Here is a 72,089-nt window from a genome sequence, read left to right as displayed (position 1 = left end):
CTACAGATTTCTGTTCTGCTGAGAGCCCTGATGACACAGGCAGAATTTTCTAGCAGGGCATCCTTCAGGAGCCTCAATGGGCAGCCTCTTCCCTAAGCTGTGTTTTTTGCGGGAGGACGTAGAGACCAGCCCTGGAAACTGATCCAGCTTACTAATAAGCTTAAGAAAAAAGAGGTAAGGGGTTATTCCTGGTCCATATCAGTATGCTGACACAGAGATGGCAGTCAATAAATATTCAGCTCTGGAGCGCCCATGAGCAATTAGCAGCAGAAGCTGCTGAAAGTGGCAGTGCTGCAGTAAGAAATGTTTGTACACGCATATCTTGAAAAGTTAAAACTTTGGCTAGTGCTTCAGCAAAGGACTTAAACTGATATGCAGGTCAGCAGGTAGGTAAATTGATGCAGACCAAGAATCTTGTCCCCTTCTTAAAACTTCCAACACATGAGCTTATCACTCTTATCATAAAAACTAAAATATCCTTTCTCAGCGTATCCACATCTTAGATATGGCATCATCAGTTCAAGGATTCTTCCAGCTCCCCATGAGATTTCAACCAACAGATGGCAGCAGCCCTATTCATAATTGCACTACTAATGCAGTTTTTGTTCTCATCCAGGCTCATGGTCGCCAGGTTCCCTGGGATGCCCCAGACCTCACTGATGAACCTGGTGGCCAGAGGGGCATAAGAAATGTCCCTGTAACAGAACAAGCGGCCATGAAACACAAAGAGTCTTGACTGGCTGCAGTCTCCACTGCTTAGGGGTTGGATAGCTTAAATGGGATTACATATGCCTTAGAAAGCACAGCTGAGCTCTGTCAGAGACATTAAACACCTCAGCCCCACAAGCTGCATAGCAGCTGACATTCAGCATCACTGTTTTATCATACGTGAACTCTGCAAGGTTTATGTAACATTTATTTAGGCACTGCCTGACCGTGTTTGCAGAGCAGCACTTGGCACAAAGTGTGTGTGGGTGGTCCTCTCGGTCAGACACCACAGGCACTTCTCACTTCCACTGGCTCCTTGCCACTTGTCATGTAAAAGCATTTGGCCATTCACAGACTGCCACAGGCTTTTCCCTCGAAAAACCACTTGAAACTCAATCTCCTCACATGAAAGTTTTCTTTCTCTGAGAGCACTTACCTTTTACACCTGCTTTTTATTTTACAAGTGTAGTTGGATTGTCCATGCACATCAGCGATATAAAATCAATGTTTTTGTGGTTATCCAACAGTCCCCACCATCTTGTACACATTTTTGCTGTATGTGCAACATACACCCCCAGAACACACAGCTTACCAGAATATTTCCTTGGCATGCCACACTACACTGGGGCAGGGATCCAGTGGATCTGAGAAGTTGGGTATTGCAGGGCTGACCATGCCTGGCTGAATTCTCTCTCTTCTTCCTGATGGCATTGTGATGGTCACATGCCTCTCCTGGGGCAGTGGTCCCTGTACATCTCATGGTGAAAGGGTAAGCGTGGGGATGGACAGGACAAATGCCACTGGGAGGTGGCAGCAAAGGGGAAACTGTGGGCCTGCTGCTGAAGGGGGAAGGGGGCCTGGTGACAATGGACATGAAAGATGCTGACATACCCAATGCCATCCTTGACTTGGTCGTGGTCATTCCAGTATAGCTTTCCTTCAGCAGTCCCAGGCTCTTGAGACTCCTCGGAATGTCTGGAACAAAGAGTTACTCTCACTGGAGGAGGCACAGTTTAGGGAACTGAACTGAATTTAAATCAACTATACATATAGAAGTCTGTGGGACCTGAGGGAGGCGGCTAATGTAGCTACAAGGCCACTCTTAAATATACTTGAAAGGTTGTGGTGACCAGGGGAAGTAGCTAAGGATAGGGAGAAAGCAAATATGACTCCTACCTTCAAGAAGACCAAGGGAAAAATCTGGGGAACCACAGACTGGTCAGCCTTACATTAATATCTGAGAAGATAAAGGAACAAATAATCCTGGAAACCATTTCCAAATATATGAAGAAGAAAACCATGACTGTAAGAAGTCAGCAGGATTTATGAGGGTTATGAGGGTGAAATCATATTTGGACAGCTGAAGAGCATTTTCAGATGAGATGACTGGTCGATGAGCAGAGAGCAGTGGTCTTTGTTTACCCTGATTTTAGTCAAGTCTTTCTCCACAGACCAGCTGAGGAAGCTCAAGCTAGGTATGTGAGTGCTGAGCTGGACTGAAAGCCAGCTGAACTGCTGAGTTCAGAGGAATGCAATCGGTGACATGAAGTCCTGTCAGAGGCCAGGGCATAGTGCAGTACCCAGGGTCCCTACTGGGTCCAATACAATTTCATTAATGATTTTGTTTATGGGACAGAGGATACAGAATGGGGATGAGGGTTTGATGCACCAGTCGGTGGTGCTGCCATTCAGGGGGACCTCAAGAGACGAAGAAATGCTATGGCAGGGATCTCACCGAGTTCAGCAAAGAGGAGTGCCAAGCTTTGCCCCTTGGCAGGAATAATGGTCCTGAGACTTGCGGGTCCTAGCCTACCATAAGCCAGTGGTGTATCCTTGTGAGACAGTTGGCCAACTTCCTCCTGGGCTGTATTAGGAAGAGTGTCACTAGGAGGGCTATGGAGGTGAACATTCCCATCTGCTTTGCCCTGGTGAGACACATCTGGGCTGTTGTGTCCCAGTCTGGGATCCTCAGTACAAGAGATAAGTGGACATACTGGATAGAGTCCCTCAAAGGACCATGAAAGTAATTAAGGGATTGGAGCACCTGACATATGAGGAAATGCTGAAGGACCTGGGACTGTTCAGCCCAGAGAAGGGAAGGCTCAGGGGGGCCTTATAAATGTTTACCTAAGTTTGGGAGACAGTGAAGAAGACAGAGACAGACTTTTCTTATTGGTACTAAATGAATGGTTGGGAAGTAATGCAAACAACTTGAAATACAGATTTTTTTTTTTACCCTACTACAGTTATCCAACACTGGAACAGGTTGCTCTGAGAGGTTATGTAGTCACTGTCCCTGGAGGTATTCAAAATCCATCTGGATGTGATCCTGGGCAGCCACCTCTAGTGGTCTTGCCTGAGCAGGGCAAGGACGCAAGATGGATAATCTCCAGGTGCCTTCCGTCCTCAAACATTCTATGATTGTTATATTCTTTAAATAACCTTGTTTTAAAATAAAGTCAAATGCATATTTTTCCTGAAGTGAGAGCTGAAGCCAACGAATGACACAGAAAGATGAATCAGTGGAATCTTATGATTTCAGAAAATGTTTTTTCTGTGGTTTCACTGTTCCTTAAAGTAATTGTGTGACTGAGCCTTGTTCTTAACTTTATTCCTTGGAAACTGAAAGCCTGCTTAATTCCAGTCCATATAAAAGTCATCCCTGCCAATACCCCGGACACCAGACCAATAACCTTCCTCCTCCATCACCATTTGGGCTAAACAAAATACACTAGGCAACTTAATTAGGTATGTGCAGTCATCTTGGAAGGCTCATAGAAAATGACCTAATCCATAGTTAGCTCACCGAGTCTGCATTCTGTGGGAATTTTCTTGCGCTCTTGATTTTGCTGCATGCATTAGCGTAGCCCTGCAAAAACCTCGGAGGCTGATGAGAATACACAAGCACACCCATGACTGCACTGTCCTTGTCTTTCTGCTCTTACAGCTGCCCTGTGCTTTGTCCCTGTGGTGCCCCAGTGAGGGACCCTTCTGGAGCTCTGCTCATGAGTATCCCAGGCACAAAGGGGCTCTCTTGACTCTGCTGCGCATAAGTACGTCAGCCTTCTGCTCTCCATCTCATGTATGCAATCCCTAGTGATGCTTGCCTCAGAAGAAGGATAAGAGAAAGCTTACCTTACCAGCCCTCCCTCAAGGGCCAGGTACAGCTCCCACTTCTGCACTGAGAGGAGGACTGTGCCCAATGGCAATGGCAGGGCGTGGCTGTCCATACCTGGGAGGAGGGGGCCAGGGATGTGCACGGCTGTGATGTTCACAGAGAAAGTGACAGCAGGGCTCACAGTCACAGTACTCAAAGAGAAATGTGCAGCTCTAGAAGATGTTTCACTCTTTTGAGCAAAAATGAGGCAAAAATAAATCAAAATAAACATTCCAGCTTCCACGGAGTCACTGAAATGCAGCCCAGCCGTAAGAAAAAAAAAATCATGCACAGTATAGCTCATTTTCCCCTCTGTAGGTTAACCAGAGAAGGTCACAGCAATCATGTTTAATAAAAGAAGGTTTCCCTTATTTCCTGGCACTAGCTCTGAGCAATTGGCCGTAAGGGCTCCTTTCAAATCACTCCCCAGTTATTCTGTCTCTTTTCTGCTCAATATTCCTTGAGGCACTTGCAGCCAAGTAGATTATCTCTTTCGTTTTGTTTTTTTTTAATGAAAAGATTATATTAATTTAGCTCAGATTTCAACCAACCCACATTATAAGTCTCCACAGATTGTATATTAGCATGGGAACTTCAAATACACAATAATTGAAATATATTACATTCAAATAAAGTCTCGAGAGAGCAGCTTCAAGTGCCCGTTTAATTCTACTGGTTTTTTAAAAGTCTGATCATGGTATGAAAATAAGTCACTGGGAGAGACTCTCCCCACACTGATCAACAGTTTCACTGCTTTCTCCTAATGGTACCTTGTGTTTTTTCTTTGACAGCTATGCTGAACATTTGGTTTGATTATCAGCAGATCTTTCAGGCTGTAGTCCTGGCTGAAAATGGTTTGTGTGGTGCAGACTGTCCTTATTTCACGCCTTGCCCATCACTCAGAACACAGCCACTTCTCAGTACCAGTTGACTCACATTATCTGTGGCTACATCCATCTTTCCCAAGAGCAACAACACTGCCTGCATGCCCAGCCTAGCTATGGACTCTGCTGCAGCTCTGCCTGCAGGACAATTGTGCCAGCCCCTTCTCAGAATGGCAGCAGGATCCAGTGGCACCTGCTTACCTGGAACACCCACCTTTGGTGTCTTCACTGGGGCTGCTGCTCTGTGGGTGCAGGGCAGTGCCAGCAGAGCCCAGTTAATGCCCACAGGGAATGAGTCAGGCAGCACAGCTGTCACTACCGCCTACCCAAGGAGCTGAGAGCCCTGCCAATGGAGAGGGAGCTGCAGCTTGTCCTAAAAACAGTGCTCACAGGAGTGTGTGCTCATGCACATGCCACCAGTACGGGCTCCTCGGGACACTGCCTGTGCTTGAGCCTCAGCCATAGGTGACAGTAATCTTGGGACAGCCTGGTCATGGCTGGGTTGGGATACTGGACACAGAGATGGCATCTGCAAAAGGGAGGGAGCCAGACAGACATTTCCCAAGCCAGTACCCTCCTGCTGGGAGGCCTCCTGGGAAATACCCAGCTCAGTGTCCCCAGGAGATGAAGGGCCCTACACGAGGAGGTCCCTGCCACTCCAGACCCACCTACCAGCACAGGTCCTGAAATAGCCAGGCCCTCCTAACTCTCACTGCCCTGGCTTAACTGGTACAGCTTCAGCCTAAAGCAGCCCATGGACCAGGGGGATTTCTGCTTCCCTTTCCTCAGCCCCTTTTGCATATTGTTGATAGAAAAACACCCAAAAGCCTGTCTTTCAAGTCAGCTTAGGAGCAGCAGAGCTTTGAGAGCTGGTGCTCCCTGGGAATGTCTGAGGGCAGGGTGTGAGAGGAGGAAGACAGCCCCTTATGTGGCTGTGTCTGCACTTCCCTATCATAAAGCTGTCTAGATCCTATGAACACCATTCTTGCTTGGAAGAGTTTCATGGGAGCCATGATTCAGCAGCCTCAGTCTGCAGACATCAGCCTTCCTGTACTGCTGGTCTGCATCTCTCATCCCTGCTGCCTATGCCCCAGCAGCCAAAGTTTGCACCCCAGCCTGCCCATGTGTGATCTTCACTGCTGCTGACCCCAAGCCGGTTCCCATCCTGCCTGCACTCACTCATCCTGCTCATACCCCTATCTCCTGTGGCTGCTCACCTGTTGTATCTTGCAATTGAACACCATGCACACCAGGAATTTTAATACAAGTTAGCCAGCAGAAGAGATTGGAAGATGCCTCACACTCTTCATGTCCTAAGGAGCTCTAAAACCAAAATATTTCAGTAATTAATTAAATGCTTGTCCATGGTTTTATCTTCAACATGAGGTTCAGCAGCTAAGATTGATCACCAAGATTGTGGCTTTTTATTGGTAAGCTGCACTCAGAGGTGAAAAACTGGGAAATGGCATGGCTGCGACACAAGAAAGTGCTGAGGATCTTAATGCCCTAGAAAAAAGAAGGCAGGGTAGGGAAAAGCCAGCAGATGAAATGCTCCGTTTACTGGAGTCAGCTAGAAACACCTCCCATGAGGATGTTTCCAAGAAGGGTCATTCCTGACTGGCATGAGATGGGGATCTGTGCAAAGAAGTCAGTAGGTGTCATTGCAATGCCTTCAATCTCAGCTGGAAAAGCAGCGGCAGGACAGCAAAGCCATTAACGTACATATCCCTCTGAAATCCCAGCACTCTCTGCAGCATGATAAACAAAGTGATAGAGCCCAAACTGCTCCAGGTTTCTGAGAAAGAATGTAAATATTCCCAAAGGCAATAGGACCAGAGTTTAGGCAGAAATAGGATATTACAGTTTAACAATTCTTGATGTTACTCAGCGCTCTTACTCTACTTCAGGCCACACTGTCTCCCACAACTCTCAGTTTTAATAGATAGTCCCTTGAGAAAATGCTAACAATACTCAGGTGTGTTATTTCCAAAGATGTGCTAGTCAACATATTTTTTTCTACAACACAAAGATTTTGAAAATAGGAGGAACCTTTAGAATACCTGGGCAGGGCAAATAGCTTTGAACTGATACAGCTGGAATTTTGGGATGTATGAACACAAGTAGTGCCATTAATTCCAGCAGGGTAAGTTTTGATAAAATGAGGAGTTAATGGATGCTTTTAAGTACTAAAGGTATTGACTGAGGAAAAATCTGGCAGTTTCTTTACTTTAAAGAAATAAAAACTATGTGCATTAACTATGATGAGTCTTTGTTCTAAGCACAAGGAAGATCAGCATGGTCAACAGGATGAAAAGTTATAATTTTAAAAGCAACCACCAGGAACAAGGAAAGAGCCTGTTGAGAGTGAAAGGAAAACATGGACAACAAAACATGCCATTTCTTCTTGGTTAAGAAGTACTGGGAAGAAGTAAGCATTGACAAATATCAAAGTGAGTTAGAAACAGAACAACAAAACAATAAAAAATATGGCAAAAATCTCTTCGAGCAAAGGGAGCTATTTACAATCAGTACAGGATAAAGACTAGAGACTACCCATGTATAGCATCCAAAACTAACACCCATTTATAGGCCTGTGTTCAGAAACTATCTGGAATAAAGTGTACAATTCTCACAGATCAGCTTCAGGCAACATCTGAAATGAAACAAGTACAGGGTATAAATACAAAGAGTGAGAAGGGCTCTTTTAAATGGGAAACTGGCTGCCAAAGAATCCTGGCTGGATATCTGAGGGCAGAAGAAGGATCCTGTAATAATTTTTCAGAAAAGGTAGTGAGAAAAAGTAGGTCAAGTAATTCTGAACCTAGCTCATGCAAATCTTTTCAAAGTACTCCTGAAGGTGACATGTTGTAGACAGTGCATTTCTGGTGCCTGCAAGGGCAGAGCACTGGCTGCAACAGACCAGGGAACATCATCAATGCAAATAAATTTATGCAAACTGATTGTAAGGGGGCTCATCTCCAGTAAAAGAAACACTATATTCTCTCTTACACGCTTTCACTACATGTCAGATAGAACTAACACGTTGATACTTTTTTTTTTTAATTGAAGTATTTAAACCCAATGAGCAAAGCACAAAAAACTCTTGGGCTCATGAAAGAGATGTTGTTTCACTCCCCATGTCCAGTACAACCAGACTACTGACTTTCATGAAGATGACTTTCATGAAAATAGAGAAAGCATTGGTTTGGTCTGACAAATTTTATAAAAAATCTCTTAACTGCAGTGATTTTTTTTGTTCACATTTTTTCAAGATGTATGTATGCTACAAATGTTGCTAAGTTTTTAGCTCAAGTTTCCTGCATTGTCAGTAGATTGCCTGCAATACTGTGAATTCAAAGACATTCAGTTTCTCTAAAAAGTTGTTTTGTTCACTGATAATGGAAATATCTTGAACCTTTTCTTTGCATTATCATCAAAATAAGCGAGGAAGATGAGGGAAAAAACCCAAGCAGAGCCCCATCTCAGCATCTGGGCTGTGTCCTGGATATTCCTAGGGTAAAGCCATTGCAGAAAAGCCTGTACCACTTGAATGATGCCCTACACTCTTCTGTTGTCTGTGAGACTGCCTAACTCCATGGACCACGGATTTGCCCAGGCTTCCCCTAGGACTGGGACAGTAGATCTCGCTGTTTTTCTTGCATTCCTCACTGGTTAATGCTACATGGTCCAGCTGGACAAATCTGATCCTGATTAAGGCTAAATACCCAGTTTCCCTTCCATTACATTATCCTGAGCCCATCAGGATATTTGATGTGACTTTGTGCTTCAACCAATCTTGTGATGTGTTGTGGAAGGACAAGCGATGCCTTTTCTGGCATGAAATTACAGTGGCTGACAACAAACCCTGTCAGGTGTGAAGCGTGCACTCTTGGCAGGGTGAGTGGACACTGCCTCTATTCCTTGTGCTATGGCTGCAGGAGTTTTGATTCATTATTGGGCCATTTAAACACAGATTTATGTCTCTTAGAGCTGCAGCACTGCTCTGATTAACATTGTGTGACTGCGCTTTCTCCCTGTCCCCACCAACACATCGTGATGTTTGATAGGAGGGATGTTCCTCTCTTCAGGAATCTGAGTAGGACCAGCAGTTCTGACCTGGAAGGCTCAGTGGGCTCTTTTCTGCCCTGAACTGAGCAGCACTTTCCCTGTGCCCCCCTCATGGCCTTGTGGCACCAGTGGCAGTACCAGAGCTAAGCCCCAGCTTGGTATCACAGCAGCACTGGTGGAGGAGGTAATGAAGGGGAGGGCTCAGCTCTGCCTCAGCCACCAACCAGAAAGTCAGGTGGGCAGCATGGCAGAAAGGCAGGCTAGGGAGAAAGTCTGCCATGCATTTTCAGACTAATTTAGTTTGTCCTTGGTTGTCATTGCAATGCCTTCCACGCTCATTTAAAAATACATTTCTGCAGGCTGAGCAGTGACTAAAGTGGAACGGCACAGTCTGATATGCCGCAGGAGGCAGGACAATAGGAATGTATCCAGTTTTTCTTCCTTCCCAGAGGTGCTCCTGGAGTTGAAGATTTGCTCTTGACCATCAGGACACAATTTTGGTGCTGCCAGTGCTTTGGAGCTGAGCCCACTCCACTTTCCCCATGTCTGTGTCCCCAGCTGCTGCAGGGGCACCTCGTCCTGCTCTTGGCCCCATCTCATGCATGCTTTAGTTGCCTTCAGTTAAAAACTCTGCTTACACAGGCAATACTGAAACCAAGCTTTCCAAGGAGTTTTAGCTTCATTATGAACTTAAGGTACTTTAGCTCCTAGAAAGAGTAGCTCTTTGTATAAAACCACAACATAATAGTGAAGTACTCCAGCCTTCAGCTCTGTATAACAAGTTCTTTAAAATTCAGCTATGTTTAGAAATAAAATTTTCAGTTATTTAACATTAGAAAGAAAATTTTCAGTTATTTAATATTAGGAAGAAAAAAATTGGAAGCACAATTTTTTTTCTGCATGAACAGTCTGTGGATGTTGGTTGGTGTTCAAATCCTCTTTCTGAAATGTTTAATGTGAATTCTTGGTGATTTTGTTTTGCTGCTGTCACATATGCTCCATCTGTAAGATTTGAATCACTCTTGAAGAAAACAGGAAGATCTCCATGGTGACAAACTCCTGTGGTCTGAAAAAAAAAGATAATATTTTCTCTATATTCTTATGTTTTTATTTTGTGATTTTCCCCCCCAAGATGAGTTAACAATGATAAGCATATAAGAGCATCCTTTGTAATATTCAGTATAAATAAAATTTTCTTGAATGTTCAAAGAATCTGTCCTCTCTTATGTACACCTGCAAAAAGCTATCAGCATGCTGCTCTGTAGTGAGAACTCTGCAGCAGGGATACATGAACAAAAACTGCTGCAGTCTCACCCACACGAGAGTTCCAGAGCTGGAGGATGTTGTTTCCTTAGCCTTCCCTTATGAAAAATTAACACAGAAACATCTCTCTCATAGATCCTACCAAGATGAAAACACACAGCATTCTGTATTTATACACCTTAGTGAGTGATGCCTGTGAAGCTGCTCTGAGCAAGCAGAGAAGAGGGAATCCCCTTGAAGGGGGCCAGGCTTTGCCCCCCATTATGATGACAGCAACACTCAGAAGTCTTTCTAGTTCCCATGGCCCACTGTGCAAAGGAGGAAATGGAACATTTGCCCCAAAGGTCTCACATTCCTAGGTACAGACTTTGAGCCGTTTTATTCAATTCACAGAAAATTGTAAAAGACAGAATATCGCTCAAAGTTAGGGAGAAAAAACACCCAGCCTCTTCTACTTTGCACCATCTTGGAATGGTTGTCTCAAAAACACCATGGGATTGAACTGTGATTTTAGCACAAATTCAACTTATATTACATAAGCAAAGTATTTCCGGCACTTACCTTGTTGTGGGTACATCCTACAATCTGTGTGAATAAAACTATATGGGTTTTTAACTGGAAGATTAAACTGTGCAAAAATGGCTGGCAAAGAAAGCCCAGTTGTGTTTTGCTCCTCCAGCACCCTGTATTCACATTGATCCCATTAATAACGTTACAGGATTTCCTGTAGGATACCAGCCAGCTGAGCTTATGCATTTTCTTGTTGCTCCTAACACATTATATAGCAAATTCATTTATGTTAAACCTTCTTATAAAATATTCCAGATCATGATTTTTCAGTAAATTGCTTTTCATGTGAAGTTTTTTCAGTTTCTGTAATTATGACAGGGTACGTGCACAGCCAGTTCCCCAAGAAAATGGCCTTGGCTTTCCCTAATCTTATACAGGTTTTATAACAGAATAATTATACTTATTCAGTAGAGTAGCTCCTGATTTATATGGGTTTGTCATTCAGAGAAAAATGGTAAGGAAAAGGACCACATAATTATAAGAGTCATGGTTTAACCACAGCCAGCACCTAAGCCCCAGCAGCTGCTTGCTCCCTACCACAGTGGAATGGAGGGAGGGAATCTGAATGGTAAAAGTAATAAAATATGGTGGGTTAAGATGAAAACAGTTTATTAGATAAAGCAAAAAAACTGTGCATGCAAGCAAAGCAAAGCAAACCAAGGAGTTAATTCACTGCTTTCCATGGTCAGGGAGGTGTTCAGTCATCTCCAGGAAAGCCAGGTACCATCACAGTGGCTTAGGAAGACAAGAGCCAGGACTCTTAACATCCTCCCCTTCCTTCATCTTCTCCCAGCTTTATATGCTAAGCACGATGCCACATGTTCTAGGATATCCTGTTGGTCAGCTGGGGTCAGCTGTGTCCTTTCCCAACCCATTGTGCACTCCCAACCCACTCGCTGGCAGATTGGGATAAGGAGCAGAAAAGACCTGGATGCTGTGTAAGCCCTACCCAGCAGTAACTAAAACATCACTGTGTTATCAAAGCTGTTTCCAGCACAAAAACAAAACACAGCTCCATACCAGATATGTGAAGAAAATTAACCCCAGATAAAGTTAGAACAATAGAGTTTTTTATACTTTGTATTCTGGGGAAAAAAAATTCTGGAACAAATTAGCAATTTGTAAACATGAAAATGAGTAATAGATAAAATGAATTTGTCAAGGAATATCTGTCAAATTAATCTGCATCACTTTTGTGTGATAGGTCTTGTGAGTAAAGGAGAAACATAACATAAGTTATACATCTAGAATTCAGCAAAATCTCAGCTGTCTTATGTGTAACTTTCATTGGCAGGAGAGGAAAACATGGACTAAATGAAACTGTGACTAAAAGGTGTAAAAATAATTAGATGGCATATCAGGCTGAAATTAAAAAGAATAACTCATCAAATGAGCAGATAAATTGACTGTAGGACATCTGCTGCCCGTCCTGAACCAAAGTCCTTTGCATTCTTTCATTAGTAATTGACAGCAGCACCAAGCACTCACCCAAAAAAAACTACCTGGCAAAAAAAGGAGGTTGCAGCTGTGGCCATTTGAATCACAATCTAGGCTATGCTGATGGTACCAAGTAATCTCCATTGGCTGTAATAAGAGCTGAGATTCCTGTCTCGCACATAGACCCCCACATTTTTTTTCCTAGTTAAGAGTGAAGTTAGTGAATCATATTTCAGCCAATTTTTAAAGAAGTTATTTTTGACATTCAGTATTTTAGGTCCAATAGCAAGCCATGAAAGAGAGTAAGAGTTTTGCCCTACCCTTCATGATGGAAGATGCCTTCAAGTTCTTGGGAACAAAATTCCTTCATTTGGTTCATTTTATGGTTCTACTGTTATTGACAAATGGAGATTATTATCTCCTATAACCTGTTTTCTCCCCATTAGCACCAAGCACCTCACAGACAGCGTTAGGTAATCCTGCCTTTCTCCAGACACCAAAATAGAGACAACAGATACATGGAAAATCAGTGCAAAACTGAGAGCAAGACCGCATGACTTGTCATATCCACCCACCATGTCTTGATGTCCTGTGACAAATTTTAACTGCAAATTGCCTTTTTCCTGTTCTAATAGAAATCTGCATAATTTAATGGAGGCACCAGGCACCAAAACACAGAAACAATAAAGAGAAAAGAGTGGAGAAAAATAAAAAGTTATAAGCTACTGCATGTGTATTCAAAGTACCATTGTCTCGCACTTCTCATCAGGGATTCCTGCTCTGGATACTTTACTTAGGCATGTTTGGGATCAGATCATGTTAAATGGAAGGGGCCCAATGTCTCCTTTCCCCCTCTTATTATATAGGGCTTGATCTGATTGTGCAAATGTTTGATCCCCAAAAGGAGCAAAATCAGACGAGAAGGTAACAGTCCTTCTGCCGTTATTAAAGCATTCATGTTCATTAACATCGCAGTGGGGAAAAAGCACAAAAATTGAGGCTTCCAGCCAAGCAAAATATATTATAGAATACTGAGAATTTGTGAGTAATGAGATGTATGATCCAGCATCACTCAACTTTCCCATTTCCAAATTGCAATGAGATCTGAAATTGCCCATTTTCTCGTCATTTACCGAGGGTTAACAAAAAGAACCATTCTTTCTCACACTGTGCTCCCTAGAGAATTTCTAAATCATGTGATTTTGCCATTGTGGCCCTTTCTGCTTTCAGAAGTGTCTCTGGAAAAATGTCTTTTTCCCCAAATGTCTGTTAATTGTGCTCAGTTTACTATGAAATCATTGTTTATTCTTCTAATGGCTTCTTCTGCAAATCAAACAGAGATCAGCTCATCCATCTGAGCTCATGCTTTCCTGCACATTAACAACAGCCCAGAAGGAAGCTAAATTATGCCCACAGTTATTGCAGGCAGCCATGATCTTCCAGCTAATCTCAGACTAATGTCGCTGGAATCCCATTATCTTCAGCAGCAGAGATTAGGCTGATTTAAGCAGTTATTTGCTATCAAGTTCCTCCTCTACCACGTACTGAAGTTTCAGGGCTGATATAGAGTGTTAACAACTTTCCAGCACAGCTTGGATTCAGTGCCTCAGTGAAGTGCTGGCTTTCCTGGCTACATTGGCACTGCACACGTGTGTGCTCAGAAGTGGGGTGTTGACAGCAATGCAAGCAGACAAAATTCATCTCCATTGAGCTTCAGCAGTACCTGTTTAAAGATGGTCAATACAAGCCATCACTGAATAGATCAAAACTGACCATGAGCAAGGCCAGAAACTGGAGCTCTTACAGTTAGATCAGTGAGCTCCTGGCACAGGGGATTTTTTTTTAGAAAAATTAGGTGTTGAAGAGGGAGTAGCTCAGATGTAACCGTGCTCCTTCATGAGGCTGCAAGAATGCAGTGATCCAGCAACAGACAGCCTCCAAAAGTGACTCCAGATAGGAAAAATGCCTGTGCATGCATGGGGACTGAAGGCTTCCCACCCCAGCACCACCTGCCTGCACCTCCCAACCCTCGGCTGCAGGCTTCCTGGGACAACACTGGAGCTCCAGCAGGGAAGTGTACACTCACTGCTCACTACTAAATACATTCCTTTTTTAGATTAAACTGCTGTTTCATCTGAGCTGGTAATTTGCACTCCTAAATTGTATATCCCAATTAAATCAAAAGAAAAAATAAAGTAACTACAAATTGATGTGAAAACTGGAATAATCAGTGGAATCTAACACCTATGATACATTTTTAACATTTCAGTGTGCCCAAAAAAGCTATAAATGTATCTCCATAAAACTCCAACTGCTGCTGTAACAGAAACATGTTCATAAATTATCAGGAAAGTTGTAGTTGGGTATTTAAGCATTTGCAGGCTAATTTTGCCCCAGAGCACTCAATTTCCTCTCCTTGTCCCATAATTTTCTTGAATTATAATTTGAATTCCTACTCCCCACAAGACCCACAAGGTGGTATGGCATTGGCTTCAGTTTTACTCAAGGCACCTGCCAGTTTGCCAAACCAAAGCTGGTTAAAACATACTGCCAACACTTGTCCAATAGCTGTATCAGTCTATCAGTCACATTAAATTGTAGTACTTGAGCATGAATGGTTGGATGTTTCAAGAGCAGTGTTGGTACTTGTGTATCTGTATCTGAGTAAATTTAGCCATAAGTTAATTTTTCTGGAGTTAAAATTCTCCATTTTTTCTTGTTACAAACTGAAGTTTACATATGAAGTGTATTCTCAGTTTAAAACATCACCCTTGCTAATGCTACCACAGTCCAAAATTGCACTTGTTTGGATAGTACATGGGAAACCTCTGGCATCAGGGAAATTGTGTGGAAGGGAAGGAAAATCCTGGAAGTCTCCAAGGCAGCAGAAGTTTGTAAGATGGGAAATCTGCACCTCCTTAAGATGCTTTCTGTGAAAGCTCAGCAAACTCTTTCTCAAATTAATTTTGCACATTTCCAGAGGCCACTAATGGATGTGAACACTGATGGTTTTTTTCCTCTGGCAGCTGCAAATAGAGGATCATGCATGAAGTCTTACTGGAGCCAGCTGAGGGCCATGTGGTTCAGCTGAGCAATTGAAATACCTGGATAATGCACTCAGTGTACAATTACTGCATCTTCTTACCACCTCATAATCTTGAGGCTTTCCAACAACAGAACCTCTGTTCTGGCTTCTGAACACAACCAAAGAGCAGCAATTCATTAAAAGACTTGTTAAGTTGACTAGAATATTTTCAGTGTTGTGGAATGGCTTTCAAGCTAAGAAATCAATGAAGCCTTTCCAAGTATCCATAAATCACCTTGAAATATTTCTCAGTAATTTAAATTCCTGCCCAATCCTGTTGAAGCCAACAACATTAAGCAGGCATGGTTGTAAGACAGAACTCAGGGAAGGACACCAGCCAAGGGGGAATTTTAAGAAGAACAACAGAAGTCTGAGTAGGGCTCACAAGCAAAAAAGTCCATGGTGGCCCTGGGACACTTCCAGCAGAAAACCTCCTGCAGAAATCATTTTTTAAAGATCACCTAAAATTTTACCAGTAGAGGGAAACAGAGCACCTCTGCTGCAACGTGCTCAGAGACACGGGCTGTCACTGCTTCTCTGATGAGGAGCTGTTCTCCTGCCCTTTCTCCTGCTCACCCACTTGCTCCCTGCGGCTGCACACTTGCATGTACCAGCCCCATGCCTGGGGGCAGCCGAGAGCCCTGCACTGGCCACTCCATCTGCTCAGGTCAGAGACGAGCAACACCTTTATCATCTTGCTGCCCAGGCTTTTCTCTTCTTGAAACTGAGATCGTTTGCCCTTGATATATAAATGAAACCTTCAAAGTTTGTTTCATGAAGTTAGGTTGCTAAACATCCATTAAAGCTCTTAAATACAAGTAGCTTAATCTTCAAGGCTGTTACATACCTCTGACTTAATGGAATTTGTGGCTTCTTAGTACTTCTGAAAATCCGGCCCCTAAATGTGTACTTCATCACTCACGTTTGGCATTAGGATCCTGCCTAGAGAGAGGCAGGGTAAGTTGATTTGTTTTCCCTCAATTTGTCATGAAATATTTAAATGCTTTTATATTAAACCTATAATTGCTATTTTCACTTGCTCTTCAGACTCTGCTTTTTTCATAGATGTGATTCGTGGTGTACAAGTTTAGATAAAAAGGCATTATATCTGTGCCTTGTATGGTATGAGCACAGCAGCAGTTTCTTGCAAGCACTGATACCATGAAGTCTCAAAAGGAAAAATAATTCCTTGCCTTCCTTTGGTTGGATCCTGTCTTTGGCAGCTGGGTACAAATAGTATGGTCAGAGGAATTTTCTACTTGTGCAAACCTACGTGCAACTTGTGCTTCACCACCCATCTCAGCTTCCTCTTCTATGTTCCATCTTCTGCAGTGGCACCCTCACATCCTGACAAATTGCTTCTCTTAGCAGTGGTAAAGAAGGGAAGCTGGCAGGCTGTGTTTTAATTCTGCCATCATTAGTGCAGCAGTTACACAGAGTGAGGTCCGGCCAGTTGTTTTAAGTTACAGCAAGTTGTAAATAACTTTTTAAATGGATTTCGTTTCCCAAAGTCACACAGTGGGGAGGAAGAGCAGGAGGTCAGGGCTGGTGGGAATCTCACCAAAGTCAGGTGAGGTTCTGCGTTTGGCCAGAACATGTCAGACAGTACAACTCACTCCAGGATGTGACTGTGATGGGCACCTGGACCTTAAGGGCACTTCGGGATCCTGAAGCTGAGAGCACTCCTTGAAGAGACCTAAACTTGCAATCACTCATCTGTGCATACAAAGGCAGCAGCCTTGGTTGGTTCTTTCATTCGTGAAAGCCACAGTCTCACAGCAAAATGCTCCAGAAGTGTGAGTCATCATTAGTGGAGCTTTTACAGGTTCAGTTTCACTGTTGAGTATCCCCACGCCCATTAATACAGTCTTCTTCTTAAAGGAGTCAATATTCTTCAACCATTCAACAGCAATTTTTTTAAAAAGTGTCTCATTAGGAGGATTATCATTCTCTAGATGATTTTCCAAGAATCTAGGTTATTTTGGAGTTTAGTCTTGCCACTGAAATTTCCTTGCATTGAGAAATTGGTCTTACAGAGAACCATTGAGGACTTACTGGAAATGAGAGAGTCTGGCAGTGTTGCACAGGAAATGTGTGTTTTTTCAGTTGTGCTTTTACAGGTTTGTCAGTGAAAGGTGTACATGTAGCACCACTTCAGTATTTTATGGGCAAGAATCTTTATTTTTACTCTTTCTTATAAACCATACCATTATAAAAATCACTGCTTATCATGATAAGCTTGTACCTTGCTGGGAAAATGTTGAACAAATGATACAGCACATGAAATTATCAGTATCATTTGTTTCAAGTCTGAGAGTAGCAGACTGTTTTAGCATAGGCACTTTTACAGGCTTTTTTCTGCAGTTTTGTTCTGTTTGGCTTTAATAACAGTCTGTGCAGGAGTGATACAGAGAAATAGTTACAACCTTTTTTTCAGAGTGAACTATAAGCTACAAGTAAAATACAACAGATAGTATTATATTAAGTTGTCTCAGCCATCAAGCCTTTTTTTTCTGCTTGTTATCTTTTACATTTAAAGCATTGCTTATTTGATTCATTTTTGCATCTTGTTTGTTGAGAGGGGAAAAGGAGAAAATTTTCTTGCACTTCCCTCATTCTAGCTGATGATCTTTTTTTGTAAAGAATTATTGGAGTATCTAAAACTAAACTTGGTATTGACAGTGGCAGCTGTTCTACAACATGAATTAGGTAACAGAAATCATAATACTGGATCAAAAATAATTTCTTCCAAATAATTTAGTCTGAAAATCTATTTCCTTTTTAAGTAATCTGGATCATGCTTAAAGGTTTTTCCTTCTAGGTAAAAGAACAAGGAACTTGCTTTCCAATGGAAGAAGTTCCATTTTCCTCTGATACTAAAGGATAAATATTGAATACATTGCATGTATAACAACAAGAACTTCCTGAGAGCTGGAAACAAAAACTAACAATATTGTCAAGATTTTCAAGGGCTGGTGGATAAAGCTGGAAGACAGCTTCATCAAGAGCCTTTTATTCATCTATTTAGCTCTTATACTGACAATTGGAAAGAATAATTTTGTAACTTTAAATTATTTTTAATCCTCTCCATTTCTGTATGAGTTTGGCTGAGGGATGCTTTAGGTAACAGAAACTTAATTATATGGTTTTTTCCTTTTTCATAAAATATGAACCCCTGTTAAAAAAAAAAAAAAACCACACACTGAAACCCAGAAAAATATTCTCTTCCAAAGCAATAGCTGATAGCAGTACCAATGATGTTTTGCTTACCTGAGCTCTATTGCTCGCCTCCCATGGTATGAAGACTACAGAGAAAATAATTTTAAGCAAGTCATTAGTATTCTTTAAAAATGTCTAAATAAAAAAAGTATCCTAAACCTGTATGTATTGCCTATTCTGTCTTTTTTCTCCTTGCACTTAAAATTTTTACAATCAAAAAATAAAAAACAAAACCAATAACACAAACAAAAACCAACCAACCAAACACAAAAAAAAAGGAAAAAACCCAAAAAAATCCCAAACCAAAACATAAAAGAGAGTCCACCTGGTACTCCCTGTCTCAGTTAGAGTGTGGTTTTTTTAATCATTTGGGCAGCACTGCTGCTTCCCCTAGTTCCCCTGATTCTCCAGCCATTTGCTGGAAGTTATCATGAATGCTGACTGCTTGATCTGAAGTTATTTTACATTTTGCCACCTGTTTCTCCCATGCCCTGAAGATTTAAGAAATAGCAAGGTGGATTTGGAGGTCCAAACAAAACATAAAATACACTTCATATTTCACTAAACTGATCTACATTCAAATTAGCTGTTCATTGGAAGATGTACCTTCCTATGGCAATAAGTTCCACAAAAAGAGAACTGTGCAATGGCCAGGTGAAAACCATTTTTGCATCTGTATCTCTGCAAGTGTTGTCATACTCTTCCTAAGTGCTTTTAGCTTGTAAATTATTCAGATGGAAACATTATGCTGCAAATGATCACACTGAAGAGCTGTGAAATGAAGAGTGGTGCTCTGGGACAGAAGAAAAGTATGTAGAGTCTTTGCAAGTAGTTTTTTCTGTTCCTCAAAATCCTAAATCTGCAAGGATTTCTGATGTGTACAGGACAAAAAATTGCTCTCCAGTGCTTAACTTGATAGAGAATGTTCTCCTCACCCTTCCATGCCATTACTTGTGCTGAAGCAGTGTAGCAGCAGACAAAGACAGTTCATAGTAGGTGCTTCTGGGGTTTTGTGCTATTTGGTTAACTTTATAACACTAACAAGTTTAACATTGGACCAGCTTTCTTCTCCCTTATTTAGTCCCCACAGTCTTGCCTTGTTTTTATTTTGTAAGCTCTTTGCAACACCTCGGGCACTGGAGCAATACAGACTGTCAAAGACAAAATAAAGCTCCTGGTACCGCTCAGTTTGGCTCACAACAGTCTCCGGTACCTGGCTTCTGTGCGGACATGACACAAATTCCAGCTGTGTGACAACAGCTTAGGACTCAAGGATTTTTGCCCTGCTTGTAGTCTTATGCATGAATTTCATGCTAACAACTCAGTGTGGCAGTCACGTACAGCCTTCCTCCACCTCCTCCCCCACTGCTGGCATGTTAGGAGAAATAATTCTCACTCTGTGGCTGCTAGATAACAAAAGATAACAAAAAATCCCTGTAATGCATGAACCAGGCACCCCTCACTGATTCAAGCTCAGCTGTGACATTGTGCTACAGGATGGCCTCACATGTGACCTGGAATATAGACCACAGCTCCATCAAACAATTTTGTGAGGATGCTCACAGACATGATTTACAGGAGGCAGGGATTGTAAGTGTGCTGCTGGTTGTAACCTCTGCTCAAGTGTGTATTAGGGATGTTTGGGTTTTCTTTTTCTGCATGCTGGAGCCTGGGTGAGACAAGCTGTTTTTTGATTATAGGGATTGGAGCTACATGCATATTGCTCTCAGTTACACAGCATGTTAGATTACTAACATTTTAGAAATCACCAGCTCTTCTTCCGGCAAAACTGATTATTTTCTGCAGTCTCACAGCATGAGCATTGTTGTCACTTGAAAATGAGTTTTTCAGAATTGTGGTTTATATCACAGTTCTCTTCTTCCCCTAATTTAGTTTCCACCTGTGTTTTTCATAGATGCAGATAGAGTATATGCTGGAAAAACATCAAGCTGGGCATCATTCTTTTGCTTTCACTAGTAACATGCTCCTGTTGATAGTAGCTGCTGTGACAGGTGGGAGCCCTGAATCTGTAGCAGGTTCCCACTGAGCTAGTGACTCCATAAACCCAGGAAATGATGAGCTACACCATGGGAGTTTACACCAGGAGTGTGTGCAATAGGTACATATCAAATACATGAGTACAAGAAAATCTATGGAATATGGTAAAGGAGGGGATACAAATAAAACAAGCTTAGTGAACATAGAATGGCTTGGCTGGGGAGGGGCATTAAAAATCATCTAGTTCCAACCCTCCCCAAGGGCAGGGACTCTTTATAGCGTTGCTCAGAGCTCCAACCAGAGTGGCCTTAAACACTTCCAGGGATGGGGCATCCACAACTTCTCCGGGAAACACGTTCTGGTGCCTTACTACCCTCACAGTAAATAATTTCTTCTTAATATCTAGTCTGAGCCTGCTCTCTTTCAGTTTGAAGCCACTGTCCCTTGTCTTGTCACTACATGCTCCTGTGAATTGTCTCTCATGGTAAATGCATCAGAGAGTACAAGTGCTCAGCCTCACTTCAAGCCTGCAAAGAGCTTCTGGAAAGGAAATGTGTGATGAATGCTGCTCTGTGCATCCCTCAACTCCTAAATGTCTCCTCTGTGAATAGGACTTGGCAAAAGGGAGCCAGACAGCCAGACACAGAGCTGTCACAGGCAGTTTGGGAGAACCTAATTACCAGTAATGTGTGAAAAAACCATGGGTTTGGCATGCTGAATTACATGGCTGGCTGTTCAGATGGAAGATGGAGTATAAGCCAAAAACATCCAAATGGTTCTGCAGCTCTAACTCCTCGATACTGGCTCTGCAGTGAGCAATTCTGATCTGACAGAGGAATCAAACCTCTCATTTTCATAGTATGAACTTCCCAAAAGGGGGGTTGCTGCTCAGGCAAGCCATTCCCAGACACTTGCCTGTGTCAGTCAGGCCACAAGCCAGCAATGAACCCACCAAGTGTGGAGCTAAGGTAAAGCTCTTTTTTTCCTGACTGAGTTCAGCCTCCAAGTGTTGGAGGAGAAATGAAAGAATGTGTGGATGGGCAGGAGGTAACACTGAGGAAGAGCCTCTGGGATGCTGGAGCCTACAGGATTGTTTGAAGAAAACAAAAGCTACTGAGGATGTGAATCCTCTGGCAGCAAGTGCAGCTAGACAGGCATAGGAGAAACTACTAACTGGAAGAAATCCCTGCCCATGAATGTTGGCTGCTTTGTCTTCTGAGTCAGGCTGGGTTTCTGAGAGGACACAGTGACATGAGCTGCTTCCTGGGGAATGACAATGCCGAGGCTGTGTGCAGGACCTAAGCGTGCATGACATGAATAGCAGATTTCCACAAGTCAAAACTCTCTGAATAAAGAAATGTCATCTCTTTCTTCAGCCAATTATTTATTCACTTTCATGAAAGCAGGATGGGTGAGAGAGAGAAAGAATACCAGCAGACATTGGTATTTGATGGTAGAATTAGAATTTTATTCTGTATTTTACTCATGAAGCAAAATTCTTAATATAAACATTAAGATTGCATGCTCCTATTACAATGGCTGCATGAATAAGCATTGCTGCTGCTGGTGTGGGGCCCTGCCTTGCCAACAACTGCCTTTGATGCAGTCAGGTGTGCAAGAAAGAGAGGTAAAGGGGCCAGGCAGCAGCTCTTCCTCAGGGCATCAGCAAGAGAAGGAGCCAAGGCTGGGATGGATATAACCTGCGGTTAAAAGAAAGTAAAAGCGAAGTCTGGCTGGGACATTCTGCTGCAGGGGAGATAGAGGTAACATTAACAGGAGCAGCAGCTGGAGCTGTCAGGGCTGGGCTTTGCAGTCACTTGGAGATGCCTGTACAATCCTGCTGGGACTGCCTTTGGAAGGCCAAGAGAGCTGAGCAAATTTCCATCCCTCTCAGTATTGCCCCTCTTACTTCCTGCTCTCCTCAAATCCCTTCCCGAAGGTTTCCTGTGCGGAATACAAAAATGTCTGCTGTGGCCAGCCCTTTTGCTGCTCTCATCCTGCTGCGTCTCCTGCAGGATCTACCCAGTTCCTGCTTCAGCAGCTGGATCCTGTAGTGTACAGTTGTGTGTACAACGTTACTAATGTGGCAGTGTGGCTCTGGATCGATCCCTGCTGATGCCACCTGCAGTGTGTGTACTGATAATGAAGCAAAGTGCTGCTCTGCCCCTGTCACTTACCATCTCAGCATCTTGTTAATTACGACTGCTCAAGGAGCTTATTTGTGCAGTAAATTATTGATGAAAGCAGCTCTGTGAAAATTTGAAATTTTTTGTGTGCCATTCTCCTGAATGAATAACAGTGCATGAACACTTCCAGTAAACACCACATCTCCCTGATCTGAAGAAAGAGAGGGGAAAATAGACAAAAGCACTTTCCTCGGGTGACTGCAAAGGCACAGAAAATATTTTGCTTCTCTATGATCATATTTGATCTTCCTAGGAGCTATGTTCATATTAAAGAGTGACTGAACACTGGAGCAGATTGCCCAGAGGGGTTGTGGATTCTCCCTCACTGGAGATATTCAAGAGCTATCTGGATGCAATCCTGTGCCATGTGCTCCAGGATGGCCCTGCTTGAGCAGGGAGGCTGGACCAGATGCCCCACTGTGGTCCCTTCCAGCCTGACCCATTCTGTGTTTCTGAGAGTGTAGTAAGCTCCCAGCAGCTATCAGGAGACACTGAGCTTGAAATGAGGAGACAGAAGTGGATCCTGTATTTATAGGATGCTTCCTTCAAAGTGTTGTATCCTCATTGTCTTATTTTGGGAGTATGTATAAATGGGATCTTGCTTGCATAACTATAGTAAATTTATTTAAGAAAGTAATCTGAGAGGAAAAGAATTGCCTGCTGATTGATCCAGAGCCGCCCCTTCTAGAAGCACAAGCTCCGGGCTCTGGGGCAATGTACTGCACAGCATCACTGTGGGTATGACTAGCAGCACCATGGGTGACTTCTGTCTTTAACACTTGCTTTCTTCTGTTACTTTGCAACTTTGGACAAAAAATTACCCTTGAAGTATTTTAGAGGCTGAATTCTGTATTTCAGGTATGGGTTTGCCAGCGAAATGCCTATCTCTATTACAGCATGAGAACAAATGCCCAGAATGGGCCAAGGAGGGAAGGAGAAGGCAGCTGTCAAAAGGGAAATTCCATTCTGTTGGAGCAGGAAGGCTGGCACTTGCCTGGAAAGGCAGGAGTAGGTTTGGGCAGCCTACACAAAGCAGCTGCAATACTGCCAAAGTGGCAGTGCTATTCCTTTGCTCCCCCTCCAAACTGCAATTAGGCAGCTAAATGCATCCCTTTTCCTGCTACCGTTGACAAGATGAAAAGCTGGAGCTGTGCTGGGAGATTCCCACATGGAATTGGGTTGGCAGCAAGCAGGGGTGATCAAAACCTCTGCCTGTGCTCCCAACCAAGCCCCAGCTCGGGATGCTGATCCAGCATGGGAGCTTTGGCAAAAATGAAAAGAGCAAGGTTTTAGTTTGGCAAATTGCATGCTGTGGAGTCCTGGGGATAGTGCTGAGTGGTATTTTCAGGGTCCCCCACGGCAGGAAGGAAAGATGAATCTGACTCCATGATCTTAGAAGGCTAATTTATTATTTTATGAGATGATATTATATTTTATTAAAGAATGCTATACTAAAACTATACTAAAGAATAGAGAGAGGATACTTACAGAAGGCTTAACAAGATACTAATGAAAAACTTGTGACTCTCCAGAGCCTTGACACAGCTGGCTGTGATTGGTCATTAAGTTAAAACAATTCACATGAAACCAAACAAACAATGACCAGTTGGTAAAAAATGTCCAAACCACATTCCAAAGCAGAAAAACACAGGAGAAGCAAATCAGATAATTATTGTTTTCATTTTTCTCTGAGGTTTCTCAGCTTCCCAGGAGAAGAAATCCTGTGAAGGGATTTTTCAGAAAATGACAGTGACAGTGCTGTGACCCTTTAAATAATAAACAGACAGCCCTGGTTTCTGGGTGACCTGACATGATCACATCTCTCGGAACTGGCACGTGGAGTTGTGGCTCAGCCTGCCCTGAGGGCCACGAGGGACAGACAGCAAAGACAGGAGGACACAATGGCTGCCTGAGGAGGTGATGCAGCCTGGGCAGAGGGCAGGACTGGGGGAAGAGGATGCAGTGCTCACTCAGTTTCTCCACTTTTTCCATGGAAATTGCTCTTTGGACTGGACTCTGCAACAGGCTGGGCCTCAGGAAGGAGAAAAGAGTGGAAATGAGGACCTGAATGGGGAAAAAGTGGAATAGAGAGATGAGAGAAAGGAGCAAGTGCAAGGAACCAGGGAGGAGGAAAATTCAGAAGCCAAACAAGATACGCAAGAAGGAAGAAAATCAGCCCAAATCAGAAAGCCAGCTTCAGAGGTGTCAGAAGAGTGCAAAGGTGTGAACAAGTTGGCCACTTTCAGCTTAGAGTATCCTGACAAGGACATTCGCACATTTCAAGGGGGTGTGGGGGCTGCAGTGGGAGCACTGCTCTGCACTTCAGGTGCTTGGGGACATGTCCCACCTGCCAGCCACTGCTCGAAAGCTGCTCTCAAGTCCCAGGAGAGGCTTTCTGGGTACCAGAAAAAATTGTCCCACTCTTATGTACACAAGATCCATAAATTAACCTGACACCTTTAAAGCGCTTTACCATACTTACATAGACTTTTCACAGGCTGCAAACTATGCTTTTCTCAACAATGTATTTCTAAGGAGCCTGAAACTGCCATAATTTGTTTTGTGCTGCAGAAAAAGCCCTGGGCTTCTTTCCTGGCTTTTGTTCTCCTTCATTATTAAATAATAATTATACCGCTGTATCCAGATGTCTAAAAAGTAGCCAAACAGGTTTTCATTTTATTTAATAGTATAGCCAGGTTAAAAGAAGCAGGGAATTAAGCCCAGCTGCCATGATCTGCTAGAGTCAGGTGAGAAGATCCTTCCCAAGATCCTAAGATAATAGAAAGCTGGAATTTGTCAACTACTGGAATAATGAACTCATGATGGATTTAATAAAATTATTGTATTTCTAGAGACAATTGTTCAGAAGTGCAAGATCAGATTAACACACTAATTTATGAATAATTCTTAAGCAAACCCAAAATAACCTTTCTCTGAAGTGTGTCTTCCATTCCCAGGAGCTGGAAAAAAAAGGCTTTAGGTCAGTGACTGCAGAGAAGTTCAAGCGGGTAATAAAGAAGTACATGAGTCCACATAGCACTGTCTGTGAACTACAATTTTTAAAAGCCTAAAAAGCAGGACTGCTATTTGTTAAAGCATGGCTCTGTTCTGTGCACCTAATCCTGAGGACAGGAGATCCTTCAACAGCAGTATAATGTTGGAGACACTGAATTGCCCAGAATACTCTGAACCCCAGAATATTAGCAATTTAAACATATGAGAGAGCTATATTTTAAGCATGCATTTTTTTCCATGTCCAGAGAGGTTACTTGTTTATGGTTATAGAATGTGGGAGTGTGAGGTGTTTGCCTTAAGTAAAAACTATAGGATAACTCTGCAAACAGTATTACACAAGATTGGGCTGCATTCATATTTGCTTTGTCATAACAAATATGGCATTTTAATGTAAAATGAGCCCTAATCTGATCCATATTTGGGGAAAAAATTAATTCCTAAAATTTTGATACTTGTCCAGAAATCAACATGAAGACAAAGACTGTGAAACCATACTATTCCCAGCTGAGTAAAACTCTGTTGTGAAAATAAAGCATTCTAATTCCATTACTCTTCACATAATGTCTGTGTCAAAGTTATATCATACACACTTTTCAGAGTCATAGGCAAGTTGAAAAACTTTTCATGGAAAAGTCTGCATTGCAAAAGGAAGAATTCAGTGTGTATGTGTGTGTGCATGTGGGACAGCTTTGGGGTCTTGTAATTTGTTCTTTCTCACTCGGAGAACAAATCTTTGAATCAAAAACAGGAATAAGAACTGCAGCCTCAGAAGTTCACAAATGGGATTTTAGTAAAGGTTTGCAATATATCAAAGAGAGGAAGTATTACATGAGATTCGAATTTCACATTAAAATTCTCCTGTAATATGGAATTTTTGATTCTATTTTACACAAGATATTGCTTGATTTTGTACAAATTGAGCAATATATTTGGAAAATTATCCTGATTTTCTGATCCTGCTCAAACTGGGCCAAAAGCAGGATCCACGTCACTGTCCCTGCTTCTTTCCCTGTGCAGCAATAATCACTTGCTGGACACTCTTCTAAAAACCACAGGAGCCTTTCCATGATACTCCCAAATGCAGCCATATGTTGTGAAGACCTGAGGCAAGGGTCAGCCCCACTGCCAGAAAAGGGGGCTGTGGAATTATCCCTGGAATTATCTCTTGATTTGTCCATGCCATAAGTGACGAACAGGATGCTGATCCCATGTGGATTCGATGTCTCTTCCCTCTCCATTGTATTTAACAGGAAGCTGCTGTGCTGCACTCAGCCTGGTGAGGGTCACATTCTGTTTGCCTTCCCTCTCTGCAAGGTGTCTGGGGCGTCCCCTTAGCTGTGTGAGGGGACAGCCACATGCAGAGACCTGAGGTGTCAGCAGCACCTTGTCTGCTCATGGAGCATGGGGGCGGCAACTCCTCATGTGCTTTTTTAGGAGGCTGCCAAGGAGAAGCCAAAGAGGGTGTTGGCTCTCACTGTTTGACAGCACAGCAAACTCCTTCTGGGAAGAGAGCGAGTGATTCATGCTTGCACTATTGTGTGGTATTTTCAGGGACCCCTGTGGTAGGAAGGAAATGATGAATCTGACTCCATTCTTAGAAGGCTAATTTATTATTTTATGATCTATATTATATTAAAGAATACTATACTAAACTATACTAAAGAATAGAGAGAGGATACAGACAGAAGGCTAAAAGATACTAATGAAAACTCATGACTCTCTCTTCAGAGTCTGACACAGCTTGGCCCCAACTGGCCAATAAGTAAAAACAATTCACATGTTGGATAAAAAATCTCTAACCACATTCCAAAGCAGCAAAACACAGGAGAAGCAAATGAGATAATAAGCAAATGAGATAATATTGTTTTCCTTTTTCTCTGAGGCTTCTCAGCTTCCCAGGAGAGAAATCCTGAGCAAAGGGATTTTTCCAGAAAATATGATGGTGACACTATTGGATTCCCCTAGCCTTGATATCAATTCAAGTCTTATGTGATGCTCCTCCCCAACATGCTGTTGGATGCACGAAGCTGTAGCGTTAAATAGGTCACTTTGTCTCTCTTCATTATAGTCTTAATTTTATCACTCTACTCGCATTATGTGCTTGGGTGTTTATTGACCTTGTAGTCAGACATAAATGGTAGCGTATGGCTGCCCTTGATGTGAGTGAATGTGAAATCCAGCTAATGCCTTTTGAGGGCCTGCCTCCAAAATATTTGGCACCAAGGCAGGTTCAGTACAAATGGGAGGTGACACTGATTGACAATACCAGTTTCATCGTGCCTAGCCATTCCCTGCTTTACACTGGGGATGGTGAAAAATGTTTTACCTCTCCCACAGAAAGGCATTTTGCCTTCTGCTGTGAGAATTGGAGGCCATTTGCCTGAGGAGAGCAGTGGGTAAGTGGGTTTTCTTTCAAATGACAAAAAGCAGGGTTGGACCCAATACAAGAAAACGTCCCTGTTAACTACCGTGTGGCATACCAAACAGCCTGCTGTTGCAATAAAATATTTATAACTAATCATTTTGTTAAATGAAACATGTACTTTATGACACCTTTTGTAATTAACAAGCCATGTTCCAGCTGATTGTGCACATGGTGTTCCACGGTTTATTACCAGGTACTATGAGGAGACATAATAAGTACCTACAAATAACCACCCATATTAAGATGTAGTATTGCAAAGAAAAGCAATTAAGCTCCTGGGAAGCTTAGTGTTATTTGTTTGTAAACAAGTGTAAGGGTAGGACTTTTGCCAAACAAAAGATTGGGTTTGTGTGATGATAAAGCAATAAACCTCGCAGTGCATGAACACTTTGTGGTGGAGCTACAGTCAGGGAGTGATGAGAAGGCTTTAGCAGAGACTTTAATCAAGCTGGATTTTGCTGACAAATGGTGCTTAAAGATACTGGTATGGTTAAGCTGTATTTAATGATGCCTTAGATGTCCTGAGTGCTGGGATTAACGCTGAAATAATGGCTCATGATCTCAGTAAGGCAATCTCAGTGGACTTTGGTCACGCGAACATATTCAACATTCACCATTAAGTTCTCTAATTTGCAGATTAAAGACTAAAGTACGAGGCTTGAGGGTGTTGTGCTGAGGAGAAACCTCAAACACCTGTCTTCATGTTGTCGTTAACAAGACAGAGGTTGTAGATCCAAGGAACTCTGAGAGATTCATTTTAATCAAACCAGAGAGCAGTGATGTTGGAAAGATCACTGACTTGACCACAGCAATGCAGAGAGCTAAATCATCTCCTAAATTTTCCTGCTGTGCAAGCACAGGACAGCCACTTATCACTGGCCCCATTTTCCATGGCTGCCTGTCAGGACAAATCTAGTCAGGATGGGATTGCTCACCATGCTTCATCTTGGAGTCAAAAGCTAGAGTAGGTTAAAACAACTAAAACTCAACATTTTCAAATGGCAGTTGTGGTCTGAGGTAACAACCCCAAATGCTAATTGAAGCACCTTCTGAGGAAGAATTATCCCTTGATTAGAGCCAACAAAATAGGTGTCTTGCTTCTGTTATCCCTGCCTGGCAGAACAAGCTGGGTGCGCAGTGCTCAGGCTGAGCAAGGCAGGACAAAGCCTGGTCTGGTGCCCCTGGGCAAGCCTTGCTCCATCAGTGCTCCCAGCACATACCCCAGCACTCCTGGGGAGGGATGGAGTGGGGAATACCCCCCTGATACACACAGATGCCCTTCATCTCTCCTGAGCTGCTGCCTGCTTGCTTGGCTGGCATGTGCAACCCCCATGGCAGGGGGACAAGGCACCTCACCCCAGAGGGGCACCACTGCCACTCAGGTCAAACCAAGACACAGGCAGGGACTCTGCATGCTCACTGCAAAGCATGTGCCATGGTCTTGGGCCCCTGTGCTGCAGGACTGGGCCATCCTGTGAATTAACCAGAAATGTGGCATCTTCTGTCTTGCTTTGAATGTAAATGGCTCTGTTGGTTATTTGGAAACCATAAGTCCTCATATATTTTTACTTTTATTGGTGCTTTGGGTTCAATTTTTGCAAATTGCTGAGAAGTTTTGCCAAACCAGTGGCAAAACTTTAGCTCTCACTGGCTTAATTGGTCCTTTGGTAACAAACATCTGTAATGGGTATTAACCATCTGCAAAATGCTGCCCCACTCTATTTGTACCAAATCCCCACATCCTTATTTGAGATCAGGGACTGAGGGGGCAAAACAAGTCTACATACATGGTTTTCTTGCAAAACATTTCCTGGCTGTTTCTTTTTTTAAGGCTGTATCAACATTTGGCTCACGTTCTCTAAAGGGGTAAGGTTTTGTGTTTCAAATACAATGCAAAACCAGGCAAAAAAGGTAAGGCTCAGTTTGAATGCTGACAAAATTATTGTGAATTTTCACTTCATTTAACTTTCTTATCTTTGTTCTATCTTACCTTGATCTGTATGCAGGATTACTGATGTTGCCTGGGCAGTCTTTCTCTGGTTAAGTATACCCATCCTGGTTGGGTTTTTTGATGTTGCGAGATCAGTTTCTTTGAATTTGCCCTAAAACTGGAGGCAGAAGAGCTGAAGAGACATGAAACTGGATGAAAAACTCCTGTTTTTTTCTTTCATGCTGAAGCCAGCAGATGGTGCTTACTGCCTTTGCACATTTCTTGGAGAAGCCCCACATTATCTGTCAGTTCGTTTATGGTATTTACCAGGGAACAGCAATAAGGCTCACAGCCACTTGTCACTTTTCAGAGAGATGAAGAATTGGGTTCTGAAAGCAAGACACATCCCACAGTGTTGAGAGCTTTAGAATTTCAAGTCCCTACGATTTTGGATGTTTTCACAAACTGTTTTCTCAAAATGATGCTTTGCTGCTATCACAATAATTGGTGCAGTTTGTGTTGTTGTTGGGAGTTTTCTCTCTTTAAAATTGGAAAGAGTGAGGAAGATAATGAGTCATAGCATCTCCTTGGATGGGTTTTAAAGTGGAGCTTATAGAAGTAAGCTCTAAGGGACAGGTTATGCCTCTGGTATGGGGTAGCTGAGGCCCAGGGGAATCAGTTCATGTTGGGATGATTTGCAGGTAATACTGAGCAGCATGTGCTTCCAGGAGGGGTGCTCTGAGACCTCTTCAGCCCAGAGGTAAAAAGGGCAATAAGCTCTCAGAAAAGCATCTTCCCAACCCATCCCCAGCACTGGTAAAGAAGCACTATCTATCCCCACTGATGAGTTTAGAAAGTCACCATGTTCCCACGTGTGTTTTGGGAGACTTTTACAGCCTGAATATTCTCCCAGAACAGCTGTTCTGTAGCTGTTCTCTCTCCCAGCATGGCTGATATCTGCTGAAAGGTGCAGAGAGGTTGAGTTACATGGTTTAGAAAAACCCCATAAGCAGAGGTGCTCTCTAATGTGGTGATGGAGAGTGTGAGCAGCAGTGCTGAGGATAAAAGGCTCAGTTACACATTTGCACTCATTTCTTCTGTGCAAAGAGCTTAACTTGTACATTTCATTTACCTGTGTGTTTCGCCTATGTATTTCTTTTCTATGCCTCCAAATCAAACCAGGAACTTACCTAGCAGACTGCATGTTTCTGTGAGCATCTTTTATTCAATATTAATCTCATTCTCTTCCTTGTAGCTGAATCATTATGTCCACAATAAAGAAGTAATTTCTATTTCCAGCCACAAGTCAACAGCTTTAGTAATAGGTAACAAATTTCCTTATGTTTAAAACCAGTAAGAATTTCTTTCAAGATAATGTGTGTCCAATTTCTCCCTGCTTCCAGCCCCAGTACAGTGTCTGTCAGTGCCATCTGCATTTCTAGGAGCAGCCTCAGGTTTAAACTTTTCATTTGATGATGCAAGCTGAAGTACTCTCTTTTTTATTTTCTTTTTCATTACGGATTACCTGATGTACAAACCCAGCTAGGTTTTCTACATGGGAGGGCAATTTCCAAACCCAGCAAAGCTTATTAGAAAAGTCAGCAATCTGACAGCTGGGCTGGATGAATTTTTCTGACCACTTTTACCAGATTTGGCAGCTAATCCCGGAGAATGAGAGCTTCAGGGAAGATGTGCTGCTCAGTGCTCTACTCTTTCAGTCCTCAGGTTTTCTCCAAAAGACTTTTTTCCTTCCTGTCTGCATGTTTACACTGCAAACTTGGTGAAATTACAGAAATATTGGTGTTTTCCTGAGGCTGACAGCTAGTTCTTTTTACCTCATTGACAATTATTAGGATAAAAGATAAAAATCTCTGATGATTAATATCTTTATGATTTGATCAAATGTGGGTAGTGTGAATCAAGGATTTTCTAAATAATACAGGAGAAGAGTGTAGCTAAGCTTGGGCAGAGGAAGCAGGCAGGGTCTGGCTCCTTGTGAATCCTTACTGAGGAACTGGTGTATTTCAAATACCTGGAACTGATATTCATGGCTTTAACAAAAAAAAAAAAAAAAAAACCTCTTGAGAAAACTTTAGTTTTCATCTGTGTCCAGGAGTGCTGAGCACCTGCCCTTCATACTAACATTCCATCACTGTCTGAAAAAATGAATATTGGAAGTAAATGACAAGTGGTTACTGAGGTATTATAAAGCTACTACTCAGTTTTTGGTTTATGTCATGTGCAGGCTGACCCACCTTGGTCCTTAAATAACCTATCTACAAGAAAAAGGCTTGCATAATCAGTTTTTTTTTCTGTCCTACTTCTGGGAGAAGGTGTTGTTAGCAAAGGCAAAAAGTGCTCAGCGATTCCATGGCCCTGCTTCAGCAGGGCACAGGCAGCTCCTGAGCACTGAGCTCCATAGGAGATGTGACAATGGCCTTCCTTGCTTTGATGCACTGGAGACATAGAAAGGTCTCTCAAATCTGCTGTGCCCCCAGAGAAATCAATTACGGAGTTCTTCTTGATTTCAATGAGGGAAAAAAAAGCAACTCGTTGTTCATGGGTAAGTAAGTAAATTTATTTCACAGATATAGAGGTCAGTGCTCACAGAGCTTTGCAATATGAAGCACTGAGCACTTCTAGCACCATAGTGAGGTGGGTGCTGCCTTGCTGTGGTGTTTTTTATCCCTCATCCCAGACCTTCCCCCATCCAGGCTGTCTTCATCTGCCCACAGGAACAAAATGAAAGGAATCATGTTTCCTCCAGGTCACCTTGGGTTTCCATAGTGACTATTTGAATGTGATTGTCTTATCAATCAGAACCTTCTTTACTCTCATAAGCAACTATAAAATCTCCTCTGGTTTCTATAGCAACCATCTTTAAACCCATATATTTATTTTCTCTAGGCTTAGCCGAATTGTTGGAAATAGTGCAAATTAACCACTAGTACAATATTTCTTATATTTTTTCCCCAAATCTATCCTTTACTGTCATCCAGAACATCGATTATGATGAGGCTACTGTCATTTTGTTTCAGACCCTCTTCGCTGACTAACCACATGAGCAATGCCTCTTAAACACCATGGGTTTCATGAGGAGCATGCTAAACCCCAAAACCTCTGGAGTTCAGTCTTTCCCTTCCCAGTTCAGGCCCCTGTGCCATTCCACCCCCATGCACTTGGCACAAAAAATTGTTGTTGTTTTGATACCCCTAATCTCTTCTTGTAATAATATGCAAGAACAGCACCTTCCCTTCAGTAAGCTCAAAGCAAACTACAGCTGTTACTTAACAGTAACCCTGTGAATTACTTAAATATTATTGTTGGTGCAGCACAATGTGCACAAGGTTAATGGTCCATTTACTCCCCAAAACTAATAAATGTCAAGAAGTTTATGGGATTTTTTTCAACCTAAATGTGGTAACTGGAGACAAGGCTGATACCACATTGCCGATGGTTTCCTTTCACCAGGCAGCAGGTTCACATGAAGTTTTCTGTAGAACTGAGACTGGCACAGTTTTATTCATGATCTGGCCATGAACACCCATCGCTTTCAGTCTCAAAGTTCACCTTCCTGATGCCATGGTTTGACTTGGCAGGAAGCTAAACGCCATACAGCCACTCTCACATTGTCCGCAACTGACCCTCCAGCAGGATAGGGGTGAGAAAAAAAGTAAAATTAATGGGTTGAGATAAAGAGAGTTTAATAGAAAAGAAAAGGAAATTATAATAGTAACAGTAATTGTAATAGCAATAATAATAATAATAAAATATACAAAACAAGTGATGCACAATACACTTGCTCACCACCCACAAGGATTCAAGGTTATAGTGTGCCTAATTCAAGATAGATTATAGATAATTACTCTGCTCTGTGGCAATGTTTTCTGGAATCCTGTTGGTAGCAGCAGGTTGCAGACATACCATATCTGCCTCTGTGCAACTTCCAGGTTACAGGGCAAGAGGGGATTTCAGCTCCATCTGTGGTGCTGCTTTCTAGCTGTCCTGGGCTTTTCTTTCTCCTCTTTCTCTGTAGAAAGAAAATTATTTTGGTTTTGGCATGAGATGAGAGACTTGTTTGTTTTTCTCTTAATTTCTAACTTTTCTCTAGACAGGTTTGGTCCCTACAGTGTCTCCATCTGCTCTCCCTTGCCCAGAGCTGCTGGGTTGCTGGCAGAAGGCAAATTTGTGCCTGTTCTGCGTGTGCAGAGACACCAACAAAGCTGCAGTCAGTCCACCTTGCTTCTTAGGAAAACACTTACCAACAAAATTGAAGTTCAAAGAAAGGTGAAGAAAGAGCCAGGAAGCTGAGGCTGTGGTCACATATTAGGGAAGGACAAAAGATTTTTGTGCCAGCTGATAGGAAATTCAGTAACTGAAATCCTATGGGTATGAGAGGAGGAATACATTGAGATAATAAAAAGGAGAGGAGTTAACTACTTCTAAAATTAAAAGGAGGAATGTGTAGTGACTCAGGATCACACTGCTGAATTCACAAAAGGTGGTTGGCACTGCAGGGGCTTGGGCCCTGCTGCTGCCTGGCTGTGCTCAGGAAGGTTTCCAGGCTTTTCCCGGGTGTACCTGATGCTGATCTGCAGATGAAGGAGAGGAAGGGGAAATGGGATGCCTTGAGGCTGGCTGTGAGAGCTCCTCCAAGGAGAGCTGTAGGGGACCAGATGGTATTTAGTACCCCCAGGGAACTAAAAGTATTTGTGCTCAGTAGGATTATGGACTGCTTGTGGCAGGAGGAGGGGACTGGGCAGTGCCTGCCTTGCTGGGCCAGGGGCTGTGGAGTGCCAGCACAGAGCTGGGGGCAGAGCTGTGGTGGCCTGGCTGCCAGTGCAGGGAGGGAGTCACTGGTGTCGGCGCTGATGTCAGCTCAGGGCCACGGCTCTGTTGCACTGCTTCAGACATGGCCAGACACCCCAGAGCCTGGCATGGCAGCTCTTTGCTCTCAAAACAATTCCTCTGCTCATACAAACCCCAGAGTAAAATCACTCCTATAAAGAAATGTTCTGCAGAAACATTTTTTTTTTTCAGTGAGAGCTTGCCTGGAGCTCTTCTTCATCCCTAAACTTTCAATCCCACAGCATTTTTTTCCACACAGGTGCCCCCCTAGATGCACAGGGCTTTCAGCTCTGTGCAGGGTCCTGCAGCACTGCTGCATGCTCCCAGGACACTTGAAAACCTGGTTACAAATCTGCTGGGTCCCAGTCAGAGTGGGGATGCCAGGAGCCCGGGTGACTTTGGGTTTGCAGGGGAGATGTCTGCAGGCAGAGATGGGGCACAAGGAAGGCACAGAACGCTACTCACCAGCAGGAAGAGCTGCTTCCTTCAAGCAGTCACTCGCAGTACCTCTGCCTTCCTTCAGTGGCTAAACCTTCCTGAGGAAAGCATCACAACTTCACTCTCTAAAACACAAGTGTTGAGAGACTTGGGACCATTACATTTGACTTGGCATGGTAAGAAACTCATAGGTTTATATAAGAGCTGTCTAACATGAAGGTGTTCTTATCTAAACTTCAGCCAATGTGCAGGTATGTTCAGAAGCCATATAGCTCCCATCTTTTACCTTCACACATCTGAACATACTAAATCATATAGTCATAGAATGATTTTATAAAATACTGTATATATCCACTGTTGAGGTCTGTAAAAGCTACAACAATCTGTTTCTTTCTATGCAGATTTCCTGAAATTGTCTAATATCTGGATGTGTAACTTGCATATAATCTGTCAAAAATAAGCACATGCCCATTGCTGGCAGTAGACGAGCATTTACAGAGCTGAAGTCAAACACTTAAGAATAGGGAGATGCTGGAGTTATCATTGCAGTTTTGTCTTATAAATGCTCCAAAGAACAGAGTGTTTCTTGCTCCACTTCCCACCTCCCTCCCCAGGCAGGCTGAGCTTTTCTTCCTTCTCTTTTTTCTCTGAGGACTTCCAGAGCTGCTGGCTTTCAGCTTGAGCAAGGACAAGCAGGGATGAGCTCTGTGCTTGCTTTTATGCACCTGGTATGCAACCCCTTTGTGTTACTGTGGATACATTTGTTTTTCACTTTCTAAAAGTGAGGAAAAGGGGCAGCTGGGGAGAAGGGCTGAGAGGGGGTGTTTCTGCACTGTGGTTTTCCCCCGAAGCCTGTGGTTGGGTGGGTGCAAGCCTGTGAGAGCACAACTCAAAAATGACAGCAGCAGTGCCATATCAGGGGCAGATAAGAGCCACATTGCTTGCAAGGACTGAAAGCTTCATTGGCCTTATTTCAGTTTTCAGAGCCACTGAAGCCCCGTGTCTTTCTCCTGTTTGCTTAATGTATTGGGAAACTGCTGCTGAGCAGCTACACACGCTCCTGTCTTCCTTGGGGCGTGTGCAGCATGGCCTGCAGCCCCTCCCTCCCTCCCTCCCTCCCTGATTCTCTCCCCCCGTCCCTCAGGAGCGTGGGGGGCACAGGCTGTGCTTATTTAACACCCCACTCTCTAGCTGCATCTTCTCAGCAGCTGCCCCCAGGAACACGACTATGTTATTTATGCTGCTCCCACTCCCACCGCGCTGTGTGGGTCCAGAGCCTGCTGTGGGTTTTCCCTTGGGTGAATGACTCAAGTGGCAATAAGACCCAGCAGCTGTGCTGGAGACTGCCACAGCAGTTTCCACTAGACTAACCCTGGAGGACTGCCAGCAGGATAGAGGGTCTGGCATGCTGCTCACCGGGATCTCACACCCCTGCATGGTGGCTTCAGCCCCGTGCCTTGAGATGAGTTGACTTCCAGCCTTCCTCTGAAGCAGCTGAGCAGCTCCCACAAAAATAGGAGCAGTTTCTGTAGGAGGGACTGTGGAAAATCACTGGACTCAGATTTAAAACTAGCTAGCACCTAAACTGTCTCCATCCCTCACTGGAAGAGGGTTGGATATGCTCTGAGCACAGTCACAGAGGAGGTCTTGCAAATTATGTGATGGTGTCCTCTCCTGTGATACTCAGCAGTGTCCAGAGAGATGCAGCCTGGGCCTGGGCAGCTGTGCACCTAGCAGTGCCTGCTTACATGCAACCTCTAGACAAACAGATCCAAGTTCCTATTCACCCTCCGGCCAGCACTGTAGTACTGGTCAGGGACCAGAGATCTGGGCAAAGGTGACATAAGGGCACACATTTCCATGATGTTCAACAGAAAAGAAAGCCATGGCATGAAAGTGGGGACAAGCAGTGAGAATTTCAGCAGAACCTTTGAAATACCTTTCTGAGCCCAAACTTTCTTTAATTAAAAAAAAAATTCTTTAAAGACATCTGAAGTGTGGGATTTTGAAATAAGAAAGCAGTTATTTGAGCCTCCTGATGCTCATAGAGGCAGGAATCACCTGTTTGACATGCTAGCAGTGGGTGAAGGTACATTTCCTTTTATATTGGTTACACCTCTGTAGGCACCGTGGCTGGTGCCTGCAGCAGAGAAGGCTGTGTTTGAATGTGCGCTAGGCTGGCTGCAGGAGGCAGAGATGAAGGCCTGGAGAGAGGGGGTTACAACATTAGGTGATGTCTGGCTGCTCTGAAGAGGGACAAGCAGTTAGCAATTTTCTGGAAAACCCAAAATCATTTAAAGGACATAAATGAGAGTGGATTGGGCTTTTCTTTTTCTTGCAGAAGGAAAGTGTGATGAGATCTGTGACTGCACCTATGAAGAGGTGAACAGGAGTAAGTGAAGTTTTCCCTGACATTGTGAAAGTCTTGTCCCAGGGTCAGATGCATCTGGTGGGAGTTTATACTGCGAGTAACTGTGCCTTTCTGTGGGAGGTTCCTCCCCTAAGACATGCCTGAGGGATTAGTCACATCTGTGTGCCTCAGAAAGAAATGTGTACTATGGCTTTTGGAAAGAAAAGAGCAGAAATCTACCCAAGCAGAGCTGTGGTGCAAGCAGAGGGAGCTGCCCAGCCTGGCTGAGCAGGCTGAGGCTGCCCATGGCTGGCTCTGCCCACCCACAGAGTGTGTGCAAGTCAGACACAGCTCTGAAAAAATGAATTGTCTGTGCTGTTCAATAGAAAACAAAACTGGGGCTTGAAGATTGGGTGAGGTTGGGAAGTTTGCAGAGAGCACAAAGCTGGGCGGGAGTGTTGATCAGCTGGAGAGCAGGAAGGCTCTACAGAGGGATGTGGACAGGCTGGATCAAAGGGCTGAGGCCAATGGTGTGAGATTCAGAGAGAGCAAGAGCTTGGTCCTGCACTTGGATCACAACAACCCCAGGCAGTGCTACAGGCTGGAAGCAGAGTGGCTGGGAATCTGCCCAGTGGAAAAGGACCTGAAGGTGCTGGTGACAGCTGGACATGAGCCAGAACATGCCCAGGTGGCCAAGAAGGCCAATGGCATCCTGGCCTGGATCAGCAATGGTGTGGCCAGCAGGACCAGGGCAGTGGTTGTCCCCCTAGACTTGGCACAGCGGGTCCACACCTCAATTCTTGTGCTCAGTTCTGGGCCCCTCACTACCACGAGGACATTGAGGGGCTGGAGCGTGTCCAAAGAAAGGCAGCAGAGCTGAGGAAGGGTCTGGAGCACAAGGCTTGTGGAGACCTGCTGAGGGAGCTTGGGTGTTTAGCCTGGAGAGAAGGAGGCTCAAGGAAGACCTTATCACTCTCTACAGCTGATTGAAATGAGGGTGTAGCCAGGTGGGGGTCGGCCTCTTCTCCCAGGTAAGAAGTGACAGGACAAGAGGAAACAGTTTCAAATTGCACATTGGGAATTTCAGATTGGATATCAGGAAAAATTTCTTCACTGAAAGGGTGGCCAGGCATTGGAACAGGCTGCCCAGGGAAGTGGTGGAACCACTATCCCTGGAAGTATTCAAAAAACGGGTAGATGTGGCATTTGGGGACATGGTTTAGCAGTAAGCACAGTACTGCTGCGCTAACAGCTGGACACTGGTCTTAGAGGTCTCTTCGTTAAGATTTCTATAATTCTATACATTTAAGTGGAAAGTTTGTGCTACTTTCCAAAATCCAAACTTTGTTTCTGTTTTCCTTAAAGACAGCTGACCTGGCGCTATTTAGTCTTGCATAGCCCAATTGTGCTAAGCAGAGAACCAAGCGCATCAATAAAAGGTTCTGTAGTTTCTAAAAGGAGCACTAATTCCAGAATGGAAAATTATTACTATTGCATCCCTTTCGAGACCAGTGGATAAATTTGCTCATGTTTGAGTACTTGAATTAACAATGTGTAAGTACCACATCTCTTTCTAATTTCTGGAAAGTATGTTGGTAAATCAAAGACATCCAGAGCTCTGTCTGTCCTGAATGTTTTTCTGGGTGTACTGCAGCTGTTGGGTGGGAATAAATGTGTGCTTTCTAAGTAGAAAGAAAGATATTATCTATTAGCATAAAATAATGTAAAATTGTTTCAAATTAAAACCCAGACTTGGTGTTTAGAGCTCAGTAAAAAATGAAATAGACCAAAAATCACTGCCACCAGTAGAACTGGCTTTTTGCTCTGGAAGCCAAAACTGTGCCCAAGATACACAAAAGCCTCAGGGATCTTTCCCCAGGGTAAGTGGTGTTAAACTGTCCATCTGCCCTCTCTGCCCCACTGAGAAGCCACCCAGTTGCTTGGCTGTGGGCTGACTTTGGAACATGGAAGTAATTTTGTTGAGGCCAGCTTGACTAATCAGCCCAGGGAGTTGGGTGTGTCTGTACGGTTTTGCAGAAACACCATGAGGTTTTATTGTCCTCTGAATGCAGAATTGTGGATGAGGATTTGGCAGATGAGGTCCATTCATGCTCAGAAATGTCAGCCCTTTGGCAGAACAATATGGTAAGGATCCACCTTGGGTCAGTATTTTGAGTGCATTATTTAATTAGAGAAGTAAGTTATTGCATAGGGTAAGGCAGCATGGCAAACAGATAAAAACTTGGTTTTTATTTAATTCAGGCAAATGAGATTTTTTGTTAAGATGTTAATTTAATCATAGCATTGCATGATCCTCAATCACTGCCTTTCATAAGGTCTAGGAGGAAAAGTCAGAAACAGAAATAATAATAACTTGGGAAGGGCCAGGCTGTTAAAACTGCATGGTTGTGAACTGGGATGGGAGGTGGAAATCAGGTGCCACCAAGCTTGGGGCAGGGTCAGGTTTATGTGTATGGTCTAAGCAAGATGAAGAGCCTGCCAAAGAATTAAACAGGAGGACAAACATTGTTTTGTGTTTCTTCTCTGCTTCCATCCAGCCCCACGGCTGCAAAGGAGATATCCTGTGTGATAGACACTGTCTACTCTCTCTCCTTGCTTCCCTTTGTTACAGGGGGGACTCTGTGCTTTGGATCTTGATTTCCAGCTGCAACTGCCATGGAATTCACACTCTTCTTCCCACTGACTCTGCTGGTGGAAAAGGCAAGCGCTGCTTGGGAAAACAATAAATATCACCCTGCTTCCAAAAATCTCTGCAAAACAAGCATTGAGAAAATTATTTAAGATAGATCGAAATGATTGGGTTTGACTCGTATGTTTGGTTCTGCCACATATTTATTTTACAAAACTAATTTGAAATGTATTTCTGAAGGAAAACAAAACTGGCTTTGTTCTGAAAATGCTTAAACAGCCTCTCTTAGAGGCTTGCTGGACTCTACAAAGGTTTTGCCCTGAAGTGAAATCTCAGCAAAATCCATCATTCAGAAGACTGTTTTGCATTTGACTCAGGTTTTCTGGTGTGAAATCTTTCCAGCTTTCTTTGACCAGCCCTATTGAGAGCTGTCAGTGGTGATATCTGATGCCAGCAGTGGCCTTGTGAGGCTGTGAAGGGAGCTCTAAGAAATGCTTATCAACGCATTACCACTTGCTTCAGGAAAAGATTTATTACTTTACCTTCAACACAGTAATGGGGACATCTTGCTGTGTCAACATGATGTGTTTTATTCATTTAACATCATTTGTTAAAGAAAAGTAATTCTGAATGCTGCAAGTTGACTAATTCTTATGTCTTTTCACACGTAAGCAGGCTTGCAGTGGACGTACAATTTTTTTTTCTTCCTATTGCTTTCCAAGCTGCAGTCACAAGTGGTACCCAAGCAATATTTCTACAGGTTTCCATGGCTGGGTTGGGGTCTGGAGCAGTGAGTCTCATTTCCCAGTGGGCCTCAAGGCAGGAGTTAACATTAGAATATTGCCCATGTTCCAGCATGTGTTACAGCTGTGTGCTGTATGTGGTGCTTTTTAAAAGAAAAGACTATGCTTATGTGTTTCTTGAAAACTGTGAATTGTTTCTCAGTTTGCAATCATAATTATTCTTCCCTGTCCCTCTGCTTTTAATTTGTGAATATGCAGATGAAGATTATTGGTTTTGCAGTATCTTGAAACAAATCTCATCATTTCGTGACAGTGCAACACACCTCTCCTGTGGGGCAAAAACTGCAGGACATCTGGCCCTGCCATGACAGAGTGACCCAGGAGAGCTCTGATTTTTCCCTGATAACAAGACTTGCTGTAATGTCTTTTATCTATTTTAATGTATTTATCTATTTTCATCAATATGTATGTTTTCTCAATCTCTTCCTTTTTTTAATAATAAAGTTTTGAATGAAAAAATTAATTTCTCAGAAGACACCCAGAGAATACTTGAGGTGGATGGTAAGACTGATAAAGGCAGAGTGCTAGGGAGATTTAGAAAATAAACGCCTTGTAAGCATGCTGATCAGTGGAAGGAGATTTGGGATCACTGCTTCTAACTCTAATTTCAGCCCCTGTGTGTTCCCCTTCCAACAGACTCACGTTCTGCCATTACTGAGAAATGGTTTTGCCATCACCATTTGTTTTCCTGCAGGTTTCTTCTGTTCCTGGAGCCTGCTTGGCTTCACACCTCTCAGTGTGTGTACACCATGTAGAGCCAAGCTTGGCACTGTGTGTGCAACTCCAGACAAACCACATGTGAAAGGATGGAGGAAAAGCATTTTCTCTCTGAAAAATTGCTGCTGACATGCATCCAGCCACTCTGGGTTTTGATACAGGTTTCCACATGATGCAGTGTATGTCCATTAAACAGCCTGTGGTGTGCTATCACAGACTGTAAATTGCTGATTAATCACACAGCCAGCCTGGATGTCCATCTCAGCCCGAGCTCAGCTTCTCCATGTGACTGATGGCAATGGATGTGTGCATGCTGACAGCACCAAGTGTCACATCCTTGGGAATTCAGAGCAGGAGCCACCACAATGAATGTGGAGCAACTTGCTCTGACCTAGATAAACTGTCTGAGGGCTTGTATGTATGTGTGCACATTTGAGCAAACACGATAAGAGAAAATAAGGATTCAAATGAGCAATGTCCTGCCCTGTATAACAATAAACCAAACAAATCAAAATCCCTTCTTCTCCTCACACATTAATCTCTTTTCTCCTCTTGTTCATTCTCACAAATCTGTCCTTGGTATTGCAGTGGCTTGTTTACGGCATAGCAAAGTTTGCCCCTGTGTAGCATTTCAAGCAAAGCAATTTAATGGCCCATTGGCTAAATGCTGACTAACCTACTTTGAATGCAGTGGGAGGTAAGGACTGAGCATAAGCTCAGCAACGATTTTGGCATAACATCCCATGACACATCCTTGCAGTTTTGTGGGAGCTATTTACCCACGTGGGGCTTTTCCATGCTCTGCATGAAAACTGTTTTAACATTTTGTTGCAATGAAACAGCATTACTGAGGGCCTGTCAGAACCCAGGAAATTCCTCTGGCTGCCCTGGAGGACTCGAGCCCCTGCCCAGGGGGCTCAGAGACTTTGGCATAGAGCCCAAGACCCCTGTGCCTTTGATTTAGCCCTTGGAAAAAACAATTACCAACCTTATATGAAGAATTACAAGCCACGAAAGTTTAAGTAGAATGATAGTGAATTTATCATGGGGTGAAAATAGGTTTTTTGGGGTTTTTAGAATGCGGGTTCAGGGGGCAAGATGGAGGAATCTGGGCGTTTTTCAAGCCTTTCTCCTTCTTCTTCTTGGTCTCCATCTTCTGCTGTGATGCTGGCACTTTTAGATTGGTTTAGCGTAGAAGCTCACTATATAACATAGGTGATAGGTATTGGAAAGTAATTGTAAATATTGTACAGGTAGTTTTTAATATAAAAAGATAACACCACCCCAGGGGCAGGCAGAGTGCCTGGACTGTCTGGCTGAGCAAACCTCAGCAGGTCAAGAGAAAGAATTTTATAGATAAGAAACAACAAACAACCTTGAGACCGAGAAATGAAGAGTTCTGACTCCTTCGACAGCTGGGCTGGGAAAAGAGACTTTCTAACGTATGTCAGGGTCACTCTGACCAGCTAAAGCCCCGAGAAGGCCCTTACTCAGTTTTCACTTGCCAGGCTTTGTGCTTGGCCCTGCACAAAGTGTGGCCTCTTTGAGATGCCATTCATCAACACATTCTTCTCTACTGACCTCTATTTGTGTATGACTGGGAATTGTATGGGATGTTACACATTCATTCCCTGATTTGCTGTAGATAGGAATCACAGGCAAGCACACACGAACACTTATAGTGTAGGTATGGTCTTGCATAGCTCAGTTTGGGCTGGAAATATCCAAAAGTACACAGGCCTGTAGCCAGCTGCATTTCAATGGCAGTGTGATTAAGTTACTGAACTACCACACCCCTGGCAGCATGGGAGCCTCAGCTCTGACCTAACAGCAGGCAGCACCAGGCAGTGATGCTGTCACAGGGCTCCTGGTAGGCATCTGTGGATCTCTGTGCTGCTTTGCCTCTGCTTTGATAGATCAGAGTTGATGTGCAAAGACGGAGTCCTGCTGTCCCTGCCTTTGGATGGCACAGCTCATCTCTGGAGTCTGCCTGGATAACACAGGCGTAAGCCTGCTAAGGGCTGAGCAAGTGGCACATAGCAGGTGTACAGGGAAGGAAAACCTGCAGGAAGCCAGCTTGGCCTTTCCTAATCATCCTGCTGCTGGAGCCAGGGGTGGGTGAGCCCATAGGACTTAGATTCATGGACTGCACTCAGTGTTAAGACCTGTACTTTTCTCATGTCCCTTCTGCTTTAGTCTCCATCTCTATTTTAAATCACTAGGGCCTACAGGTGACAGGATGAGGTTTCTTCATTCCCAAGGGCTGCCTTTGGGATTTTTCTATTTTTTTCTATGCAACTTTCATTCTGAGGAGGAAATACATAGGCAAATTTTTTTAATTCCTTTAGCCAGGATAACTATAGGCCAGTTTATAAGACAATCCAAAATCTAAAATGTTAAGATGTTTTATTATGCCTGCCATGCCTTTTTAACGATAACAAAATATGGGAATTTTATGCTAAAGTTCTGGTTTGTTCTATTCAATTTTGTCTCCTTCACCACTTTTAAAAGTCAGCTGAAAGCTCTCAAGCTCTCTGAATTAAAACTCACTGAAATCAATATCAGTTTGGGGGAATTGATCAAGGTCCGTGGAATAAATAAACACATCTCTCTTTTTGGAATATTTTTCAAGGAGCTGCGCTGTGGTTTAATCACAGGGAGGCACAAAGCATAAATATATGCATGCAACACAAACATTATCTGTACCAGAGCAGTAGACACTCTGATAATCAGATGTTCAGCTGTAACAACAAAGTTAAAAATTCCACTCAAATTTAGCAACTCACCTGCCACTTCAGTGACTTCACCTGCAGAGTTTACCAGTACTACTAATTTACATGAATAAAGAGCCAACCTGATAAATAAGAACTTTATTACAAATGATACAAGTATATTTGGTATTCCAGAGAAATTATCTTATTTGGGCTCCATCATCTGCAGCACACACCCTCTCAGGAAAGTCAAACCTATTACAAAATGGGAGCAGTAAATAATAAAATATTTCACTGAGGGGCAAGGTACCTCACAAGAATGTATCATTTAGACTTCAGTAGTAGCCAGTCTACATAGTGGTAGTCTGCCAAAACACACTACATCAAACCTGTGTGAAAGAGGTTATACAATAGATAAATTTTAGGACTTTACCCTTTCTTTTTTTTTGCTTATTTTGTCCATATCTTTTTTGTGATTCTAAGCTTTTCTTGGCTTAAAATAATTTAAAATTTCATGTAAAAATATAGTTTTCTTCATTCCACTAAAGCTTTCAGAAAAAAAAAAACGGCAAAGGAAAATACAAGTTACAACAAGTCCCATGTATTTTACATAAATTTTAGTCATCTAAGACTCCAAATTGGACAGAGAGTGAATTTTAGGCAACCTGATGGGTGCTGTGAGTTTATAAATTTTACTTTAAAGACTGAGTTAACTCACAAGTCTGTTATGTTGGGAAGATAAAGGCGGTTAAGGAATACTTAAACATGTAATTAAGGTTAATAATGATCCACAAAGGCAATCTTTTGGATTAGGTCTATTTTGAGTGTTTTCCCCTAATATGACCTTAAACATTTTTAGTGGGGCATTTGAGTTTTTTGTATACAGCACACATTTTCTGAATAACAAACAAACGTTTGTACTTATAAGACACTTTTCTCTGATATGTCAAAGGACCCTCTCTGTATTTCAGGATACAGCTTGAGAAAGGCCGTGCCTCAAAAATAAAACCACACTGAATACTGATGTAAATTCTCCCCTATCAGCAATGTCACTATAGCAAAACAGCTGTAAAGACTTGGGTAAAATTGCAAACTCTAAGAAACACATTATATGTGAATGCAACAATACGCAGCAGCAAAAATCCTTTTTGAAAAGAATTGCAAAAGCTTGCTTTAGAGGAATCAAGTTATCTTTCTCATTCCTTCCAAAAGGACAGTCAAACCTTTGTGCAGTATTCAGTCAGTAAAATATTAAGGCCATTACACCCTTGAACAAGTGAGATTCAGCTGGCCAGTAATGTCTGTCCTGTGTTGCTGGTTTTGTGCTGTGTTGCTGCATGAAGGGAGCTGCCATCCTAAACCTCCTCACCTCCCTGTCACTGAGATCAAAGTGAAACTAGCACAGAGGATTTCCACATGTATCTGGTAAAAGGTAAATTAGAAAGCAAAGTCATTAAACTGGGGCAAAGGGAGGGAAGGTAAAGTTGTATCACTGATCTATTCTTGTTTTCCTTCTTCCCCCTCTCAGCGTAAAGCACAAGCACTGTAAAGATTTAAATAAGCCACTTAATCATAAGGGATTCATCACTTGTCACACCATTAGCTGGTATGAAATAGTTAACAGTGCAGAAATCTAGAAAAAAAATCCAGCCCAGATTCATCTGTTCCCAGTGCAGACTTTTTATGAAGGCTCATTAGAGGAAAATTAGAGGGAAAATTCAGTACCTTCTATAGAGGTAACTCAATACACGGCAATCCATCAGGACCAGAAAAGCTGCTTTTTGTAGATTCAGGACTAGTTCTTCTGACAGAATCCTACTTCAAATGTCTTTACAAAATTTTCCACTGATTAAGCTAAGCTTTCTCCTAAGGCATCTTACTGATTCTGCAATATAAATCCATTCCCATTTCACCAATAATGTAAGAAAGCAGTAGTCTGTTGGTAACAGTTAACCCTTGATGAAACCACTCCACTGGTACCAACACAGAAACATTTCTCCATACCTCAGACATGGTTTTGAAGTTTGGTCTGATTTTCAATCCCTTAGCACTAGGAAAAGGAAAGATCAAAATATTTCTATTGTTGCCAACTGTACACCATTGCCTAATGGATCAGCAGAAGTGAAAACCAGGCAGCTCAAAGCAGCCAATAACAGTGATCTGCATTTTGATAACCCAGTTATCAAATGGGTTATATGCAGTCAATACAGTCAAAGCAGAAAACTGGCCACTACTGCAGGAAACTGCACATACTGAGCAGCATTAGAGCCCCTGCCCCTGGCTGTGAGAAGATTTATGGAAGGCTGATGCTAAAAACACCAACTAGAAGAAAAAAACTTGCCTTGGATAGGATTAGCTGGCCCTTGAAAGCACCAGTCCTCTCATCTGTACTCCCTCTTTAGTAGCTCTAGTAGCACAAATTTGTCTTTTCTCCATTAGGTTGTGTTGCAGATGAAATACTGCTGTAGCCACAATAAGCCCTTACTAAAAAAACAAACCAAAACACTTTTGCATTTAGTGACGCTGATCTTTAAGCATCTGGTGCCACATGCTTACATATGGGATCTGTGCTTCCATGCATCAGCAGAGTTAACACCCTTCAGACTATGCTTCCAAGAAAAGTTCTTCCCACAGCATTTCAGGTGCCTAACATTCCCTAATGTAATTTGATGTTTAACATAAAGCATCCTCCCCTGCACTAAATATGCAAAAAAATCTTCTCTGATAGACTAGAGATTTACTTGAGAGGAATTCTTAGTTTTTAAAACCTTTACTAAGGTTTAACCAGAACAACTTGAATGGGCTGAAAATATCATTATTTCAGTTTTGTCTATAACAAAAAGCAGAGCCTAGCCTAAGTATTTAACCAGGTTTTAGCATCTTACTCTGAACTGTGGATTACAATTTCTAAGTTATAGGGTTCTGTTAGGCTGGAAATAAATCCCCACAGATCAATGTCTACACAGCAGGTATTTGCTTCTTGCAGCACTGGTGATGAGGGAGATTTCTCCACCTTACTCACCCACTTTTGTCAAGTGCCGTGGTGTACTTATAGAGTAAGTACTCCTTAGTATTACTATGTCACTGCATCATCATCACATGTGTGATCTCACGGTTATTAGTTCTTTTGCACTGCGCCTGTGGCCCCCCATTTCAGGGGTCATCAGGGGTCTTTGATGAAGGCTTCCAAGGTCTTCTTCGCATCTGAACTTTTCAACCTCGTCTTCGGAGCATGTGCAGTTATGGTGTTCCTTAGTCTGGCTGGTCTTAACTGGCCTAAATTCTTTGTTTTGTGGCTAATTGCCTTTACATTTGCCAATTTCTTGTTAGTACTATACTTATCTATTTCAAAAGCTGTCCACCTGGTGAATTTTTCCTTCTTTTTTTGTCTATTCAGCATTAAGCAACTAGTTAACCATATACTAGCCATTACATTGTATAGAAAGTTATTTATATCAGGTTACATAGATATACCAAAGTTATGATTCAGGTTATGCAGATACATTAGGTTATATTGATATCTTATAACTTAAGCTATATAAGCACATTGTAACCTAAGTTATATAGGCATCAGTTACAAACACTGTCCCATGCTCTAACATCTGTGATGTTTCCAGGTTCTTTCAGATGTTTACAACCCTTGGGCCGAAGAAAAGAAAGAGGCATAACTCACTAAGGGACTAAATTACATTCATCTCACTGTACAACTGGTTCTGTGCAAAGTGTGAGAGTTTTAAGTGTGTTTATAACTCTCCTGCGCAGAAACACAAAGCAATGGCCTGTCAAACTGTGAGGAGGGCAACACTTAGAGCAGAAGTATTGCAGTTAAACTCAAGAGGTCAGAAGATACCAGTAAAATGAACTTTATTTCAAAGCTCTTTAAAAAGCTTCACAATAACACTAACAGAATTAGCATTTCCTTCATTTTATGTACCCCACATGAAAAATGTATTGTTTAGCAAGAGATGAAACGTAAGCGTTTCTGCATGCTACTAACACTTTTCACCATCTCATTACCTGATAAGTACTTTGGACTGCAACAATCAAAAACCTCAGACAGAAGGATTTCTTCTGCAAAGTCCTTGTGAAGGGGACAGACACTGGCTTTTTCTGACATACCCAATTAGATGTCCAGACAAAAGAAAACTACCTTGGCATCTACAAATGCCTACGAGTGTTTTGATTACAACCTTTTAAAGGAGCAGTACATTTCAAAGCAAGGGCTTCTTTTCATCTTTAGTGATGCAAATGGTTAAATACTGCACAGAAGCTTAGTATGAACTCACAATTCCACAGGAATCTGAAAGTTACCAAGGCAATTTTCCTTTTAGGATAGTCATGACCAACACTTTTACTATTCTTCCTCCCACAACATAACATATTCCCAGACAAGTCTTAAGAAAAAAAATATAAATAGTTTCCAAAACAATGCATTCCCACCCCCATCACATATGACAGCCAAAACATCTTCTGTCATGGGATGAAATAATTTGCTGCAAGTGCAGTGGCTTAGTCCAGGTCCATGTTAATGGTGTTTTGATCACTTGGATGACATTCGCCGTTTTGCTGAGGCATTTCAGAATTTTTGTCATCTCCCATGTCTTCAGTTTTATAATCACTCTGCTCACTTAATGGGTTTTCCTCCTTAGGAGAGTCAACTTTTGGTTTTGGTTGTGTCACAACAGGCTCACAAACATTGTTTAACTCCTAAAAGAGATGGAAAAGATGTAGGCAGAATGCGTATTAAGGAGCCACCAGCTTCACTAGTGCGAAAAGTCCTGTGTCCAAAAGACTGCTTGAAATTGGCTTCTGCATTTGTTCCCCTGAGTCCAAACTGACAAGTACTTATTGTACTCTGAAATAAATTAATTGGTATACTTTCTGATGTTCTGTGGGAAAGTTCAACTAAGTATTTTGGATTTCGCATTGGTTTTTTTCAATACTATTTTGTGTCCAAGTAAAACACTGAAAAACAACCTGAGTTTTTAAGGTGACTGAAAGACAAAATATCAGTGAGCCCCACAGAATTGTATACAGTACACTGGAGCTCCTCTGCTTTCTGCTCGATCTCCTCCTTTCCATACTTTCTACCTTTCAAGAACACTAGAGCAGCAAGATGAAACTGGGAAAGACAGAAGGCACACACAGCACTCCACTTTTAGCACCAACCTCTAAAGATAGTTTCTTATGGTACTTACCTGTAGCTTTGCCTTAATTTCACTTGAATGCACAGCTGGATCCTGATCTAAGCTCTTCTTAGCCTGTGCACTCACAGCATTATTCATCCACTCTACCACTTCACTAACACACTTCTCTACTTTCATCATTTCCATCTCATCGATATGGATGTATTTCTCATCCTGTCCAAATACAAACATTTTGTATTAGTTAATACTGTCAAGTGTTAATAATGTAATGAAGTTATGCCAACAAGTCCATCTCAATTATTTATAACTTGTAAATGTCTTCCAATGGTCAAAACAAATAGAAGTTAGCCACAAGGGAGATCCATTACAGCCAGAGACAACAGGAAATACAGATGTGAATATAAAGCTTCCTTTACCCAAACGAACAAGACATCTGGTTTACAGAGGGCATAGAAGCTTCATAAAAAAGTCATGCAATAAAACACAACATTCTTAACAAAGCTGATAAAAATATTCCCTCCTGTTCTGGAGGAGCTACCTGCACCCAAGATAGTTTAGACATTGAGATTCTGATATACAGGGAAAGGACCACAGTTTTCAACTTTAGCACTCCCTACAATGCTACAGCTACACAATTAACTATTATCAGGAAAAGGACCTACCCAGCAACACAACCAATGAACCCATAATTAGAATTCTTAAATAAAACCAAGTTTTTAAATATACTATTTACAATGATGCTAATTATTTCACATGTAACACTACTAATGATTTCACTTAATTTTGTAATCTATAGCGGTGAAGACATAATTGTTTCTGATGTTAAGTCTCAGATTTAATTAGTCTGAGTGTTGTGAGCCATCCTATTAAAATTCTTTAAGCTGAAATTAAAGGAGCAAATTTTTAGACTGCAAAGCTTATCAAGAACATAATCTACAAATACCAATGAAAAAAAAACCAAACAAAAACTCCACAAAAAACCAAACCCCAAATACCCACATATAACAAAATTGTGTTTTTTACTTTATCTGCAGCTAGGTTTTACACTAATGCTTCTCACCATACAATAATTCTTGTCCCTGAAAGAGGAGCACATTTCTAAAAAACAGATCAGTTTTTTAAAGGTCAAGAATCAGACCACAAGTCTAAACTCTTTATCAGAACACCCTCTTCAGCCTGAAAACATCCAGAAGTATCAAGCAAATGAAGATACGACACACTGCATGAGATTTTTTGAGTACTGGGAAACATTTGTGGTGTTAAATTTGTGACCTATATAGCAGTAGTTCACAGCTCATCTGAAAGTGCATTTGAAGCCCTCCAGCCAATGAGCCTCACCGAAGCACTGTGGTTAAAAAAAGGCCACTTACTTTATTCCTGAATTCCCCAGCTATTGTAGCATAGTACTGGAGCCTGTGTCCCAATTCTTGTAATAGCTTTGGTCGTTCCTCTGCTTCTTGGAAGCGCATTTCAATTGGAGTACCTAATTTCTAGAAAAAGCAATTTCTCCATGTTTATGTGATTCATTAACATTCATTAATGTTGTTTAGCACAGTCTTTAGGAAATTTTGCTTTTCGGGCATATTAACAGGCCTACCTTTAAATTCTCTAATTTTTCTACATACACCTGCTTTGCTTCATCCTCACCCTCTTCATACAGCCAGCCTTCTGTCTCTGCTAGGAGGGCAGAGAATCCCTGCAGATCCTGTGGGTCAATATAATTCAACACATCAAACACTGAAACACACACCAATCAACCATGTTTGTCTTGAAGGAACATAACAGAGGTAAAAATATACACATGAATCCTTAGCCTCCTGTATGAAAACTTAATTTCTACTGCAGCCTTTGCCTAATTTAGTTACTTAAACCATGCCTGCTTCTGGACTTCTACAACAAAGGTAGCATTTACAGACTTTTGTCTTTGATTAGGCCAATGCTTGGGGTATAACTCTAATTCATGGTTTTGGTTACACAAAAAGCAACACAGTTTCCCCTTCCAGTCAACAGTTCCAATTGGAAACAAAACTTTACTCCATTTGTGACAAAACCCTTTTTCAGGGATATGTATTTGTTACACCTAAGCCTTATTCTGGGTTAGTCACTGCCATCATTCAAATGAAGTTCTGGTTTTGCAGCTATGTTTAGGATGGCTTTGAGCAAGTTTAACCAAGGTATACAAAACAGATACTTGTTTTTTTCAGACAAGTTCCTGAAACCATAACCTACCTTTTCACAAACAAACTTTTCATATGGTCCAGACAACTTGTCCCTGAACTCATATACATATTCCTCCACTGCATTCTTTGCATCATTTCTTTCTTTCTCCAGTTTATCTTGCATAATCATCTTTCCCTGTATACCACAGAAAATAATTAAAAAATAACAATGTTCAAACAGCATTCTATAAAGCACAGCTCCTGTGAAAACTCCCAGAGGCCTTGGTTCTCCTAACTGTTGAAATTCTCATTATTACACAGTAGACTCATCTGAAGAAATGGGTTGCACTTCTCTGGATTACAACAGTTTAAATGAATCTGTGATGCCATTCCACGCATCAGTGCTCTGATACTAATTGCTATAAAGGACAATTCAATCTTTCTGATAAACATTTGTCAGTTATGTGTTAGAAGGCAGACAGTATGTTAGCTCACTGTTAATTGAGCCCACACTCCAGGGTGACAGTACAAGAACAGAGGCTGCCTAGAGAAGCAGGTGAATGGTTAATAACTGCACACAAGAAAGCAGTCTAAACCACACTAACTCACCTCTGTTTCAATATACATATTGAGGAGATCTTTTCCTAACTGCCAAACCAAGTTAGCTTCAATGGGAAGTTCCACATTCTTCACTTTTATCTTGGGTTTTTTAGCTTCTGGGGGCTGATCACCTTTCTTCTCATTTGTCTGAGTTAGAAAGAAGAAAAATAAGATAATTTTCCTGACTTCTTTCTGATGAAGTACTGCTATGATCAAAGACACATTCAGAGGAAGAACACACAAAGGTTTTCCATGTTCTTTTAAAATCTTCAAAATATGCTCATGAGGCACTTTCCTTTTGGGGATTCCCCTCCTATCCTAGTCTCCTTAGAGTCTGTTTCAAGACAGTAAGCACTGAGCCGCAGCAAGGACATTCCAAAGATATATGCTGTGTTTGCAGATTTTCCAGAAGTGTTCATGTGTAACGTAGCAGTTCACTAATGATGCTGATAGGTCTTAAGATTTTAACCCAAAGCATTTTTCATCTCATACAGATGAAAAAAACAAAATCACTAGCAATAACATGCAGACAAATGTTTCACACTGATTGTTTCCTTTTAGGTTTATAAATTCCTGATCCCAGCTTCTCTCAGCAGGCCTAGTAAGCTTGGCCTTTAACTGCTGTTTAAATTGAAATGTCTGCAACACAAATAAACGAGTTGTACAACACTGCAAGAAGACATGGAAGTGGTAGAGAAAGGCTTCTTGCAGGAATTCTTTTGCAAACTCTGTACAGAAACCATCACAAGATACAGATATTATTTTTCACTATAGTAAAGATGTGAAAATGAAAAAGGTTCCAACACCAAGTTCCTTACTTTTCCTGAAATATATTACGATTTTAAAAGCCATTATATAGGATAACATTTTCAACAGAGTTAAAGGGTCACTCACTTTCTTGACATCTGGGATTTTGTTTTCTTCAGAGGGAGGTTCTGATGAAGGGGGAGACTGTGACGTTTGCTGACCATCAGTTTGTACCTGGGACTGTGTTCCAGCCTCACTGTTCTCTTGCTGGATATTTTTCTGAAATGAAAGCCCAGGCACAAAGGATGTAGAAGGCATGTGCACTTGCATTTACGTATAGGGCACGTCACTTCTGACGCACATACGGTACAAAGTGCCCTACACAGCATTCTGTGCACACGCAGAAACACACACGCTTCAGCTATGGAGATACAGACTGGGTGCAAATTCAGAAGGAGTTCATGAAAATGTTACCAGTGCCAGGCTTGCTGCACAATACTTGTGTGCGTGTGTGCACGTGCTCCCACTTTCTCTTACAAAAGGGGCTTTTAATTTATTGAGTCATAATGTTTACTTTTTCCCCCTCAAAATTATTAAAAGATCAAGTAGACTATAACAATGTGCATTATTCCCCAGTGCTCCCCTCTCCTTCAATGCTGTAGAAAACAATTCAGCTTTCCCTTTCATAAAAAGTTTCAAAAAACTTTACTTGATACAAAGGATTATATACAAATTCCTTCAACATAAAGTGCATGGATGATTAACAATCCAAATCTAGTTTTCCTGTTTGGAACAGCTGGATAACTATGGCACCTGTAAGCAACCCCACCCTCAAACAACCTGCTGCTATATTTGGCACTTCACACAATAACTGATTTTGAAATCCACACACTTTCAAGATAGCACAAATTATTTCCTGTTCTTGTAAAGACAATTTCCTGACAGCTACACACATCTTAAAATTAATCTCCTTTTGCTTCCTTAGAGGAAGGTATCTTCCTTCCAGAGTATGTAACAGCAGAACACACTTTCAATCAGTAAGGACATTCACACTCAAGAAAGGTCAACTTACATCACTGAAGTTTTCAATAGACCTCTGGTCCTGAGCTTCCACTTCAGTCTCAACACTGACATCTTCACACTCTTCACTTTTAACTGGTTCTACCATAGATGCAGTGGACACACTGAAAATGCCATGAGTATTGACCCGGACTTTCACTTTGACTTTAGACTTCTCTCCATCTTTCTGGGCTGCCACATTCTGGATAACATACCTACCTAAAACCAAAAGAATCAAAACTCACACAGTGGAATTAAGTAGGTAATAATACAGAACCAGGAAAACATCTCCCTTTGTCATAGACAAACTGTTTTCTAGATATTTGATGAAGCCTCCATGCTAATCTCATGGTCCCACAAATTAAATCAGTACTACCAGAAAAAAAACCCCAACAAAACCAAAGTACATTGCTTTTCAGCTAACTTCATCTTACAAAGCAAAGAGTAGGTTCTCCTGACACAACTAATAGAGAGTAAATACAAAACTGGTGCTCTCTGTGTTACTACTAGGCCGAAAGAAAACTACTGAAGGGCTTAGTCTAATGCCAATATTAAGTGGTGCCTTTCTAATACAAGCTATTGCCCAACATAGAAACAGTATTTCTAGAGGCTTTCCTTACAGCTTCTAACATCCATGCAAGTCTGCCATTACCTTTTATTCTTGGGCAGAACCTAATTGTTCTGTAACTACTGTAATACTTGAAACAAGCATTGTGAAACTAATAGACAGACAATTAGTTCAACAGTAAATGAAGAATCAGATGTCCTTGACATTACCTGCAGACATTTTTCCTTATGCATGGATTACCAAAAGAGTGACCTGGAGACCAGAATGCTCACTTAGCTGCAAAGTACAAGTTCCCCAATTTCACAGGCCAAATATACACATTTGCACACACCATTCTTTCAGCAACAGATCTAGATCACAAACACACAAGCTTTTACCTGCCTTTCTTGCAGGCTATGGAATATAATCTTCTGTCTTGTAAATCCAATAATACTGGAGTTGTGTGACCTGTTCTCTCTTTTGCCAGTCTCATTAGAACTACTACTTCACCCATTAGTCATACCAGTAATTCTGTTCTGAGCAAAGAATTAACTGGCAACTGAGTTGAAACAAATCTGATCTTCAGTTCTGTTCTTACCAGCTTTCAGAACAGCAGATAAACAGTTTCCCATTTGTCAAAGCCAAATAAACTGAACACTGACAAAGCCCACCATCAATCTTTATGGTAAGAATCAACCACTAAAAGAAGTCTGATGTTTCTGTAACTATAGAATACAGACAGAGAATCACAGAATGGCCTGGGTTGGAAGCAACCTTAAAGACTGCATTCCAAACCCCCTGCCTCTCATTAGACCAGGTTGCTCAGGACCTCATCCAACCTGGTCTTGAATACCTCCAAGGATGGGGCATCCACAACTTCTCTGGGAAACCTATTCCAGGGCCTCACCACCCTCACAGCAAAGACTTTACTCCAAATATCTAATCTAAACCAGCTCTCTTGTAGTTTTTAAAGCTATTCCCCCTTGCACTGTCACTACTTGTGCTTGTAATAAGTCCCCCTCCCTTGTGCTGGTTTTTCAAAATACATGGCATGCAAACAAACATTTAATTGCATGTTTAGAACTCAAGAACAATTATTGAATTGGCCTGTTCTTACCATCAGTCTTTTTCTAACTAACCATGTTGTAAGCTCTTTGTAAGTATCAACACTGTCAAGTGCTGCAATTTGTCAAAAAGTATGAAAGAACCGCTTAGAAACGTTACATAGACAAATCAATACTGTAGTCTTGTAGCTGCTACTATTTCAGACTGCTTTGATTAGAAGTTACTCAGCATTATGTCAGTCCCAGAAGGTACAGGTAAAAACAACAACTAGTTATTCAAGACACACTTTTTAATATATACAGGAGATATTATTCAATTATTACTAGTTTGCTTCAGTGATAAGCAGAAAAGAAGATTTAAAAAGTTAAAAAGCTATCTTTAGTAGTGATAACCACATTTTAGTCATAGGCATTGATTTGTTCCCCCTCATTTCTTCGTTTAGCCAAAGAGCATTATAAGCAAGAAAAACAAAAAACACTGATTCAATTGCCTCAGGAATGGGAAAATTCTGAGTCCTTCAGAGACAAAAGCCTGAATATATATATCATAACCATACTGCACAACAGTTACTCTTTGATTTCAAATTGTTCTATTGGAGACAACACTATTTCCAGGACTACTTACCAATTTTTGACTCAGGATATGGGACTCCATTAGGATCAGAATAAAAAGCTTCTAGCTCAAATGGACCTTTCCTATAGAATGTAAGTACCTTAGAAAAGGGTGCTGCATGATTTCTGCTGAAGACCTCATGAACTCTGTAATTAAGGGAAAAGTATCACTTTTAGCCGCATATTTGAGCTGGAAGGTTTTGATATAGGGTCAGAACTCTTTAGAGGAATATCATGTTTTGAAACATCTACCCTTCTGAACAATTCCAATAAAGACACTTCACTACTGTACTGCAAGGAAAAGGATTTACTGTTCTCTACTGTAATGAGAACTTGTCCTATTCCACTATTGGAGCTTGGAATAGTGTATTTTGAATCATAATTTGCACCCTTCCTTAGTCTCAAAGGGATAATTATAGCCCTGTTAATTCCTTGCTCATTTATGTTCCATGGCTCAGTTGAGAACCCTGACACCAGATTATTATTCATTCCTCAACATGACAGAAAAACAACCAGCTTTACTTCATGTTCTATGGCATGTCCGCTATTATGCCAGCCTGATCCCAATTTCCAGCTAAGTTTTGTCTCCTAACTGTGGAAGATCTCATCTAATAACCTAGATGTGAGAAAATGAGAGCTTTACCTAGAACATGAACCCACAGGCTGCTCTCATAAGTGACACAACAATTAGGCCCTGCACCTCCACAGAAAACAGACAGGAAGAAAAAAAGGCTGAACTACAAAGAACATGAAAAAGGTATGAACAGATCCCTCTAGAACTATGATTTTTCTACAGGTTGAACTTGGAGCTCTTTACATCCTAGAAAACAATTGCATCTCCCACAGGCATGGCACAATTAGTAACAGATGTCAGTCATAAGAGACTGCAGCAAGAAATTACTCTTACAAATGTTAAATTTTTGCTAGGTGTTAAATTCCTCCTGCAGTCAGATAAATAGCATCCATATAAATTCACAATATTTCCATAGTACCTAACATTACTAATAAATCAAGAATCTTAGGTGTCGGGAACACCTTGAGTAAAAACTGAAAAGCCAAAAGGCAAAGTGGAATCAGGACCCAAGCACTGATCTAATTTTATAATCCTAATCCTGACAACCAGATAAAGGCAAGACAAGATACTAGTTGGTAGCTCTTTCACTTACTTTTAAAAAATCCTCATATTTTTACAAATGAGGAATTACAGTTCAAATTTCAACCTGTGTCTTTACAATCTTCCCTGCCAAACATCTCTGGTACATGGCCTATGGTTTTTCTACATGAGAATGCCAAATCCTAGTTTAAATGCAAGCAAGAACATGACCCCTGAACTATGAAGGTCAAAAGCTTCATGGAATGGTAGTCTGAGCTACCTACCCTTCAGTGTCCTCTGCTTCTGTGTTCCACAGCAGAGATATTGGAAAAGGTGTAGCATCTGTCACAGAAAATTCTCTCACTTTAAAAGCTGGAGAAAGAATGGCACACTGAAAAAAATAGTAAAAAACAAACAACAAAAAAGCTTGCATTAAAGCTCGTTAACTCCTCTACTCCACTAGACATGACAGCAAAAAATTTTCAAACAAGTGAGAACTGTATTGATTTTACTAGGCAGAACTATTTCAATGCTCAATTTCAATGCAGTATGAGAAGAGAAATCTCACACACAAGTGTTTATGTGCTATGTTAGCAGGTCTTTTGCAGCTTGTGAGTAAAGGTAACACTAAGAAAGTAGCAGGACTATAAAAAAGGGAAATTCTGCAGTGCTTACTCCTAAAAGAAGTGTTTATCTAAAGGGTCCTGCTTCTTTTCCTGAACACAACTGATTGCTGGCAATAGGAAGCTGTCAGTGAGATGGAGTAAAGAAACAAGTCAAAGAGAAGAGGGTGAACTAAGACAAGAAGTTAAAGGAGAAAAGGAAGAACACTGAATGAGTTGTTTGCTTGTAAAATATAGTTGGAAACAGTAAAAATGGGAGGGAGACAGAATAAAGCCTGTTTCACTTTGATGGCAAGCTGGATACCAGGAAGGTCAAACTTGCAGTAGTTTGGGCTCTCCATAGATACTCCTTATACCTTATTGAGTAAAAGTATCTATCAGCTTGACAACAACTTAAATTTTTGGCATTAAAGATCCCTAGATTGTGTTCTTCTGAAGAGCAGAGTGGGCTGCTTAAGGAATGCACCCTGCAATAGAGTACTGCACCAGGGAGGAGTACTCAGGACTTTTTAAACAGTACAGTCCCATAAAAAGACCTAGTGAACATGTATGTTCCCTTGAGTACTTTAAAATGGACCACTTCTACAATTTTTCATAACTGCTTGACTAATTCTTCATGGAAGAAATACATCTTTTAATTTCATCAAGTGCTGCCAGTACTATACCTGCAGAGCACAGCCCCTAGCTATGGCTTCATCTGCATTCAGTGTTGTACTGACATCCTTGCCAAAGAATTTAGCAATCCTCTCTTTGACAGCAGGAATACGGGTTGCTCCTCCCACAATCTCTACAGCATTTACATCTTCCACTTTCAGCTGTGTTTGTTCCATTAATGAAAGCAGAGGCATCTCTATCCTCTGCAGCAGGTCAGCACACAATTCTTCAAACTGTGACCTAAGAAAAAAAATGGAATTAACTAAATAATGCCTGTCCCACAAGAACCTTGCCTGGTATTTGTTTCCAAACTGAATGCTGACTAGGTTGGTTAACCACACCGCAGAGACCTAAAGCTAAACTCCTGTGAGTAGGCCAAAGTGGCAACCATAGACAAGGTAGTACACAAACAGCTGCTTTCAAATTTTCCTAAGCCACTATCAATGTAGTGAAATAAGATAAAGGTTTTGTTTGGGCAGCTGCTATGTATTTGCCTCAGAGCAGAGGTTAAAGATAAGAAATCAGAAAACACTGACACTTCCTTTATAATGAAAAACAGTTGCCCAAATACTGGAAGAACCCACTACTCTTCGCATTAGCTACAGAACTAACAAATGAAGCCATGCCTGTGAACATGTGCAAGAGAGAGAGACTTCATTTACACTTGGACCATAATCAAGTAATCACCCATAAGCACTGTTTCTGCCCTCCATTTCTCTACCAATATCCACAGTACACTAAAAACAGAAAAAAAGAAACAAAGCTTGAACTTTTACTATCTTGAGAGAGTATGGGATTTAGGTTACCTAAAATATGCAGAAGGTCAAAATATGCAACCAACCCTCTGGTTTGCAAGCATAAATCCATGGGTTTAAGAATATATTCTACAAAAAGAATCTAAACTCCTTATGCATGCTTTATTGCACTGAAACATTACTCAAGTAGCTGAACATTCCATTTCCCAGCCTTAGCTATTCTAGCATTACAAAATGCCACAGCTATTCAGTACTTACAGTTAATTTTAGCACATTAAGTTTCTTTCAAACACTGAAAGAAACACTTGTTTTAAAAAATGGCCACCAAAACAAATGCCTGTCTTGTACAGAACTCACCTGTTCATTTTTCCAGATACATCAGTATCATTCATGAAACACTCAATATTTAGGGGAATGTCTGTGCTATTTGAACTCATTAGTTTCTTCAGTTTCTCACATTCCTGATACAGACGAAGAAGAGCCCGAACTTTGGTTTTTGGATCTAGTTTGTACTTTGATTTTATTTCTGCACAAAAGTAATCTACGAGCTTTCCATCAAAGTTTCTCCCACCAAGGAAAGGGTCAAATGCTGTCCCAAGTACCTGGTTTAAAAGAACACAATTATTTTTTTTAACACTAATAAAAATCACAGGGAATAGCAGTCTTCCAATATCAGCAAGTCCTTGCTTCAAAATAATGTTGGGGACAGGTCAGCCTATCTTCCAATGCACAATCACATCAGCCAAAAATTGATCTTCACTTTTACAGAGGAAATAAGACTAAGTAACTAAGTGACATCCTAAGTATTCAAAATTTTAATCCATACACAAACTCATTTAGATAAAGGAAAATAAATTAGAGCACTAGTATTATTTATCTTACATTTGTGTATTGCAAGAAATTTACAGCCTGTTTGAAACAATTCTAATGAAATGAAGGACACTGATGAAAACCTTTGCTTTTTGACTCGTTGCCACTTTCCATGCATTAAATTATTTCAGAATTTAAAAAAGAAGGTAGATTGGCAGGCTATTTAATTCTAATTGCTTATAGACCCTTTTACTTCCATTTAATCTTACTACCTTCAGTTTACTCTTGTTGAATGCACAGGCTGATACTTGAAATGCAGAATGTCCCATATCAACAAACACAACTATCCGTGGCTTCTCTTCAGGAGCTGGAAGGTCTTGTTTATAAATTCCATAATTCAGAGCCACTACAAAAGAAGGGTCAGATGTTATCCACACAATCTCTAGTTTCCAGTGGCATACCACAACACCCCTGTGAACATTAACCTGTAAGATCAAAAGCATAAAGACAAATCCCAACATACACATGTGCTAACTATACCATCTTCATGGAAGCTTTGTTTCATTAATCTAAGCTGTGGGACCTGAAAAGCAGAATATACTCCCTTAGTCATGTATATGCTCTCTAAGCATTTGTTTGGGTTTTTTTTTTCTTTTTTTGCCTTGCAAAGTAGTCAAAAACATAGAACAATTTAACAACAAAACCCAAACCCAGTTTTGTATTTCCAGTGAGTATCTTCCAAGCTGGGAAGTTTTGTCTGAGAGCTGTATAAATGGTCAGCAGAGCCATGTGTCTGCTTAAAATCCTGACTATACCGAAAAAAGCCTTGAAAGTTATGAGGTGTTGATGTTTAATCAAGGAACTTCCTTTAGGATTGTCTAACTGCTGCAACTGTAAATCTGGGCAGTACACTAAATGAACAAGTAGTCCAGGCATATGTAGTGACTCCTAAATAAGTGCTCAGGGAGATAATTATCAATGGAGCTTGATGTCATCTACCCATTCACACTGAAGACATTAAACCAAGAAAAGAACAGCATGTTTTTCAAATATTTATGTCTTATATTTGCCTTTTCAAGTCAGTCCTTTTTCTTAAAGTAACTAAATGCACCCTCTATCCCGTCTGTCAATTGCAGAAACTGCTATTTTATCCTACTTACCTGCAGTCATGTCATTCATTAATCTAAGACAATTCAGACCAACAATCTGAGCTGCATCCAGAAGAGACCTCCTTTCAGCATCTGTGAAAAATGATGGAACCTGAAGAAAGTAGGTGAGAATACAAAGTTACTTCCAGAAAATGAGACATTACACCACTTATTTGAAAGTATTAATTTAAAAATTGTATCTATTCCTCCTCTTTGAGGAAGATACTTACTTCAAGCCTCTAAAATGCAACCACCATACTGAATTAACACTTCAAATATTCTACTCAGAGATGGAATTAAACTAACATCAGCTAGTTTACATGAGCACACACTAGCAAGAAACAAGTTATTTGTATACAAATGCTAATAACAGTAAGTGCTGGCCCAAAATGTGAAACTGGGTATTATGAAGACAGTGACATGGAATACCTTAATCAGAACTAGCAGGTAGACTCCAAAAAAGGAAAGAGGGAACTAAAAGCATACAGCAATACTACAGATGTCAGAGATGCAAAGAAATAACGGATAACAAATGAAGATAATCTATTTTGGCATAAATTACTTGGGCAAGAAGTGCTAAGAAATTCTGAAGGAATATGCTGCTGAAAATTTTCTACAGATCTCCAGCATTGGCCTTGGACAGTGCCTTCTGATGTCCCCCTTCCAGGGACACATGAAGAACTAGCTTTCCAGGTTCAACTGGAGAATCAACATTTCTAATAATAACAGAGCTAAATATTCCTAGATGCAACATGAGACAGACTTGTTCAGAGTCATTGAGAACAGGAGGCAGGTGCTATTTTATACTGGGGCTTTGCAATGGAATGACTGATCTTGATCTGAGGTCATTTTCTGTGCAGTCATAACAGTGAAAGAAACAAAATAAAGTTTGCTGAAAGGATGAAGATAAACACGACAGAAACTAAAATTTTCAGCTGACAGAGGGCAAATATTCATAAACAAAGCAAATTGTTCAAAGCTGTTATCAAATTGTTTTAAATCCAAGAAAAAAACACAAACATATGTATTTACTTCAATGAGTAATTAGTATGCTTAGTCATGAAAGCAAGCTGTTCCAGAAGGATTTATACCTGGATCCAGAAACATTTTGGGTCCAAAGGTCCAGACATTTCCAAGAGAATGAGTTCATGAAGTTAGTCAGGGATTGGAATATGGCTGCAGCCCTGGGATTTCTTTAAGTCAGAAGCTCTAAACCTAGTTTGGATTAATCCCTTTGTAAGTGCTTAGCAGAGTTCTGTTTCACTCTGCATGAATAGAAACAAAATGCCCTCAATAGCTGAAGTTAAAAGACATAATGTTCCTGTGCACTACAATTACTTACAGAAATAACACAGTCTGTTACTGGCTTTTTCAGGTTACTCTCCGCAGTCTCCTTCAATTTAGTCAATAGCATAGCTGAAATCTGTTCCACACTGAAGATGTGCTCCTCATCCATGTACATGACCTGGATAGAATAGGTAAAATAATTCCATTAGTTCAACTGATGGAAAACGGCATATATTTAATGTTCTTTGATACACTGCTGGCTAATACTCTATAAATCACAACATGCTTCATTATTTCATTATAGAACTTCAGTTTACAATTTAATTTCCTAGCTGAGCGTTTATAGAAGCAATAATTCCATCCTGTCCTAAAACATCAAGAACTGTATCAACTCCATAGATTAAGGAAATTGCCAAAAACGACACAAGTTTAAAATGTGGCACACCATTAAGTAAAAATAGCCATCATTTTTCAAACTGATGCCAAATGCAAAAAATGTACAGAAGTACTTGCTGTGTATTTTTCCCTGGCATTTTTATTCTTCTACTCAAATATGTGAGGCGTCTCTGAAAGGAATAACTGTGCAACAACAGCTCACCTATGCATATGAAACAACTAAAAGCTTAAGATAAAGCTTAGCAAAAAGTTCATTCGTTGCTCTCTTAGCAAAAATCATTCTTGAAGCACCATTTTTATCATGCAATTGAATACATGACAGTGATGAAGTGAAGTTATATGTTACAGCTGATGCTTGAAAGTAACACTTCTCTTTTATTCACTCAGTATGGTTTGGGCGAAAATTAGGCATTTTGGTTTTAATAGAAAAATTGTTCTCTAAACCTCGGAGTCTTATTGAATTTTACTGAACCAATTATTAAAACTTTTTAACCACAGTTAAATACAAATAAATACTAATTTGTTCTCCAATCAGCCTAAGAAAAAAAGGAAAAATACCAAGTAGTAGAGTTCTCCCAACACTAGACTCTCATAGTACAAGACTCCTACACACACTGATTAAAGGAAACCAATAATTTCTGTCTGAATTTATTTGTTAACCTCACAAATCACAAACAGCAAAAGAAAAAGCATCCTTTTTTTTTTCTGTGATCTATTCATTACTTAGGACTGATCTATACTGAAGTTATGAGGGACCAGTTCAAGCTAAAGTCTTCAACAGTGAAGCAACACTGATTGTTATGCCAGCAAGGCTTCATTATCAGTAATTGTACATGTTTCTGTAAATGGACACAATATTATTAACAGCACCTATTCTATGAAAAACTGACATTGTATCAGTGAAGTCTTTGAAATGTAAGCAAGAGACAAACCTGCAATGTAATAGGAACTGGTTTTGAACATCTTTTTCCAAGTAACTGACTCCAGGCAGTCCACTAAAGACACACTTGCCACTCATTTAAGGCAATCATTCTAAAGAAGAGTTCTGACTATTTTCTAAAGGATTTGTAAAACACCTAATAGGTCTGCTTCAATGCATTCCACACAAGTGGCAGAAAGTCATACTTTGAAGTAAAAGCATACAACCTTGTAATTACCTTAGCAGTTTTTCTGCCAGTGTGTTTGAGCTAGATGTGCAATTTGCCAACAGGGAAACTTGCATTTCAGCAATTATTTGTAAATGAACCTTAATTTTAAGGTTAATATCTACTATTTAAAGATAAAGCTGTCTATTCATAGAAGAGCTCTTCTTTAACAGAGAGATTAAAACAACCTACCTTTAGGGTAATTAAAAGAAACCCATATTTTCATTTCAGGTGCTGAAATGTAAGACTTCAGATTTACCTATACAACCCAGAAAGATACACTGCAGGCTTACCTTCACTCCAACTCCACCATTCTTCATGGGAACCAAATCATAGCTCAACTTTTCTTTTTCCTTCTGAACAAAAGGATCATTAAATGCACGGCCATGGAATCTCTTGAAGTTAGATACAGTGTTGTGGGCATGAGTAATTTGCTATAAAGAAATACAGGAGAGTTAGAAATCCACTCTTAATCAGCCTGCAATGTTCAGCGCTGTTCTGTAGGCCCCCAAGCACAGGTCAAGTTTTCAGACTACTGCTCACTCCCTTGTTACAGCTTTATTTAACACTGGTAATTACTGTCTGGTACTTTTTATCAGCTCATTAATAAGTTAGACACAGACCATTACTTATTAAGGATTATAAAATTATCTATCTCTGAAACCTTGAGACAACTGGGTGAACAATAACATGATCAACAGAGTCTACTACTTTAGTCAACTAATTTAGAATGATAGAACTGCTTAAGTTGGAAAAGGCCTTTCAGATCAAGCCCAGCTATTTACCTAACACAGCCAAGTCCACCAATATCCCCAACAGCCACATCCACACACCTTTTACATAACTCCCAGGACAGTGATTCCACCACTTCCCTGGGCAGCCTGTTCAGATGTTTACAAACTATTTGGTGAAAAAATCTTTTCCTAACAGCCAATCTAAACTTCTCCTGGTGCAATTTTGTGCTCCTTTTAGGTTATTATAGATAGTGATAAGGGCACACCTGAGCTTCCTTTTCTCCAGGCTAAACCCCCCCAGCTCCCTCAGCTGCTCCTCATCAGACTTGTGCTCCAGACCCTTCCCCAGCTCCATTGTCCTTTTCTGGATTCACTCCAGCACCTCAGCATCCTTCTTGTAGTGAGGGGCCCCAAACTGAACCCAGGATCTGAGGTATGGCCTCACCAGTGCCGAGTACAGGGCACAATCACTGCCCTGGTCCTGCTGGCCACACTACTGCTGATAAAGGCAAAGGCACCATTGGCCTTCTTGGCCACCTGGGCATACACTGGCTCAGGTTCAACCACTGTCAAACAGCACTTCCAGGTCTTTTTCCACCAGGCAGCTTCTCAGCCACTCTGCTCCCACTCTGTAGTGTTACATGAGGCTGTTGTGACTCAAGTGCAGGACACTGCACTCGTTGAACCTCATACAGTGGCCTTCAACCCTTCAATCCAGCTTGTCTACATCCTTTTTGTAAAGCCATCCTGCCCTCCAGCAGATCAACACTCCAGTCCAACACGGCCTCACCTCCAAACTGACTGAAGGCGCACTTGATCCCCTTTTCCAGATCACTGATTAAAATATCAAATAGGGCTGGCCCCCAGTACTGAGCCCTGGGGAACACCATTGTTGCTATCCTGCCAGCTAGATTTAGCTCCATTCACCATAACACTCTGGGCCTGGCTATCCAGTCAGTTTCTAACCAGTTAGGAGTAACCCCCAGTTGTGCCAGTCATCCCCCCACGTTGCCATAATGGCAACTGTGTCACAGTTTTATTGTTGCACAATGGTGTCCAGCTCCTCCTCTTTATTGCCTGTGCTGCAGGCATTGATGCCTGCTGGCATGCACTTCATGGGCTATCAATCCTGGCCCTTTTTGCAGAGGAGAAGCCCCAGCTCCTATGTGAGCATTCTCAGGAGCTTCCTCAGCTTTAAAACACATCAATAATAACCCTTGTGTCACCACTGCTGCATGGATCTCCATCCCATCTTCACCAAGGCAGCAGAGTGAAGGACCTCACTCTCTCAAACACTGCTGTGGTGCCCCCCAGGCTTATCTCTAGCAAACTTGGCTGCATGTCTTTCCCCCTCCAAATCTAGTTTAAAGGTCTCAGTGATCCCTGCTCGCTCCTGTGCAAAGATCCTTTTCCCCCTCTGAGACAGGTGTACCCTGCCTGTTGCTAGCAGTCCTGCTGTCATGTAAAGTGACCCATGATCAAAACCCCTAAATTCTGCCAATGGCATCAGGCTCAGACATTGGTCTGCTGGCTCTTCCTGTTTCCTCCTTCATTTCCTGCAACTGGAAGGATACAGAACACATGATAGCACTATTCGTGCTCCTGATCCCTTAAGCACTCATTCCAAGGCCCTGAAATCTCTCCTGATTGGCCTTGGACTTCCTGGTGCAACCTCATCACTGGCAACCTGAGAAACCAATAATGGATAATTATCTGACAGCCATACCAGGGTAGGAACTCGGACCCCAGAGAGGCATCAGACTTTCCTAAGAAGTGGTTCCTGTCAGCATATTGGGCCTTCTGCTCCCTTCCGGAGGGAGTCTCCTATGGTAATGTCCTCTTTTTCTTCAGGGAAGTGGTTCTGACACAGGCCAACTTAACCTTGGGGACAGATTGCTCCCTATCCCTTCAGGTCACTTTTCCAGCAGATGGAGGAGAGAGAAAGGAATCCTCTGTGCGTCAGGTGTGCCTCCCAGGCATGTCCCGGGGACGGCAGGATGCAATTCCACTATATCATCTCTCTCTCTCACACTCCCTGATAGTCCTCAACCTACTCACCTCCTGCTAGAGTTTTTCACTAAGTGGAAGAGTACCTGGGCACATTCCCACATCTGTGCTCACAGGTGCCACCCACTACTGGCACTGTGAGCAGGGCTCACCCTGCAGGCACCGCCCAGTACTGGCAGTGTGTCCCTCCAGAGCTGTCTGGGCAGCTGTGCCAGCTCCGTGCCATAGAGCTGAGCGAGGCCATGGCTTCCTGCCAGGTGGGTACCGCTGCTCCCTGGCTGGGCTGGCACTGCCTCAGCGCCTTCCTGCACACTGCTGAGCCACACCCTGCTCACCAGGGCTCCCTAAGGGCTTCTTTGATATTTGGGGGAAACTGCCGTTGTTGCTCCTGGCCCCACCTAGGTCCCATCAGCCACTGCCACTCAAGCTGCAGGCTTCTGCAGCTCTTGTCTCCCTGCGACACTCCCCCAATTCAGGAAACCCCCCTGTGCACTGCACTGGAGCACTCTGCTGCTGATTGTGCTGGCAACCAGAGCCACTCACCTTGCACCTCACTTCTGTCACCCAAATTCAACTTAGACCAAATTCAAATGTTTAAAGATGGCAACGACGTAGGAAGTTGGCTTCTCTGCCGGTAAGCTGCCCCTCCAACCCAAGCCACACCACCTCCACTTTAAACATTATTACATTAAGCGCAAGCAAGTGCTTTCCTAGTTACTAAGTGTCAAGTTTAAGTGTCCCCGTATATTTCAATTAGCTACTTTTTTCTCCCTGAGCTACTTTGAAATCACATCATTTCCTTGTTCACACTCGCCTGGCAGCAACTCAAATTTCTACCCTAGACCAAAGAAGATTACAGTGCATAGACAACTTGGAACTTTTCTTGCTAACATCAGCTTGAAATATGTGCTAAACTCCAATGCAAGCTCCCCAGAGCAAGCAAGTGACATAAAGAAGCATTCATTATCAGAAATGCAAAGCACAACAGAAACCAGACAACAAGAGCAGCCTAAGAGATAATGCAAGTATCTCAGAGTAGACTTAATTCTATTTTATTAGAGAGAAATTATAAAAGTGTGTTATTATCTACAGAATAGATTTAGGCAGGCACCAACAGACTGCATGATAGCAACTCAAATGCTGAGCATACCAAGGAATATTTCTAGCATGCACTACCCTCAAAGAAAAGCATCAATTCCTGGTTGCATTAAAAATTTTCCACCACAAAATAGAAGAATTTGAGCTACATCTTTATTAAAAGCTACTCAACTAGGACAGTTCTCCTACAGAAAAGCTCCCTGACAAAAAAAGGAGGCCATACTCCCACTAACAAACAGTAACTTCCAGACAGCTGTGTCTGTGGAAAGATGTCACACTTGGACTGCCTGCTGAGAGTCATCCTTGGTTTATTCTAATCACCAAACAGTGCTCAGCAATTAATAGTACGAGCACAAGTTAACACAGGCCAAAAATCATGCCAGGAACTATTCCAGTACTTAAATGTGATGGAGTAGTTAGGTTCCTGTGTTGAAGATTGTTGCCCAGCATGGTTTTATTTATTTGTATAGCCACAACTTCAGAGTGCTTGAATGCTACGTATTTCCCAGCTGTATGGCTGAAGAATGTAACAGCAGGAATTATTACCATGTAGTGGGTAGAGAAGCACAAACACTCTGGCAGCTTTTATAGCCTAATTTAGAATTAACCTCAAAGCCTTTTCTAAGAGAACAATCTTAAGATATTTTTAGAGTAATTGTATGCCATTAGGTTTGTAGCATGTTTTAATATCTTCCCGCTTAGTCACAATTAAGAAAGCTGAGAATTATGAACTGTTAGCTAATGTACTGTTCTCATCTCCAGTGCTGCCATGCTTGCCTAAAGGTTACAGAAATTTGCTGAAAATTTGCTCCAGCAGCAATTTCTCAAATATTAAAGACAGCACCTTTGAGTATTTTGAGTTCTCTCACAAAATCAGACTGTAGAAGTCACCAGTCAAAACTTCTTTTTATTTCGTGGGATCTTTTTGGTTTTTTGCTTTTTATTTTCCAAATAAAAACAATCATTGTATTCCTTGATTTAAGTAGCTACTACACCTGAAGACACCAAAAATGTAACTCTCAGTAGTCCATGTCAGGAAACTTTCACATTTACAAAAGAAACACAATTCACATCTCAGATCATCAGCCAAACTGGACCACTTACAACTACAGAAATAAATGATCTGTCATCTTTTATCATTTAAAGTATCACATTCTTTTTCCTGGCAAAAATATTTAGCTTCAACTTCTAGGAGAGCCAAGCATGAAACACTCAATCAAGTAACTTCATACAGGTTAGTCTGAAGGTAACTGAAGTCACAGGTGTTCATCACTGCAAATACACACTTGTAAATGCAATCTAAGAGAGAATCGGCCTCACTTGCAGCCTCCTTCATGTTTTCCACGGCACCTACTGGAACAATCTAACAATACTGAAACATGCTTGAGAGTACATCGGGTTCAGATCATTTCTCATTTTGAGTAACAATTCATTTTTGCACACTAATGAATCATACTAGTTTCTGACTTGCAACAATGTCAGCAGTCAACTGAGCAATGCTGAAATGAAATTTGAGAAAAAACCACAAACACATGTATTTACTTCATTACTCCAAATGCTAACCTGTAACTGAATGTGCATGTGCTTGTTAACATGTGAAGTATTTGTATTGCCTCGGCTATTCAAAATTAAGAGGAGTGCTATTACAGCGGAATAAAGTCTCCTTTAGTGCTCTCTCCATGGAAACCCACTGCAGTCCTTTTGCTACATGAGATGCACAGGCCAGCCGAGGCTGCATGCTTGATCTCCCAGCAGCAGTTATGTAACAACGCACAATACCTAAGGATTTGTTTAATCATCACAGTTTGTTATTCTGAGACTTGTTGGAATCAAGTTCTCCTTCTAAACTGAAAATACTACTTTAACAAAGAAAACATTCAATCTTTCAAAGCACCTCAATAAAAAAAAACCACAAAAAAACACAAAACCAAAAACAACAAAAAACCAAAATAAGGACTTGCACCTTCAAAACCAGCGGCATTTAATTTACAGCAAATCCAAAGGTAGTAAGGTACCCTAAATAGCTTTAAGAATCTAAGCCAAACATCTCCCCTTACATCTAATTTTAAGAGACTACATACAGAATTTAAAATGTTTTCCTTCAAGTACCAGGAAAATCCCGTATACAATCATTAGGAAAAGAAACCCAGTGACCTTAACTTGTCAGTATATGAACATATTCCACTGGAAAGTATTACATTAATGAAGGGGAGAGCAGAAGCATTCTAGCAAAAACATCCCACATTTCTCCAAAGAAAGCATGGCAGCATAGTGCAGCATTTCTAAAATAAAAGACTCAACAAGAAACTGAGGCTGTTTGGCTTTAAATACACACAGCCAACTCTCTTTACACACACTGGTACTTCAACAGTTTGCAGCAGGAAATGACCTACCTGGTTTTTAGCCGCAACACCAATAGCTCTGTTTTTGGATCCAAATGAAACCACCGACCTGGAAAGAACAACAGGCTAATTAACTCGGTCCTGACAACGAACACGACTGAGAACTGTCACGGATTCGTTTTCTACTGCTACAGATAAAACACCTTAGTCTTTCTGTCAAAGTGTCATTCCTGTAGTAAAAAACTACAGGGAGACTTTTATCCGTCTTAAAGCCTTGGCCCGAATCCAGGACTTTTCACAATGGCTTATCCGAACGGTAAAACAGGATGATCGCAATTCAGAACTCACAGCCGGACTACACCCTACCCATCTGTGCATGGCTGTTCCCAACTTGTCAACTAACTCCTGCTTGGAGCCAGAGGCTTTCTATATCTAACCTCTGACTAAGGGAGAGCTACCCTGGAGCAGCTGGCAGAGCCCATCCTCCGCAGCACGGGTGGGAGCGGGTCCGCCCGTGTCCCACTTACCCCGGGCTGCCCCACGGGATCCTCCTGCCGCCCCCGGCGCTCCCCGCCCGCCGCAGCACGGCCCGAGCGGGCTCCGCACAGCCCCGCAGCCCCGGGCACTGCCCGCGGGACGCGCTCCGGCTCCGGGGCACAGAACGGGTCGGGACCGGGGAGCGGGCTGGGGGATACAGGGGAACAACGCGGGTGAGGATCGGGGCGGGCGAGCAGAGAGCAGGTCAGGGTCTCGGGGGCACAGCGGAACCCAGCGGCTGGGGGATCGGCGCACACAGCGGGTCAGGGCGGGAAGGGGAGCACGGGGGCACACAGCGGGTCGGAGGGACACACAGCGGGCTGCCGCCCGGCCCCGCCACCCTGTACCGACCCCCCGGCAGCCCCGGAGGCGGCGAGTGCCGGGCAACGCGCTGGCCCCGCACAGCGGGAACCCCCCCACGCCCCACCGCGAAACTTCCAGCACCTTCTCCACGGCGGGCGCCCCGCCGGGCACGGACCGGCCCCCGCCCGCCATACCCCCCCCACTCACGGCGTGCACCGGTCGCTGAACTCGTTGGCGACGGTCTCGATGCCGCCGGCCCGCGCCACGGCGATGTAGCAGCTCTGGAAGCCCAAATCAAAGCCCACCACGGCCATGGCCCCGGCGCCAGAGGAGGCCCCCGCTCTACCCGGCTCGCTCCCGGTGCTGCTGCGGCCGCCGGTCCCCGTAGCGTGCGCGGGCGGGCGGGCGGGGAGGGGACGCAGCGGCGCCGCCGCCGCTTTAAATATGACAATGAGGCGAAGTTTCCAGAAACTGCGGCAGCCACTCACCGGCTCCACGTGCGGCTTCCGCTTCCGCCCTCGGCCGCCTTCTCGAACAATTCCCGCCAATCGGCGGAGCCGGGCGCGGTGACGTAAGCCGTTCCCACGGCGACCGCGGACGCCGCCGGCCCCTCGGGGGCGGGGCCAGGCGCGCGGGGCGGGGCGGGGCGGGGCTGGCGGCGCGGAGCGGAGGAGGCGGCGGGGTCCGGGAAAGGCGGCGGGGGCTCTGCGTCCCGGAGTGTGCGGGAGAAAGGGATACGAGCTGCTGTCCCCGTCCATGC

At 42.2% G+C, this 72,089-nt stretch overlaps 1 protein-coding gene across 2 annotated transcripts; it reads right to left on the bottom strand.

The window, feature by feature from the left end:
• Positions 1 to 48,309: 48,309 nt before the first annotated feature.
• HSPH1 (heat shock protein family H (Hsp110) member 1) lies at positions 48,310 to 71,820 on the bottom strand. Of its 2 annotated transcripts, none has more exons than XM_030953991.1 (18): positions 71,537 to 71,820; positions 70,541 to 70,598; positions 64,602 to 64,742; positions 62,823 to 62,945; positions 61,493 to 61,592; positions 60,605 to 60,738; positions 59,880 to 60,124; positions 58,779 to 59,007; positions 57,775 to 57,881; positions 56,411 to 56,544; positions 54,188 to 54,393; positions 53,263 to 53,394; positions 52,378 to 52,515; positions 51,839 to 51,964; positions 51,207 to 51,314; positions 50,980 to 51,099; positions 49,661 to 49,822; positions 48,310 to 49,169 (listed from the first exon to the last, which is right to left on the bottom strand). In XM_030953991.1, the coding sequence occupies exons 1-18, from the start codon at positions 71,641 to 71,643 to the stop codon at positions 48,972 to 48,974; spliced, it is 2,568 nt and encodes an 855-aa protein (XP_030809851.1). In that variant the 5' UTR covers positions 71,644 to 71,820; the 3' UTR covers positions 48,310 to 48,971. The 2 variants fall into 2 exon arrangements, with proteins under 2 accessions (XP_030809851.1, XP_030809850.1); XM_030953990.1 differs by lacking the exon at positions 71,537 to 71,820 and adding an exon at positions 70,737 to 71,019.
• Positions 71,821 to 72,089: the final 269 nt, after the last annotated feature.

The sequence above is a fragment of the Camarhynchus parvulus genome, chromosome 1 (genome assembly GCF_901933205.1).
Source record: "Camarhynchus parvulus chromosome 1, STF_HiC, whole genome shotgun sequence".
NCBI lineage: Eukaryota > Metazoa > Chordata > Aves > Passeriformes > Thraupidae > Camarhynchus > Camarhynchus parvulus.
This window is presented reverse-complemented; position numbering and strand designations above follow the sequence as displayed.

What these genes read in the sequence shown, in the direction of transcription:
- HSPH1 (XM_030953990.1), bottom strand. Translation starts at nt 70,867, where the DNA reads ATGCACAGATGGGTAGGGTGTAGTCCGGCTGTGAGTTCTGAATTGCGA. An exon ending in GTATCTGGAAAAATGAACAG is followed by an intron (nt 59,008 to 59,879) that starts GTGAGTTCTGTA and finishes TTTTTTTCTTAG; the next exon opens with GTCACAGTTTGAAGAATTGT. An exon ending in AAAAGTTTGTTTGTGAAAAG is followed by an intron (nt 51,315 to 51,838) that starts GTAGGTTATGGT and finishes ATTGACCCACAG; the next exon opens with GATCTGCAGGGATTCTCTGC.